The sequence below is a fragment of the Oratosquilla oratoria genome, chromosome 5 (assembly GCF_046742065.1).
Source record: "Oratosquilla oratoria isolate Oo_2021 chromosome 5, ASM4674206v1, whole genome shotgun sequence".
In the NCBI taxonomy this organism is placed as follows: Eukaryota; Metazoa; Arthropoda; class Malacostraca; order Stomatopoda; family Squillidae; genus Oratosquilla; species Oratosquilla oratoria.
In genome coordinates, this window is record NC_134781.1 from 8613299 (window position 1) to 8685387 (window position 72089).

The window sequence follows — 72089 nt, forward strand, 5'->3', positions numbered from 1 at the left end:
GCCTTGGCCTCAGTCCGCCATTCACCTCTGAAGAAGTGGTGTGCCACCTCATCGTATCCCCTTCTGAGGCAACCCTCAGCTTCCTGAAAGCATGCTCTTCCCTTGGTACTGTCTAGTGTCGGGGCTTTTCACTCTTCCTGATCTCCACCGGGTACCACGACTCCTAACACTGACATCACGTGGACACCGCCTCCTGAGTTCATGTGTGAACTGTTACGGGCCGCCACAAGGTTGAGGTCTGGCCAAGTGTTAGCCCCGAAAACCTCAAAAATGAATAAATTAATAAATTGGTTAATGAATAAATAAAAAAATACAACCTTCACAGGTTCTACAAATAATTTTTCCCTTGCTAGTACCAGTCTACAAAACCATTTTAGTCCTTTCAGTACCTTAGACGATTTCTATTCCTTATTTTCCCTGCAACCACGTAATTCTATAATTCTATTGTAATGAAGGGGAACATACCAAAAGTATGAAGGCTTGTGTCAGATTAGGAATGTAGCTTTGGTTAAAAAAAGATGTTCTTTAAACCATTTTTTCCAGGACCAAATCTTTTGGTTATGGAGAATTTTTCCCTTGCTAGTACCAGTCTACAAAACCATTTTAGTCCTTTCAGTACCTTAGGCGATTTCTATTCCTTATTTTCCCTGCAGTCACGTAATTCTATAATTCTGTTGTACTGAAGGAAAAAATGCCATAAGTATGAAGGCTTATGTCAGCTTAGGAATGTAGCCTTGGTTAAAAAAGATATTGTCGTACAAAGACCATCATTATTCTTTAAACCTATGAACCACTACTCATCTAAAATGGTCAGCCATTTTTCCAGGACCAAGTCTTTTGGTTATGTCAAAATTACGGGCATGTTAAGACTATCTCCCTGACAGGACGCGTTGATATTATGTTCCTGGACTTAGCAAAGGCCTTTGACTAGGCTGATCACGGCACCCTGCTTTACAAGCTCAGGGCTTTGGAAATAATGGAGAAGTTTGGACTATGCCTTAAAAGACTTCTCAAAGTAAAATCTCAGCTGGTGGCTGTTTGCAGGCATATGTCAAACCAGGCTGAGGTCATCATGAGTGCTTCTTGCTGTTCTTCTTGACTCTTATGAATGCCATCGACCAAGTAATCGACAACTAGCTTTTGCCATCGACATTTTGATACGTCCTTTGTATTGTTTGAAATGGCAGAAAATCATTCGAAAATTTATCTATTTGTTCCGTCAAAGACTACTTTGGATCTATGGATTAACCTATTAGAGACTAATCTTAGTAGCTTTTCTATCACTGAAGATGTTGAAATGAAGAATATTCTTTTAGTGTCATTGGAATAAGAAGTTTTTAATGTTCTAGGTAATATGTGTGCAACAATTTCACCAGGTTCCAAATCATATGATGTTATTGTTTCTTTGTTGAAAGCACACTATGTAGTCAGACCTTCCTATCACAGGAGCCTTTTATTATTCCAACAAAGGAAAAAGAGGAAGGAAGAGTCTGTAAATGAGTTATACGCAGAACTAAAAAAGTTAGCCAATGGTTATGTATCTGGATCACAGTCTGATTCCAGAGTGAGAGACCAATTGTTTATGGCAGTGGAAAATGTAGTGTATTTTTTCAAACTTAGTAGCCCTGGATATAGATTTAAGGAACATAAACTCGATTAAAGTTTTTGAAAAAAAATCACAATTGGGAAAATTTTTGTGTTAGTGACCCCAATCCATAAGAATGCTTTTGAAGGCATTAAGAATGATTTTGAGGAATCTACAGGTTTGAGTAGCCCTGGATATAGATTTAAGGAACATGAACTCAATTAAAGTTTTTGAAAAAAAAAAAAATCACAATTGGGAAAAAATTTGTGTTAGTGACCCCAATCCATAAGAATGCTTTTGAAGGCATTAAGAATGATTTTGAGGAATCTACAGGTTTGAGTTATTTTGATAGAGAGTCCTTTAATTGTAGAATTAGATGCATCTCCGATTGGAGTTGGATGTGCATTGTTACAAAAGGTAGATGAAATAGAAAAACCCATTCAATTTGCAAGTAAGAAGTTGTCATAAGCTGAACTGAACTATTTTTAGTTGGAGAGAGGGATTAGCTCTCGCGTTTGCTGTTAAAATATTCAGGTATTTTTTATTTGTTAGATCATTTGTTGCTAGAATATATCATAAGCCCGTGTTAGGTTTGTTTGGAAGAGAAAAGCAGTCTCCTTGCTATGCTAATGCTAGAACACAACGCTGGGCTTTATTGTTATCTCAGTATGATTTTGATTTGGTTCATAAACCAGGGAAAGAAAATGTAATTATTGATGTATTGAGTAAATTTCCCCGGATGAATTGCAATCTGGTACACCAGCTGAATATTTAAAATTAGTAGAGATAATTGATTTTGATGAAATTTCTTTTCAGGTGATTAGAAAGATGACCAATAAAGATCCTGTATTGACTTAAAGAATTGTTTAAAACTAAGATGGTCAGTGTGTATACAGTATATATATATATATATATATATATATATATATATATATATATATTATATTATATATATATATATTTTTTTTTTTTTTTTTTTTTTTTTTTTTTTTCTAAATTAGTAGAGATAATTAATTTTGATGAAATTTCTTTTCAGGTGATTAGAAAGATGACAAATAAAGATCCTGTATTGACTTAAAGAATTGTTTAAAACTAAGATGGTCAGTGTATATATATATATATATATATATATATATATATATATATATATATATATATATATATATATATATATATGTATATATATATATATATATATATATATATATATATTTTTTTTTTTTTTTTTTTTTTTTTTCTTTTCTTTTTTTCACTTTACTTTAAGGGTCCTGAAACTCCAAAATTGCCTAAGCCTAACACTGGTCAACTATGGTCGAGACTGCATATAGACTGTGTTGGATCTATTGAAGCGAAATATTTCCTTATGATTGTAGATTCCCACAGTAAGTTTTTGTATGTTCATTTTACTACAGCTGCAACGTCGACAGTAACTATTAGAGTACGAGTAGATGTTTATAGTAATCCAATGTTGGATTCACCTGTGACTGTAGATAATACTAATGTAGAACTTCCAAGCGAAGACCTTGTAAGTAATAACCAAGATTGTTCCGTACAGACAAAAGAGATTTGACGTTCCAGTCGCATCCGTAGACCACCTTATAGGCTGGATTTGTAACTGTAAGTTGTGTTTTTTAAAAGGGGAGAAATGAAGTGATTTGTAACTCTGCTGCTACTGGGTGAATCCTGTTGCCATGGTCGTCTGAGAGCATGTTTTGTTTTTGTAGTTACATCCCGACCGAGAGACCGTATTAAATCTAAGCAAAGGACATGTCAGCTGTATCAATCACCATCAACCTCATATAGTACCCCCAGAATATAGTACTTTATTCGAGTTGAATATGAGTCAACCGAATTTATTAAGTTCTTTTCCCGGAATGATATGATTGGATGCCTCCCCACCCCCCCACCCCTAAGAAAAAATATATATATATATGTCCACGGCCACCGCCAACACCCGCTCCCAGCCCCTTTTATGTCCTCTGTCCCTCTGCACGCCACTGCTGATATCATAGAAAACGTCAAATATGGAGGCGAGTCATCACAGAAAACTTAAAATTTAAGACTAAATCTTAGGATACATTTGAGTTTCTCCGCATTTGTCGTTTTGTACAGATATGTCCGTAGCTTATATTTTGGGTGATGACAAAGCTGTGGAGTCCTACTAAGATCAGGACTGGTACCCTCAGTAATACTGTGTGTAGATGATGCCAAAATCATAGAGAGGAAGATATAGAACAGTTTAAATTCCTATAAGCAGATCTAAACATGAATCATAACTAAGTCTAATACGAACATAAAAGATAGATTGCAGTTAGAAATACCAACAGATGCTACGAAGTAACCTAGTGGCAAATGAAATAAATTATATTGTATCACTAGTTCCGTAAAAGATTCATGGCAATCCCTGCGTTTTACCGTTTTTATCTTGTAGGATGAAGTTCCTTATATCTAAAGTATTCCTTTAATGATTGTTGGAGTTTCAGTTCAGTCCTACAATTATTTACGTATCATTTTCAGGCAGGCCTCTTTGGCTTGATTATAATATCACAAGTTGCTTCACTATTCTCACATAGAATTTTTTTATTTTCATATACACAATTAAGTTTACATATACAAGTAAATATACAATCTATAATGTAAATATAGAACTAGCTAAAACGAACACAATCAAGCACATCCAGTCAATTTGTCAACAATTCGGACACTGTTATTTTGTAAACATTGAAAAGAGGCGGCTGACGTAAATGCAAAGTTTGATGAAGTTTCAGTAAAGTTACATGAAAGATATAGGACACTTGGAAATAACATATAGATAATTTGCCCTCACCCAAGAAAAACCTCACAATGAAATTCAGGGGAAAAATGAACGAAATAATGTGCATAAGACAGTTTACACGTAGGTATAGTAAATTCAAATTGTCACATTCAACATTGTGTTAATATAGAAACCCTGGCTACTTTGTCTTATTCAATAGGTATTATTTTCCTCAGACTGAATTAATATAATATGTGAAAATATGATATGTCCCATATTTAGTATGCTGAAAGTAGACAATGAATGTGTTACACCCAATCCAATAAAAGAAAATTCAAAATGGATGTGCAAATTGAGTCCTAATTCGTCAAATTATTTTTTCATACAAGAAATAATAATAAACCAAACAACTTGTTCCATCCAAACAAGCTTCTGCTCTATCGAACTTTAGCTCAATATATGCAGTAATCTGTATGCCCATTGCCATTCCACTCCCATCCTCCACCCGTTCCACTCCCATCCACCACCCATTCCATTCCCATCCTCACCCCATTCCACTCCCATCCACCACCCATTCCATTCCCATCCACCACCCATTCCACTACCATTCACTACCCATTCCACTACCATTCACTACCCATTCCACTCCCATCCACCACCCATTCCACTCTCATACATCACCCATTCCACTCTCATCCACCACCCATTCCACTACCATTCACTACCCATTCCACTCCCCATTCCACTCCCATCCACCACCCATTCCACTCTCATCCACCACCCATTCCACTCTCATCCACCACCCATTCCACTCTCATCCACCACCCATTCCACTCCCATCTACCACCCATTTCACTCCCATCCATCATCATTCCACCACCCATTCCACTCCCATCCACTACCCATTCCATTCCCATCTACTACCCATTCCACTCTCATCCACTACCCATTCCACTCCCATCCACCACAAATTTCACACCTTTCCACCACCATTTGTCTCCCTCTTAGCTTCTAATAAATGAATGGTCATCCCTGCCTCTCGCCCATTGACTGGGTCGCAAGCAATGCAGCAAGACATAGTACATTCACAGCAACACTAAAAAAGACTACATAAATATATGTACATATATACTGTATACAGAAGACTTTGTTTAAACACATATGACTGAACATCACCCCTTGTTTAGACAAACCATCTAATCTTTTCTCCAAATAGTTTGGTTTAACAAGGGTGTGCTGTAGTTAAGAAAGATGCACCTAATCCTCTATAAGATTTTTTTTTCTCATTCTCTAGATATAGTAAGCACCATTGCTCGTTTAGCCAAGACATGTGTCATGCGCATCAGCCATGATCGTGTCTTTTTTATCATCAGTGAAACAGAAAACATTGGAACTTCACCAGCCTTGTGGGCAGAAATCGATCAAAGTCATTTTTTTCATGAATTCAATATGGAGGGAGTGTCCTCAGAAAACAATGAAATTTTTCTGGAGTTACAGCCAGGTGAGTTCAAAACAGCATTAGATTCTTTTTACTGGATATATATTCACTGGTGGTTACATTAAATTCAGCTATAAGGATTATGCTAATTTGTGATTATTCAAGTATAATTTGTTCCTTGATCGAAATTTGTGAGACATCCACAGATCGCCTTGCAAAAACCCTCAATTCATTGAAGTCTGCACAATCAGCTCGAAGTCTTAAGATGAAACTGACTAAGAAGCATTCACCCTGTCTCACTTTTGAAATAGAATTGGTAAGCAAATCATATAGTATCATTGTTCATCTATTTATAATATAATAAAAATATATTTTTTATCAGTGAGTAGGTTGTGACATTTTCATAAGTTTAGGCACTTACACTGTTTTAGTCGAAGTTTGTAATTCACTTCATGTTATGCGTACTCTCTTCCTTTCCTTCTCTTCCACCACTTTTCCCCAATGTCTCCCTCTGTTCCCCTCATAAACTTCACATATGCCTTATCAACTAAATAGACAGATCCCTCTAAAACTACTATACCAGTTATATGTATGCATATGTATCAACCAAATATTGTAGAAGCCTTTGAGTAACCAATGTGATTTTCTATAGTAACATCTATATCACATTAAATGAAACCAAAAATCGTATTATGAAGCAATGGAAATAATTTCTTTATTTGATATCCTTCAGCCAAGCCTCTCAATACATTCCCGCCTTGTGGTTCATGATGTGCCTGTTTCTCTTATTCCACGTAGGCTTTGGCATTTATATGAAGAGCCAGAAATGCCAAGGTTTCAGGTAAGAAATGTTTTTATGAAACTGAGGAAAAATTATAAACTCATATCATATGTCTAAGGATATTTCTACTTGTATTTCAACAAGTTATTTCTCTTTGAATCTTCATGAAGAATGAAATTGAATACATATATACGTATACCAACACGTTTTTCCCCTTACAAGGAAGGTAGCCAAAGTTAAAGGCATAAATCCACTCTCACCCATTTCATCCCCACTAACTCCACTCTCATTCACCACCCCTTCCTCCCACTTTTCTTGGCTCTTCCTGGATGACAAGTTATCCCTGCATCTTGCCCACTGCCCTGGGTCAGAAGCAATGCAGCAAGACATGGCACATACATAGCAAGGCCATATCATTTAATTGGCAACCCCCTCTCTCTGTCCCCTTATGCAGAAAAAAGAAGACAGAGAGAAATCCCTTTGGGCAGTGTCAAAATATCATTCACACATACTCCCTAACCCCACCTCCCATCCCCCACCCACTCTAGTTATTTTAGTAGCCCAGTGATATGTTCAAGAAATATCCAGATTTTGCAAATTTAGTTACAATTTTTGCAAGTATTGTTTACCAGTAATGTAACTACATCATTCTTATTGCTTTTCACAATGTTTTTACTAGAAATTCTAATTTGAAATATATATATATTTATATATATATATATATATATATATATATATATATATATATATATATATATATATATATATATATATATATATATATATATATTTTGCAGGCATCAGTGTATCTCCCACCTCTGAAGCAATTACGACATGTGGTAGAAAGAATGAAGAACCTTTCATCTCACCTTTCTTTACAAGCTAACCGCAAAGGAGATTTGTCTCTCAATGTCAACACAGATACTGTTAGTGTATCTACATACTTCAAGCATTTGTCTATGCCTGTTTGGGGTAGGTATTAAAGTGGATGCATAATGAAAAGACTTATTAGTCCTATGTATTGTATTTTAAGACTTTTGGTTTCAAATGTATTCATATTTACATGATTGTGATGTACAAGGCATTAACAAATAAGCCCAAAAATGGAAAACCCTCTCAAGACAGTAAAATAGCAATAACCTGCCTAAACTAACTCAACATCCAGTACTAAAACAACACCAACACAAAATCAACTAATATACCAGATGCAGTCACCACACAGAAGACGCAGACCATGTCATCTCCACTACCCAACACTCAATCACTTCAGACGTTCATATACAAAGACCTTTTACCCTTTATAAGGGAGATGACTGAGTCAAAGCACACACTCACTTCACATATGATTAAAACCCATATAATGTGTCTCCCATCTCAGCTCCCCATGAATGAAGGGTCATCCATGTGCCCTACATAGGTCAAAGGCAATGCAATGTGGCACAGCACTTCCACATCAGGGCCCAATAGCCAGAGCTGGGTTACCCCCTTTGTTTTTCATTTATTAGGTAACCCCTTCTCATTCACTCTTCCTTTTATCCTCTTGCAATCTCCCTCAAGTCACTTCTATCTTTTGCCCTCTCTCTTCCCTCCAAGACAGACATTCATTGTGCATCCAAAGCCCCCCTCACTCCATCCATGCTCCTTGTTCCTGATCTTCTCAAATTCATTCCATTCACTTCTGCTTTCCACACTTTTGGCTAGTCTTTCCTCATTCATTATTTTCCATATGCCCATACCAGCTCAGCACTCTTTGATCTACCCTAACAGCTCTTTCTCCACCCCTGTTCTCTGTCTCACCTCCACATTTCTTACTGTCCATTCTTACAATACCGATACCTATTATATTTTGCCACTAGGGGGCAATGTACAACAAGGCCGCTGCATTTAATTGGCAACCCTCCCCCCTCTGTCCACTTCCTCCAGTCTCTCTCCCTTAATACTCACTTCCAATTTGCTGCCATCCTCTCATCACCTTACTTTTGCCCACATTTATCTTCAACTTCCTTCTTTCACACACCTTCCCAAACTCCATCACTAACTTCCTTAATCCCTCATCTGATCTTGCTGCAAGAGCAAACAGCAACTGGCTTATCTTCCATTTTCCTCCATTTTCTTTAACAATCTCCAATCCTCAGACTAAGGGCAAAAGTTTGATTAAGTTTATGTTGTGTTTGTTTCAGATGATACTCCTGCAAACATGGATGTTGATGGGGAGGAGAGTGATTTCCAGTCAGCAACTGTGGATATCAAGAAATTTGCTCTTTTCCTTCAGGGTGATCAAATAAATCCAACCAAAGTCATTTGCAGTAAGTTTAGAAATGTGATTATTTGATTCAGCCAAGCAAAAGTGTTTACATGAGTAGTAAAGCTTGTGTATCAGGAATAGAGAGAGTGAGTGGCTTGAGTTGAAGGTGCTTGCTTAGTATGTATATGGATGGAGTGATGTGGGAGTTGAATGCAAAGATGCCATTGAGGAGTGTGGAATTGCTGAGTGAGAGTGGAGGGAAGTAAGAAGTGAGGCAGTGTTGTTTGCAGATGACACTGTGCTTATAGTTAAATTGGAGGATAGACTGAAGCAGTTGGTGGTGGAGTCTGGGAGGATGTGAGAGGAGAAAGCTGAAATTGAATTTGCACAAAAATCAAGATGATGATATGTACAAGCAGTGATGATACTGGTGGGTTGGAGGTAAATTTTAAGGGTGAGAGGCTGAAGGAAGTGGAGAGCTTTTATGTATTTGTGGTCACATGTAGCAAGGAATGGAGGTGAATTATAGTCAAGGAAGCAAGTTGAGGCAGCAAAACACAGAAACATGGAATGGAAGAGAGACAGGAAAAGTTTGAGTTGAAATGTCTGAGAAGTATGGTTGGGGTTATGAGGTTGGATAGAGTGAGAAACAAAGAGGTGAGGAGGAGAGTGGGGTTGGAAAAGGAGATGGCAGATAGGGCTGATGAAAGAGTATTGGGATGGTTTGAATACATGGAAAGAATGAGTGCAGAAAGATTAGTAAAGAGATGTGGAAGGCAGAGGTGGAGGGATTGAACTTGAGGGGGAAATCAAGGATGAGATGGATGGATGGGGTGAAAAGGGTGTTGAGCAAGAGGGGAATGTCTGTTGAGCAAGGAAGGGAGAAGGCAGGAGATAGGGGTGAGTGGAAAATGGCTGTGTATAGATGATACTGTGATGCAAGGAAGGGAAGGGATACGAGGGTAAGGGAATGTTTGTGAATGAATGATATTTTGATGCAGCCCAAAGGGATATCTCCCCATCTTCTCTTTTTCTTCATGAGGGGACAGGAAGGGGGGTCGCCAATTAAGTGAAGCTGTGCTGTGTCTTTCTGTATTGCTTTTGACCCAGGGCAGTGGATGGGATACAAGGATGACCTGTCATCCATGAGGAGCTAAGATGAGAGGGAGGAAAGGGTGGTGGATTGGAGTGGAATGGATGGGAGTGGGGTGGGTATTTGGCTTTTAACTTGGCTACCTCCATTGTAAGAGGGGAAAAACCCTTGGTATATGAATAAGTAGACATTATAGTTATTGATAAATCTTTTTCCTTTTGTCTTACATAGCTCTTTTCCATTTTGTTATTTTAGTATTCTGCTAATACTACAAGTATCTTGCGACACTGCTGACCCAGGGCAGTGGACAGGATGCAGGGATGACCCGTCATCCAGGAGGTGCCAAGATAGGAGGGAGGGAGGAGGGTGGAGGGGAGTGGAATATATAGGAAATGAAATGGGTGGGAGTGATTTCTATGCCTTTTTCTTTTTGGCTACCCCCCGTGTAAGGGGGAAAAAGCCTTTGGTATATGTATGTATGTATCTTATACTAATGGTGAATAACTATTTTCTTTCAGACATTGTGACTGGAAGGATGGTTCATCTTTTTCTACTGCATGAAGACGTTTCTCTCCAGTACTTCCTTCCTGCAATGGCTGCCTGATGGAAGTGCCCTTGTCTCTCCATTCTTTTAGTCAAACTAGTCTTCACATAAAATATAATAAGTTTTAAAGGAAGCCACATTGAAATTAGATGAGGTATTCAAAGACTGAGAATGTAAGTCATTTGACTTAGAATATTTATCATTAACAGAACAAATCTGTCAGTAACATATTGATTATGAATAATAATGAAGGGAATTCATTCAGTGTGCACTGTATGGGGAAGAAACATGGAACATAAGAGAGGAGGAGTTTGAGATGAGGTGCCTGGGAAGTGGATAGAGTGAGAAACAAGGAGGTGAGGAGGAGAATGGGGGTGGAAAAGGATTTGGAAGATAGGGTTGATGAAAGAGTATTGGGATGGTTTGGACACATGGAAAGAATGAGTGAAGAAAAATTAGCAAAAGAAGTGTGGAAGGCAGAGGTGGAAGAAGTGAACATGAGAGGGTGACAAAGGATGAGATGGATGGATGAGATAAAAGGAGCATTGGGAAAGAGGGGAATGTCTGTTGAGGAAGGATGGGAGAAGACAGAAGATAGGGGTGAATGGAGAATGGTTGTGTTTACCCCAACTGCTTGCTTATAAGGCAAAACCTTTCCTCATTCATTCAAAAAATTTATGGAGCAGACAAGAAGATCATCCTTTCATGCCATATCATTCCTTCATCCACTAACAATCTCTCTCCATCCACTCCTACCTCTTGTTCTTGCATCCATGCATCATAAATAAAACCTTTTCTACAACCCCTCCCATCTCAGTACCTCAGGGGGTGGAGGGTTGCTCATTTCCCTGCCACACTGCTTGAGTCAAAAGCATTTCACCAAGATTCAGCTCTTCTAATGCAGGGTCTTACAGCCTGAGCTGGTTTAGTCCCACAGGTCCACCACCTGATGATCCCTTCCTTATCTACCCAAAATAAATTAAAAATTACATGAGAAGAACATCCCTTTGTGTTGTATCATCTCTTCAGTCTCCTTCCATTCACCCTATCCACACACTTCCCCTCTTAAACCCACACTGCTCTTCCACTATTATTCCTGTACTCCTAATCTTCTCAATTAACACCATCCCACACAACTTAGTGGGCCAGGGCTGGTATGCAAACAACACAACATACACTCTATAAAGGATTTGTGGGAAAACCCAGTTTCGGCTGTGGCATTCCTTGGGGAGACGGGACTGCTTGGACAGACAGTCTAGGGAACGACAACAACAACAACTTAGTGACACTTAATAGACTGATACTTTTGAAACTACTACATTCATCCATGTGTCCCCTTTTCCCTATAATGGAAGTATACATACACTCCTCTACAGCTTTGGCATACTTCCTTTCCTTAGGTACACATTAAACAATCTCATCAGTCATTACACTATAACTGCTCCTCCCTATGTCAGGTACTCCACATGACAACCATTTAACCAAGGTACCTTATCAGTTTTCATATCTTTCAATACTCTGTATCTCTTCTTTCCCTATAACCATATCATTCTCCTCTCCATCACACTCACTATCCTGATATCTGCCACAGTCAAAGCCTCCCTATTCTCCTTTACATTCACTAGTTCCCCAAAATAATTGAGCCATTTTCCTCTTGCCACCCTCACTTTTATGAGCATCTGCTCATATACACCCTTTACCTTTTCTCTACCTACCTTGCCTCCCCTCACACTTCACCCTTCCTTCCAAGATGTCCTTTTATTCTTTTTAAAATTCTTCATCAAACATTGTAGGAAAATGCATGTTTGAGTAGATTTTGTATTTATTTATGTATTTATTTTGCTTAAACCAGATATCAGGAAGGAACTTTAATCACAGCCTGCAAACAGTTCTTAAGAACCACACATGACTACATCTCCATAGTAAGATTCCCAACAATCAGGAAAACATAAATACCTTAAAGACTGCACAAAACAAAGCATTGAAAATAGTAAAAGGATACACCAAAACCTTGATATTTTCTATGGTGGTGCAATAAGAAATGTGCTAGTCTCACATCTTCCTAGATGTAGGTTCAAGTCTTGTATTTTTCTCCAATTCCCAGTAGTGACTTTAACCTTCCCTAGTATTCCAAACATGTAGTGCAAAGGTGTTGGCTTCAGCCACAGATACATGCCTCCTAGCATATACTTTTCAACTTATCTCACCAAAACCACCCCAATAGAACATCTGCACACAGAAACCAAAATCCTCCCAATAGAGTACTACATGGAAATTATATTAACACAATCCTATGCAAGAGCCCCCAGTCTTACCCACCATCTCATTACATAACATGAGCACAACCAGCTGAATACAGCAAAAAACACACCAGCAGCATACTACTCAAACGTTTACAACCTATCATCTGCACCACACAACACATCCCTACAAAAATGCACACTCAGATCATAAAATAAGTATTTCAAGACTAACCACAAAATTCCCTGCTATATGACACCATTTCAGACATAATCCCTACAGAAAAATCCTTCCCAAAAGAAGTGAGAACTTCTCTAGAAAGACTGCATTTAGATCACCATCCAGCATTAAAATAATATTAATACAGAGTGGGTTTGATCATAGAAACAAACTGGCCCAGATGCAACCATTACACAGAAGACACCAAATACCACATCTTACATTGCCTTGCCCTAGTCTCACTCGGACAACAACACAACATTTCTTTCTTGAATGATTTATGAGCCAATCCAGTGGCTGTTGTCAATTACCTGGGAGCTGTGAGTCTCCTGCAAGAGACCTGGTGCAATGGAATGAATGATTGACCAGTTACCAAACAATGGAAATAAATTGAAGACCACCAAATACCTGAAGGATGTCAAGAAACAGTTTTCATTATGAATGTATCACCTCATCCATCAATCTCATTTTTGGTCTTCCTCTTGAGTTTACTCAATACTCAGTTTTTTCTATGGTAGTTGTATCTAAGGCATTCAGTGTCTGTTGCCAGGCCAATTCTGTGTTGGTACTGTTTCAGTTTGAGTTGGTTATATGAACATAGAGAAGGTGTGCCAGTGTAATTCTTGTGTCTTGGAAGTGATATAGTCTGGTTTGATTTCTTTGGGAGTTTGGTGTAATGTAGAATTTGGCAGTATATTAACCAAAGTTTAGATTGTGATATGTGTTTATACAATTCCTTTTTTTATATTCATTGTTATATTGAACAGTATATCACACCATGATTCTTTGCTTCTATTTGTTTCCCTTCCCAATTCACCTCTCCACAATTGAAATATCCCATAGAGATTTTGTATATATATATATTGTATTCTGTAGGAGCATAGCAGAGTCCCACAACAACTATTTGTATTCAGCCCCCATGCTCTTGTCTTAAGTGGAACATAAGTTATTGCAGTTGCTTTTACCACTTCCCTGTAGTATTATCTTTATTTCAGCCTTACCTTCTCCCAGCGCCTCCTCTTCCATCTTTATGTTTTTCTTCACCACTGCCATCAGTCTTACTCCTATTTTTGTCTCCACTATCCCATCACTACAAATTGTACTTGCCTTTCTCCACTATGACAGCAATATTTCATTCAACTTAGTCTACTAATGTCTATATCTAAGCACCAAAGAATTACATAAAATGCGTGGGCAGTATTTACCTGTTTGTTTATCGTTTAACTTTACGTATTTATTTATTTACTTATTTTATTTATTATTATTTATGTTATTATGAATTTATTTGTTTAATTGTTTATTTATCATTGATATATATTTTTTGCATCCGACCTAGTTATGGACCAAAAGGTCTCCTGTCGGCATACTCCTCTTTTGTAATCCTTTTTTTGTAAAATCCATGAAGCAAGTTATATCTGGCTTTTTCTCCTCTAAATGATAATTCATCTCTGATGTGTTTAATATAGTTCTGTCTACATTTATCTGTGTAACTGTTAAACCCTTTATTTCTCTTTATAGGAAAATCCATGCTTGAAGAAAAATTAATTAAACTATTTGCTTGAGATTGCCTCAGAAGATAGAAATATACAGATCCCTGGTGGTCTGTGTTTTCTCCAAGTGTGGATTTTGTTGTTTTATTAATAAGTTCCCATGTTTTTTCACTTTATTCTGTTCCATCCCTTATTCAAACATTATCAAATGTATTGATTACTTTATTTTCTGTTTTGTGATTTGAACTTAATTTCCAAAGGTTGTATTCCCCATGTGTAATGCTCATTTTTTTCTTTTTCCTTTTCTTTTAGAATTCACTTACTGAGACCAACTGTAAGGATGGGTAATTAAGATTCCACCTCTATTTTGACCGGTGTAATACTGGGTGAATGAAACTTAAAATTACATTTGATCTGAATTTTATTTATACCTTTATTTTAATATCATGAAAATAACCAAGATAATAGCAAATGAGAAACAAGGAATTTAGGGACAATTTTCCCTACAAGATACAAGATATTTATGATATACAATAATTCTCCTGAGAATCCAGCATGAGAATTTCACTATAATAATACTTGAATAACTTTGTGATAGCAATGGTCTGAGGACATATGGCACTTGAAAGTAGATTCTTGATTACCGGTAAATAAGGTAATAGATTAGCAAAGCAAGAAAATAGGCCACCACACATTAATGACCTGCCAGCCAGTCTTGAAGCTTGGAAATTCTAATTATGCTAATGTGTATGTATGTATATATATATATCAAAAGATGATACCTACTATACTTATTCTAAAGGCCACATCAAGTTTCACTCCTAATTCCTATGAATTAATGTGTGCTGTTGCTAATGTATATGGACACCAGCTTGGTCTTCCCCTATACATCTAGAAGTCTCGTCTTATAATGGTTAGGATACTTAATAATATCACTAAATTCCCCAGATCCCCACCAAAATTACTAGCCTACTATATACTGTTATTACAATATTGACATACTGGATTTTTTCCTCTGGATGAGGAGCACAAATTAGGAACCGACCTGTACATCAAGAAGTCTCGTCTTATAATGATGCCTTATGCTTGAGCCTTCCATCCAATCAGTTTCCTATCTTCACGGAACTGTCTTCGTCCCTCTAACTATTTGTATGTTAAAATTATCCCCATCTGATTACTTAAATCAGAGTCTCCTTATTTCCATATTCCCAGTGTTATATGATTAACACAATTTTCTCCTTTTTTAACTTATAAAATTGCAGAACTTTTGGTCAGTATTCCTGTCTAAGCTCTGTCCTAATGGATCTGGACAAAATTGGCACCCACCAGGCATGCCAGTCATTTCCCACTCAACCCTGGAGGATGCAGTAGGAATGAAAGAAAGGGGACCCTTCGTCATGGCACACACACACACACTGAAATGGATGGAGGATTTCTTGCATGGAAGAAAAATGAGAGTAGTGCTCAGAGATAAGAGCTTTACTTGGGAAGAGATGATTAGTGGAGTTCCACAAGGATCAGTATTGGCTCCAATAATGTTTGCTATTTATGATGGATGAAGGTGTGGAATCTTACATGAGCTTCTTTGCAAATGATGCTAGACTGTTGAAGAAAGTGAGTATTGAAACGGATTGTGACTTGCTGCATAGAGATCTGAACAAGGTTTGGGGATGGAATCAGTAGTGAGAAGTGGACTTCAACATTAAGAAATGTAGCATAATGGAATTTGGAAAAAGTAAAATGTATATATATATATATATATATATCAGAACAATATAACATTGGTGCAAAGGAAGTAAAGAATGTGAGATCTGAAAAAGACCTGGGAGTAATCATCACAAAGGATATGTCCCCTGACAAACATGAAAAAAATTGCGGGCGAAACCTTGTAGTGACGCGGCGCTGGTCAAAATCAGACTGGCCGTCACACAACTCGAGCTAAGCCTATATAATGCCGAAGTTAGCAAGATGTCTCGGCCAGCTCCAGCTACCAGCCAATCAAAAACTCGGGAAAGCTCTCCGGGGACCTTGCTGAGCCGCCAGCCTCCTTTAAAAGGCCGGTGTCTTGCCGAGACAACCAGTTCTCTCCAGCAAGTCGCCTCGGGCACATCTCCAAGCTTCAAGTGGCCCTTCGCACTCAGCCCACGACACTTGAAGGCCCTCACCCTGGACCTTCCTTCCTGTGGCCCTTCGCTCTAAGCCCACGACACTTGAAGAACCCCTCACTTCGGACCTTCCCTGTACGGGCCCTCGTCCATGACCTCCGAGCCTAGTATTCATTAAATCTTGTGTGCCTCAGTGTTATTGTGAGTTTCATTTCCCAGTCGTAAAGCATTTCCTTTGTTTCTTAGAAGGCCGGCCATTTACCATCCTTACCGACCACAAACCGCTAACCCATGCACTGGACAGGATCTCTGACCACCACTCACCAAAATCTCTCGGCAATTGTCATTCCTGTCCCAATTTGATACTCACATCGAGTACATCAAGTGAGAGGATAAGTAAGTGGCCGACGCCTTGTCCGGGATTACTTCTAGCATCCTCCCTGATCACCACCACGTCGACTACGCCCGCATTGCCGCCTCCCAGGGTAACGACGAGGAACTCCGTCTCCTACGCCTGCATGGCACCTCCTCCCTGCAGCTCCGAAAGCTCCCCAACACTCCTGCACCATTGTGGTGTGACGTTTCTACAGGCAAACCCCGGCCGTACATCCCTGCCTGTCATCGTAAGGATGTGTTCTCGGCATTCCACAACCACAGTCATCCTGGTATTCGGGCAACACAACGTCTCCTCACGGACCGGGTCGTCTGGCCAGGCATCAACAAAGACGTCAGAGAATGGACCCGCACCTGTCTTCCCTGCCAGTCTTCAAATGTCACGTCCACGCCCCACTAAAGCGTTTCCCTACACCCACAGCACGCTTCCAATCGGTCCATGTGGACATTGTGGGCCCTCCTCCGCCTTCCCGTGGCATGCGTTACCTGCTCACGTGCGTCGACAGGTACATCAGGTGGCCAAAGGCGATCCTTCTTCCGGGTATATCTGCCGAGGCAACTGCCCGTGCTTTCCTCTCCGGTTGGGTATCCAGATTCGGCGCCCCTCACGCAATTATCACCGACAGGGGCTTCCAGTTCAAATCTGATCTCTGGTCCAGAATGCTCAAGTTCCTTGACACCAACCACAACCGGACTACCGCCTACCACCCTTAAACCAATGGACTAGTAGAAAGATTCCACCGCCAGCTGAAGGAGTCACTCAAGGGACAGCAACCCCCATGCATCTGGGCTGACGCCCTCCCCCTGGTGCTCCTCTCCATTCAAAACACTCCCAAGGTCGACAGTGACGTGTCTCCATCTCAGCTAGTTTACGCTAAAAACCTTTGCCATCCTGGGGAGATTGCGACCCCTGCCGTTGGCGATCCTGACCGTTACGCCCTCCTTCAACTCATCAACGAGACCTTCGCCAACACTCGCCCCCGCCACCTCGAACGCCACAATGTTCCCCTACCCCTCGCTGCAAGTGACTACGTTTTCGTCAGGCGGGACTCCAGACGAACCCCTCTCCAACGCCCGTACGATGGACCCTTGAAAGTCATCAGCAGATGGGCGAAACACTTCCTCATCGACCGAGATGCCAAGCCAGATCGCATGTCCATCGACAGGCTCAAACCAGCTTACCTTCCCCGTTCTTCCCTTACCAACCCTCCACATCCCCTCCAATTCATCTTACAACACGCTCCTGACCCCCATCCCCACCACTGGGCAACGTCAATCTATGCCTCCTCTGCACCCCATATCGAGTGTTCCCCCCGAACCTCAAGACCCTACCCCTCCCCCGGGACCACTCATCTCTTCAGGCCAACCCTTCCCACCTGATCACCCAAACTCACACTGCCAGGCTCAGTCAGGATCCTCGCCAGACATCGATCATGCCTACAGTACGCCGCATCCATCTCCTCCATCACCCAGGCCAACCCTGCATCCCACCACAAGTGTTCCCCCCAGCCCCCAAGACCCTAATTTTCCCCCGAACTCACTCTCCCCTTCACTGCAACCATTCTCACCTAACCGTATATCTCCACAGCTCCATGCTCAGCCAGACCCCCATCACCAAGACAGCGACCACGCCTACAGCACGCTGCCGCCGCCTTCTCCATCATCCAAGCCGTCCTCTCCAGAGATACCATCTGATGGCACAATCACCCATTCCGGTCGGGTGGTTAAAAGGCCGGACCGATTCTGCCACATCACTCGCGTCTCGCCCCACCCTCAGTGGCGCTCGCTTCCAAAGAAGAGGGGGAGTATTGTGGTGACGCAGCGCTGGTCAAAACCAGACTGGCCGTCACACAACTCGAGCTGGGCCTATATAATCGCCGAAGTTAGCAGCCAATCAGAAGCTCGGGAAAGCCCTCCGGCGACCTCGCTGAGCCGCCAGCCTCCTTTGAAAAAAACGGCGTCTCGCCGAGACAACCGGTTCTCTCCAGCAAGTCGCCTCGGGCACATCTCCAAGCTTCAAATGGCTCTTCACACTCACCCTACGGCACTTGAAGGCCCTCACCCTGCTCCTGTGGCCCTTCGCTCCTTGTGGATAGAGGGCTATTCCCGATCCTTGACCACTGCCTGGATCAAAATCAATGCAGTAAGATACAGCACCTCCAAAACAAGACCCAATGGCTGAAGCTGGTTTACCTTTACCAGTTCATTACATGAACACCATCTTTCCCTGCCCACTTCAGAATAATTAGAGAAAACAAGGAGGTCGCGTCAGTTTTATAATCCATCCGTAAAAATCACGTCTCATATCAATCTCTTAACATCTCCCTTCCCTGCTCACTAGACATTTCCCTTTCACCTAAGGCCTCCTTCACCCCATCTCATTTTTGGTCAGGTTCCCACTATCTGCCTCTGCCCTCAACTCTTTTTGTTAGTTTTTCTTCATTCATTTTCTCCATGCTCCAAAACCATCCCAGTATTCTCAAGATACAAGCATGTGCCACAAATGATCAGTCACAATAGCTTCTTACATATTTCAGGGAAAAAAAAAACATGAAAATTAACGCAATTTGCATGTTTGGTAATTATTTGAAACTATACGACAGTATACTGTACTATTATTGCTCTACCGTAATGTTTTGTTTACATTAGATGTTTACACCCAGCAGTCAAATGGCAAGTGCGATTGATAAAGAGATGGGAAATGGAAATATATGTATTCATTGTTCTATGCAGGCGGACTGCTTATATAAGCAGACTAATGGGAATCTTATTAAATTGATAAAGTGTGTAAGTATAATATCTGTAGACTAACAAGTAGTGCTTGTGATACCAACTCCAAAGATATAATAGACCAGAGCAAGATCAAATTCAGAATTTCAGTCTTACTTAGTTTACTTACTTAGTTTACTTAGTGAAGTTCTGAGGTCGATCCTCACAGCCGTAGTGGACTACCGCTGCTGCCAGTCCTGTTGTCCTTCCTTGCGAGGGTCAGTTGGTCTGGTAGTGTGTTTTGAGAGAACCTACTTATGGCAGTGTAGCCTGGCACTGGAGGCTCGTCTGGCACCTTCCGCAGGAACCTGTCCAGTGCATGTTTGAAGCTGTCCACCGAGCATTTAGTTTTCTCTCTCACCTCCTTTGGGAGGGCGTTGAAGATTTTTGGACCCTCATGGCCTAGGCTGGTTGCCAGTAGGGTCTTAATCCTCACCGGGGCTCTTGATGGGAGAGTTTGTCTCTCACATTGTGACATTTACACCCATGCCTTATACTGTGGTATGGCTTGATTGTAGAGGGCGTGGGGTCCGGAACAAGTCCCTCAAGGATTTTCCATGTGTAAATGGCCCTGTATCTTTCTCTCCTCCTCTGTTGAGAGTATAGGCCTAGTGCTCCCAGGCGATCCCAATAGTTGAGATCTTGCATCCCTTTGATGCACCTGGTGTAGTTCCGTTGGACAGCTTCAAGCATCTGGATGTCTCCGCGTTTGTGTGGTGACCAGAGTTGGCTACAATAGTCCAGTATCGGTTGGATAAGCGACTTCCAGAGGGTAAGCATCACTTGAACCTCTCTTGAGGAGAAGGTCCTTAGGACCCAGCTGGCCATCCCTCTTGCTCTATTTACTGAGTGCATGATGTGGTGTTGGAAAGTGGCATCATCACTTAAGTGAATGCCCAGGCTTTTCACATGGGCTTTTGGTGTGATTTTCATACCTCTCTCCGTGTGCAGCTCAGTGTCGTCTTTAATGCCTTGATTTGTGCCATATCTCAAGACCTCGAACTTCTCATCGTTGAATTGCATGTCAGTCATTGTTTTATGAAATTAAGGTTGATGATGGTCCAGTGAAATTTTCTTCCCAGCTATTGATGGTATTCTTATAAATATTCACTCAAAGTCATGTGATTAAGGGGAATTAAGTTAAAGTAATTGTTTTATAAATATTTTAATATAAGTTAACATGTATGATGTTGCAATTTTTTTTCTCTAATGTAAAGAAGTCAGTGTAACAAATTACAGTTTCCATAATTTGTGAAAATAAGATTACAACATTGATATCACAATGGCAAACTTCCTTCTAACCACTGCAGGCTGGATGTGGGAATGTAGTGGACAGGTATGTGGAATGTGAGCGGAGTATTATCTTCATGGACATGGTCCTGCAGGAGCAATCAGCATACAGACATATCCTCTTCAATGCTGCTGATTTTGTAAGTTCTTGTTACTGTTTTTTTTTCATGTTATCAACTTTTTAAGTAGTTACAGTTTATATACAGTAGAAGTGCCTAGGACCTATCTTGAAGAGGTCTGAAGACTACTCTCCTTCCACTGGGACAGGTTGTGGCCAAGTTGGCACAGATCTCATTTGGTACCACAAAAGATAAAAATAGCCAGTGACTCTGAATGGTCCCTGTTTGTATGCCCTTGGGCTCAGTTATCTAAAACCCACCTTGTGGAGCTCAAAGGATGACTCTCCTCCTGGGATAAGTTATGAGCAAATCAGTGCACCACAAGATTTTAGCAACTTTTTATGGTTGAATGGATTAAAAAATTTCTTTGCCTTATTTGACATGCTTATTTTGGTTGTTGTTAGGCAATTTTATTCAGGATAGGAAAACATATAGACATCAAAGGGTCTGTCTTGATTACCCAATAAAATTTGTGCACTTATATTCGGTTTGTGTATTCTGACTGCTACCAGGCAATTTTATTTATCTCAGGAGAATATATCTAAGGGTTGAATACCCTGTTGATCTCGTGACACAGATTATAACTTAGGTCTGGTTTACCCATGTATTATATGAATGTGATGGGGTGTCCCTATTATGTACAGGATTGGTCAGGTCTTTAGCTTGGCAGATAGATGTACCAGGAGTGGGGATCAAAACAAAACTTACACATTTACAAAGCCTGGTAGTGTTTTCGTAGTAGTGTTGCTTTAGTTTATTAAAGATTATTACAGTCTCATATGTCACATTCCTTTTTCCAGGCACGATCTTTTTACATGAAGTTGGCATTAGCACTACTGCTTAGTGAGGGATATGTGCGATGGACAGCATATGCTGACACAGTATCACCAAACAATGGAATCAGAAGCAATGAACTTTACTTTTATATCATGTGTGCCTTGGTTACTTTTGGTATGTTAAGTCATTCCATGTAGTGCAGGTTATGGCTGACCATGCTTCCCCTTTTGCAATATTTTGACAGTTACTTTATACAAGGTCAGGTATCCATATATTTCATGAAATATATTACATTTTATAAAAGTTATGAGAACTTATCTTATGCTAAGATGTTGCATGATCAGATGATGTGATACATAGGTAAAAAATGTGATTAAATCGCCGCTGGTGTCATATATCACTGCAGCAGGAAGTGACTAGTCAGCCTAGACCTGTATCTAACATTGCAACAGTGAATGATCAATGACCTTACTTTGTATGTAATATTTGATGTATCTTTTTGAGGCATATTATATTTTGGTATTATAACAGTACCATTTATATTTTGCTTTCTTTTTTAACAGAGTATTGTATATTTTGCCTAGTCATTTTACTCTACACCAAATGGAGAGCTTCATCAAGGTAACAAAGTGACCTGAGTGTGGATGCATACAGTAAATACTTAATTATATATCTATGGTGTGATTAGTTTCTTGCCATTCTTTATATGACAACAACAGAAAAAAATAGAAATTCAATAATGATTTTATTGTTTGAACTCTTCTCTTGGGACCAACAATAGGTAAATACATATACCAAAAGGCACTTTCCCTATTATAAAGAGGGTAGACATGTTTTTCCAAGCAAAATGCTTAGCCACAGCATTCCTAGAGTGAGGTCTGCTAAAGACCTGATGGCTATCAACTCATAGAGAAGATTGATATTCCTGTAGTTCCTTGAGAATAAAATCACCTGACATTAACCAGAACAAAACCCAGTTAGTGTTTTCCAACTTCAGAAGGTTAACTTTTGTATATACAACATGTATATTTTCCCTGCTTCATTTACCGAGGAGCTATGATAAAAGGGATAACAAATGGGTGTTGGGTATAGGATGGGTGAGCAGTGGGTGCATGCCTTGGCTGGGCACCTCCTTGAATAGGGGAAAGCACCTTTTAATATATGTGTTTATATTTGTATATATATCCTCCCTATTCTATTTCATCTGTATTCTCCTGAATTTATCATATATGTCCATGTCTCCCCCAGGGTCAGTTTGCCACTTATGCATGGCTTGTTGCTGAGTCAGTATGGTCGCCTGTCCAACCTGGCTGCCATTGTGTGGCACCAGACTGGTGCTATGTCCTTCCAGGTTCTTCTAACATTGTTTCTTCTTGTGTCATGCACACAAATCCTCAGAGGTAGGTTCCACAGGATTTTCTGTTTCATAGAAAATATAAGAATCTGCTCCAGTAGAGTAATCATTAGATTGGTATCATGCTTTTTCTGCTTACTGAACAATCAAGCTCTTTTTTGTTTGATTAATTTACTACCAGTTGTTTCAAGTTCCTCTAACTGGAAACTCAGACTCACAGCAACTATCAAATGTCCTTAGACCCTCATGTAGATTTTTCCAAATAGAAACATTGACTGTTGTTTGTGTTTTGTGAGTGTGGGGTTGTTTTTGTCACCAACTAGGAGGGAAGCAGTTGCCAGTTGTCAGCTTTCCTAATGTAAAATTGTGGTGGGAAATTAGTTGTCTGAGGCCTTGGTTATGTATAATCTGACTACAATTGTTCTATCTTGCAGTAAGTTCTGGATTTTATTTAATTTTGTTTTATCTTATTTTAATTTCATTTTTATTGAGGAGGTTGGTGACAGAGTTTGGGGGGGCGGGGAAGCTGAAGATGGGTGTGGGCGGAGGTGGGGCGATGAGATGTGCGGGGGGAGAGAGTGGCAGTAGGCTGGAGGTGGGCGTTGGGGGTGAGAAGCTGGAGGAGGTGGATGGTCTTGGATGCTTGGGTGCGAGTGTGACAGGAGGGGGAGGAGTGGAGTGGAGGTGGGGTGTAGATTGGGAGAGGCGAGTGAATGCCTTGGTGGATTGAGAAGTGTGATGAGAAATAGACATCTGGGAATGGATGCTAACAGCAATGTACGGGGCAGAAACATGGAACATGAGAGAGGAAGAGAGAAGGAGTTTGAATGTGTTTGAGATGAAATATCTGAGAAGTATGATAGGAGTTACTAGGCTAGATAGAGTGAGAAATGAGGAGGTGAGGAGGAGAACAGGGGTGGAAAGGGAGCTGGGAGATAGGGTTGATGAAAGAGTATTAGGATGGTTTGGACACATGGAAAGAATGAGTGAAGAAAGATTAGTAAAAGAAGTATGGAAGGCGGAGGTGGAAGGAGTGAATATGAGGGGGCGTCCTAGGATGAGATGGATGGATGGGGTGAAAGGGGCTTTACAAAATAGAGGAATGTCTGTAGAGGAAGGACGGGAGAGGACAGAAAATAGGGGTGAATGGAAAAGAGTTGTGTATAGATGAGGGTGTGATGCATGAGGGAGAGTGGGTGATGGGGGGTGAGGAAGTACGTATGAAAAAAAATTGATGCAGCCCGAAGGGATTTCTCCCCGTCTTCTCCTTTTCTGCATGAGGGGATGGAGAGGGGGGGTCGCCGAATTTATGAAGCGGCCTTACTGTGGATGTGCTGTGTCTTGCAACATTGCTTCTGACCCAGGGCAGTGGAAAGGATGCAGGGATGATCCGTCATCCAGGAGGTGCCAAGATGGGAGGCAGGAGAAAAATGAGAGTGGTACTGAGAGACAAAAACTCGAACTGGGAAAATATAATAAGTGGTGTCCCGCAGGGCTCTGTATTAGCTCCTTTAATGTTTGGCTTATATATAAATGATATGGATGAGGGAGTGAAGTGTTACATGAACTTTTTTGCTGATGATGCCGAATTACTTAAGAGGGTAAGCACAGAAGAAGACTGCAGATCGCTACAAGAAGACCTAGACAGAATATGGGAATGGAGTCAGAAGTGTGCAGTGAACTTTAATATTAAGAAATGCAGTATAATGGAATTTGGAAAAAGTAAAAATAGAATATCAGGGCAATATAAAATTGGTACAAAGGAAGTAAAAAAAATTAGCTCGGAAAAGGACCTAGGAGTAATTATTAACAATAGAGTCGAAGAAACCTACAATTTACTAAAATCAGTAAAGGGTAAAGAAATTAGAAAGAATTCAAAGAGCAATGACAAAGATGGCACCAACACTTTCAAAATTGACATATGAACAAAGATTGTCCCAACTGGAACTACCACCCCTGGAACAAAGAAGAGAAAGAGGAGATCTAACGGCCATTTACAGAATCATAAAAGGCACAGAAGTCCTCAACAGAAAAGATTTATTAAAGTGGGATAAAAGAAAAACAAGAGGACATGAAAAGAAACTCAAAAAGGATAGTTATAGAAGAGACCTGAAAAGGAATAGTTTCCCACACAGTGGTGGATGTCTGGAACAAATTGGATGAAACAATAGTATGTGCAAAAACCATACAAGAATTTAAGAACATACTAGATGCTGAAAGATACAAAGATGGGTCACTACAAGCATAGCTCCTATCCCTTATAATATAACTAGGTAAAATAGATGAATTTGAAGCTAGGTATGATAAATTAAAGAGTAGATGGGACCCCATGAGCATTGCTCCTTTCCAGTATACTACAATTAGGTAAATACAGCTTTAAGTCACTTTGCACTAATGTTTACAGCTTAAAAGACTTATTTCCTCTCTTATAAGGGAAAAGAAGCCTTTGGTATTTAGATATATTTCCATAATCTGTCTTTTTACATGTTCTGATGTTCATCATGAATTTTTGCAGTTGTTTGTAGATATCAGATGGTTGAGAGCATAATGTTGGCAGTAGTGGCTCTTGTTACCAGCAAGACAACCAATAGCTACCTCCAGCCTCTCGCCTTGAAGTGGCTTTAGGTAATATTACCACTGTGGATCCCAGTGCCTCTTGCATAGGAGCTTCAGGAAAACTTGAACTCAAGGTAAATTGTGAGCCTAATTGTTTTATTTGAATTGCAAAAGAATCAATCAATTACCATCCAGCAGAAGGAGGGCAACAATTGATTGTTATGAACTCTGTAAAAAATTAGGGAGAAACAGTTAAAGATGATAGACACATTGATAGATGTCTTACTGCATTGCTTCTGACAAAGGCAATGGATAAGAGACAAGGATGACCTTTCAGCAATGAGGAACCAAGGTGAGAGGGAAACATTGGGTAGTGGATGGTAGTAGAATGGGTGGAGTGGGTGCATGCCTTGTCTGGCTACCTCCCTTATAGGGGAAGAGGCCCTTGGTATGTAGATAGATATCTTTAACCCAGTCTAGCAATTAAGTGCCTCAGGACTGTACCACCAGACGGAGATGAGGGTGGTAATGGATCTTGAAGACAAGTGACAGGGAAATGATTCTGAGGTCCATCTCATAGGATCAGTACTGATTAGAATTAAAATGTTTTCCTAGACCTTGTATCTGCCAGTAGTGCCAGTGATTATGGGCAGAAGATAGTGAATGAAGAGTGGCTGTAAATGGATGAAGAAATTATGTTGCCTGAAGGGAGGGTCTTGTCTGCTCTACATATATATATATATATATATATATGTGTGTGTGTGTTTCCCTCTCTCTCTCTCTCTCTCTCGTAGCTCTGGCTGTCAGCTGGGAAATCACTGTGTTTCATTGCACTGCCGTTGACATGGGCAGTGTGTCAGGGGACAGTGACCTTTTATCCACAATGTGCAAAGATGGGAGGTGTAAAGAATGGGCCTTGGATAGATGTGGGATGGGTGTTGTGTGGGTATGTGCTTTGATTATACCACCTTTCTTATAAAGGAGAAAAGGCCTTTTGGTATATATGTATTGTATGTATGTATTTTTTTCAGATTGGAAGTGTTATCATAGAGACTCAACAGTACTTTCAAGAGGTATTGTAAAGAAAAGGCATGTAGCAAGTATAACACTGGTCCTGGACTTTGTACAGAGATCCACTGATGTCAGGTGTACAGAGATCCACTGATGTCAGGTCCTTTAAGTGTTGTCTTGGTTCCCATAAGTCAAAATATGGTCTTACCTTTTCTTTTTAGTCAGTTTGCTTCTCACTAGGTCAGTTATGTACAATCTTTTACTTAAATTTCATGTTTAGATTGTTTTTGTTCACCTCTTGAGTGTAAATATTCCATATTACATGAAATTTGTTAGATCTAATATATGAAAAAAAGAAGGTTTCATCCAAATTACACCATTTTCAGAATTGTGTGACTGTAAGGATGATTTAGAGTAAATTTAGTTAATAAATTCAACTATGACTAAATAATATCAGAAAGACTAATGATGAGTATAGAAACCATAAATATATTGTATTTGAACTTAAATGCAAACTACTGTTATGAGTTTTTGTATATTTTTATTTTTAATAAAAAAGACATGAATGATGTTTAGCATGTATTATCCATGTAATGATCAAGCCCATCATTGGTCCCAGTGGGTCATATGAAAATGGAGAACACATGAGAAAATTACTAAGAACCCAATTATGAATCACTTACAAATATGGCTGAGAAATAATACATGCACCAAAAGCTTTAAAACAATTAGGTCATACGTGCCTAACAGGAAAAATAGAAGGAAAGAGGGCAAGGGGAAGACCACGCATAAAATATGTAGACAGATTAAGGACGTCTGTAGGAGAAGAAATAACAAATGCCATCTTGTTAAGAAGAGCCACACTGTTTTTTTTTTCTCATAAAAACAGTGTGTGCAAAAACAATACAAGAATTTAAGAGCAAACTCGATATGGAGAGGTACAAAGACGGGACGCCACGAGCTTAGCTCCCCTTTCCCGTAAGATACAACTAAGTAAATACACACACACACACATCTCATGGCGCACGTGATCCAAAGACCAAGGTAAATACACACACACACACACACTCAAACACGCGCAGCCGCACACGCACACGACCATGTGGTAACACTTTCGAGAGGGCGGACGCCCTTCATGAACACCACCACCATCGCAAAGGGTCTTAGACTTGGCTATTTTTGTTCCGGTTGACACTGGGTGATTTTATTCAGCTGAGGGGAGACCATCGTAACAAAGGTTTTAACAAAACCCGTGCCCCTGCATGTGTCCTTCGGTTCTTGTAGATCTGAACATAAGTACAAAGCGCATCAATGTGCTTCGTTTTTCAACTGTTTTAAAATTGGGTCGACGGCGTGGCGGGAAAATGTCCTTGGTGGCAATAACTTGACCTAAAACCAAGGGTTCAGAGTAATTACTCCAGTTTAACTTGCGTTTGAGCTAATGCGTAGAAAACGATCTTCAAGTTCAAAGTGAGTTTTCATTCTTTATCAAAGAATAGTCACAAGGTTTAAAAGAAAGATTCTTGACATTCAAGTCAATGTTGCGAGGGTTCCTCAAGAATATGTTGAATATAAAGTCGTAGAAGAGTGTCAGTAGTGTCTGTAGTGGACTGCATCGCCAGTGATATTTAAATTTGTGATTCAGTTTACTTGTTTCCAATTGAATGACGTTTTCCATCGTTTCATGAAATTCTAATCAAACTTATGAAGATGGTTCTCCAGTGAATGCTAAATGTAGTCTTATAAGACTGACATGGTGTTTCCTGAACCTGGACTGCATACATTATGTTGGAGCTTGACAATGGGAAAAATTCTTCCAGTGCTAAAAGCTTTTGTGAATTGCCTCTCTAAAATATGTAGGCGGACCGAAGGTGAACGATGATCACTTGCGACGATATCTTAAAAGTTCATTTTTGCTTCGTCTGTTTGTCTTCCCGAAGCCTTTCAACAGCTTCCGTCGCTGATCAACGATTCTTTTGACGAAGTTCTGCCTCTTCCTCTAGTAAGTCTGCCTCTCAATGCGGATGCGCACCGTCTGACGGTTCTTCGCAGTTTGTTCCGCAGACTGAGGCTCTCCTTCTTGTATCGTTTGGCCTTCCCGCCTTCGCGAAGGTGTCTCTCCATGTACAGCTCCCAGGCCGTGTCGCGGAAGCTCCTTGAGGTGTAGAATGCGTTCTCCATGAATACAAACGGGCACACCCGTGCCTCAGGGCCTTCAAGAATGTTCGACACATTTCCTCACAGTAACGTAACCCAGAGAACCTTTTATTGCGCGAGGTTGAAGCGTCAGACGCACGCCTGACGTCAGAGGGACGAAGCCGATTATATCTCTATTCCAGCATGGAAGACATGATTATAGAAATGTTTCTAGGCCGAAACCTAAACTAGGGTCATACCAGGAGCGAAGGTAAAAAAAAAAAAAATGTAACATTTACGTGTATTCCATTTTTTTTTTTTTTTTGTGTCGTGTGCTGTATCTTGCCTTTTGATGTGGTTATCTCCCATGTGAAAAAAAATGTATATAGATAGCTAGATAGTTTGGTGTTTTGTGTAACACATTTTCCTCGATCGCGCCTCGCACGATGTGGAGCTGGGTTCGAGTCCGGAATACCGAAGTGACAAGACGCTTTGTGAGACCGAGCAAACAGGGCAAAGGTGGTGACTCCGATTTAAGTTAAACGCATCCTGGTGTGAACACTTCTCCTTTTTTTCCATTACACATATACCTTCACTCACGCACGCTGACACACATATAACATGCGATATATATATATATATATATATATATATATACATATATATCTATATATATATAAATATATATATATATATGTATATATATAAATATATATATATATATGTATATATATATATATATACATATATATATATATATACATATATATATATATAAATATATATATATATATATATGTATATATATATATATACACATATATATATATATATATATATAATATATATATATATATAATATATATATATATATAAATATATATATATCTTCCAACACTTCATCGACCACCACGACATGAAGCCACCTCTGAGCACAGTAATAAAAGACACTATTATACTCCACAGAGAATATAATTTTAAAAGACAGCAGATTGCGGAAGCTGTAGCTGTAACTTCCCAGCATCCCACCATCAATGTGCAGCAAGCTCCAGACATTTACCCTCCCTTCAGCCCGCCTCCAGGTACACCATGCCCTTCATCACAAACAAGGAGGAGATGGTCCTGAGCCCCTGCTGGTACACAACACCCGTCAGAGCTCCCAGAAGCACCTTGCGTCACAATGCCCACAAGAGTTCACTGTCTTCCAGCAACAATGCCAGCCCACAGGACCAGAAGTCAAGCCAGAGCTTCCTCCACTCACTCTGTACTGAAACTGACGACTTCCCCTAAGGACCTCCCCCAGGGATTCAAACTGACCTCTCCCACTTTGTCCAGGAAGCTTACCCAGGGACTCCCATTGACCTCTCCTACTTCTCCTGGTGACCTCACCCAAGAACTCGGGTTGACCTCTCATACTTTTCCCAGTGATTATGTTCAAACCTTGAACTATGAGAGCAAAAAGTTATTCTTGAAACCGAAGATATTCATATTGAATATCAAAATAGCCAAATTTATTAGTGCAGCTGACTTAAAAAAAATGTACATTATACATCAGCTGGCACATTGTGGCATTAACTTCTTCAGTATGAGTCAAATTCTTGCATCTCACATTAAGCCTGGGACATGATGATTGATGTATCACAGTACTCACATTATAAAATATAAAGTCACTGCTCTTTTACTCATTCTCTTTCACCGAGTAATAATAAACACAGAAAATGTAATCAAGCTGGTTCACAGAATTTGGGGATCACTTAGCTAATAGAAAATAAATATAATCTAGACGCTGACACCGGCATCCTCATATAACTGACGCCTCATGATACCTACATTGGCGTCATCATAGGGAAGAGGTTAACCCTGAAAGTGGCTGCCAGAATTCTGTTGTCGTTCCTGCAATCGGTTCTACATACATATACCAAGGCTTTTCCCCCTTACAAGGGAGGTAGCCAAAAAGAAAAAGGCATAAAATCATTCCACCCATTCCATCCCTAAATACACTCCACTCCCCTCCACCCTCCCTCTTATCTTAGCACCTCCTGGAGGTATTAAATTGGTTGTACAATGGTATTTAAAGTCAGCCAGTCATAGTTGAAATCATGGTCATTTTACAGACTCCTTCCACCCTAAATTGATTTGACTGACTCTACAGCCCTGCCAAGTACCTGGGAGCAATATGTCTCCTGCAAGAGACTTGGGGTGATGGATTGATTGTTGAAGCCAATCAATCTATTGCCCCAGGTTCCTCTTGCAGGAGACCCTCAGCTCTCAGGTAACCAGCTAAGGCCTCTGGATGGGCCCATAGCACACCCAGTGAAGCCCAAATGTCACATAAGACAAAGCACAGGCTTTGCTTTGCAGGGTCCCTGGTTTGTGCCCAGCCTGCCCCTAACAATTGGCAGCTATGAATGAATGCTGGTGAATCAAGGTAGGGTAGGAAGTAACTGGCCACAGTATCACAAAACTCGAGGTCTAATATATATATATCTATGAGACATGACCATGTTACCTGACATGGAACTGATTTGGGTAAAATGGGATAGACTGATGATAGATTGATATGGTTTAACGTCACACACTCTCCCCTTGTCGGGAGGCTAGGACGGTGCCCCTCACAGAGGGCTTTGTAGCGTGGAATTTAATGAACCATGCCCTTGGTTCAACTTCGCTGGTGACAGGATTCGAACCGCCCTCACCTCGACCTTCGCCGCAAGTAACGACGCCCTAACCCGCTCAGCCAGCGAGTCTCCAAAATGTAAAATGGGTAAAATGGGAAAAAGAATTATTTTTTTTTTCTAATATATTTATTTCATAATTCCTCCATGGTACAGAAAACCAACCTTACAGTAAAAATCTTTCACACATTTTATCTTGCAAACTGGACAGTATAATTATATGAAGAAACAAATGTATAAACATAGATCTGTTAAAAATATTGTGTGTGTGATTCACCATTGCCTTGGATCACGTGTCGCACTTGTGATCAGGCTATTTCCCTCCAAGAAGAGAGCTCAGAGCTCCTATGACTAATCTGTGTGTGTGTGTGTGTGCATGTTTATATAGCTGTAGCTGTAAGAGCTATGCTATCTGGATCCTCTTCTTGTGCTTCTATTGTTCAAATTTAACTTTGAATTCTAATAGTATTTGTACTATTTCTTTTTCAATACTATTCCATGGTGGTAAGATGGGAGAGGTGTTGAAGAGGTATTAAATAAGCAGAGCTGGGCGTGTTACTGGTGGATAGGTAGTGTGTTAAAAATTCTAATTTCCTTAGAGCAGTCCGTGTTACTTACCTAGTTTTACCTAGTTGTATTTTATGGGATGGGAGCTATGTCCAGTTTATTCTTGAACTCGTGTATAGTTCTGGCATTCACTGTTTCACTGTTTAGTTTGTTCCAGACATCAATCACTCTGTGTATGTGTGTGTGTGTGTGTGTGTGTGTATATATATATCTCTCTCAAAGGAAATTAAAATCGGTAACACACTACCTCTCCTGTGGTAACGCACCCAGCTCTGTAAATAAGTCAAAATACTCTGACTCAACTACCTCCTTTATAAGGAGGAAAGTGCCTTTGGATCATGTGTTGGACTTGTGATTAACAGTTAATAACCTCCTGGATGTGAGCTCAGAGCTCATATGACTGATCTATGGGTAATATTGCGACCTTACATGCACACACACCTCCAACTCCCCGCCCACGAGAGTTGGGGTAACACGCTGCAGCGTAGCAATACTGAAATTATTTCAGCCCTGGGCAGGAGTCGAACCCGGACTGCTGTAGTGGCAGTCGAGAACTCTAACCACAGCGCCACGAGGTGTGTGTGTGTGTATGCAAGTGTATTTACCTAGTTGTATTATATGGGAAGGGGAGCTATGTTCGTAGTGACCCGTCTTTGCATCTTTCAGCATTTAGTTTGTTCTTAAATTCTTGTATGGTTTTTGCACATACTACTGTTTCATCCAATTTATTCCAGACATCCACCACTCTGTGTGGAAAACTATTTTTTATTTTATTTTTTTTATTAATTTTTTTTTCAAATCTCTTCTATAACTACCCTTTTAGAGTTTCTTTTCATGTCTTCTTGTTTGTTTTTTTATCCCACGTTAATAAATCTTCTCTGTCAAGGACTTCCATGCCTTTCATGATTCTGTAAATGGCCAGTAGATCTCTTTCTCTTCTTTGTTCCAGGGTTGGTAGTTTCAGTTTGGACAATCTTTGTTCATATGTCAATTTTGAAAGTGTTGGTGCCACCTTTGTCATTACTCTTTGGATTCTATGAGTAATTTCTTTATATTCTTTTTTGTGCTGGGGGTGTGTTTGGGTGTGTGTGTGTGAGTGTTTTGTGTGTGTCTATGCATAATAAAAGTTAAAGAATATTAAACAACCTGAGTGCAAAAGTTAGGGGTGAATGGAGGGAGATTGTGAATGAATGAAGAGATGATGTTCTCATCTGATCATTAATTTATGCCGACTGGGAGTAAGCCAGTTTCAGCTGTTGGGCCTTGCTGTGGAAAGGCAGTGTCTTTTCTGCATTACTTTGACTCAAGCAATGTGGTAGGGGACAGGGGGACCCTTCATCTTGAGGTGCTGAGATAGGAGTGTGTGGTTTGTGTTTTGACTTGGTGATGCCCCTTGCAAAGGAAAATGATCTCTCTTTCTCTCTCCCTGTGTGTGTGTGTTTATGAGATTCACCACCAGTTTTGGATCACTTGTTGGATTCATGATTGGTAGCTATTACCCTCCTGCATGAAGGTAATCGTGAGTGTGTGTATGTGTGTTTTCACAGTTGCTTTACAACATAAGGTCCTTCTAGCTCATAACCCATCTTTCTGTAGTAATTTCTTGTGCCAACACCTGCAATAAAAGCAAAATATTATTATGAAATGGGTACAACAATAATAAAAAAAAATTGCCTTTAGACCAGGGGTCATGAAACTATTTTTGCAAAGGGCCTGATAAATGAGAGAATGAGAATGATGAGCATGGTCTGCACAATCATTTTGTTCAATACAATACAGTGAATACGCTAAAAAAAAATTGAGAAATCACAAAAAAAAAAAAGTACAGTATGACAGAGGGCCAGATTAAGTGAGTGACCTCTGCATTAGGCATAAGAGGGTCTGGGAGATTTCCAACCAGAGCACTAAAATTTGGGTCATTAAAATGTGCATGGTTGTGGTAAAGATACGAGTAAACAGAAAGAGATAGGCAGTAAGTTTATGAGAAGGAAATTGGATTTGCTAGCATTAAGTGAAATTAAGTTGAAAGGGACTGGTGATTTTGAGTTTGGGGAGTGTGATGGGGAGGGTGTTGGGAATGAGAATTAGGCGAGGGAGGGAAGGGGTGGCTCTGCTGGTAAGTAATGAGATAGGAAAGCATGGTGGAGTGGAAGGAAGTATCTTCAAAGTTAATGTGGATGAAGGTGAAACTGGGTTGGAAGATGTGGGTTTATGTAAGTGCATATGGAACTCTTAGTGAGAAGAACATAGAGGAAAGGGGGGCTTTTTGGATAGATTTAAATGAGTGCTTAGAGGGTTTTGGGAGGAATATCAATGTAGTAGTGTTGGGAGATCTCAATGCTAGAGTAAGGGATGAACCAATAGATGGAGTGGTAGGGAAGTCTGGTGTGCCAGGTAAAAATCATAGTGGAGAGCTGATGGAGATGTGTTTAAAGAGTTGATGATAGCTAAAAGTGTTTAAGAAGCAAGTCATGCATAACTACACAAGAAACGGTAGAGGATGGAAAAGTGATTGATAAGGCATTAATGGACTGCAGTGGCATACAAAGAATGGACAGGAAAAGTTCTGGATGTCCATGTTCTTAGTCAAGAGAGTGGAAGAATGTCTGATAATTTTTTTGGTGGAAGGTAAGTTGAGAGTGGAGGATAGGTGGAGAAAGAGGAAAAGGACAGAAGGCAGAGGTGCTTAAGGTAAACTATTTAAATGAGAAGGAAAAGGAGCAGAAGTACAAGAAGTTGAGAGATATGAGGAAGAGGTGACAAATACAGTATACGCAGGAGTGGAAGAGGAATGGTGTGTTTCAAGGAGGAAGTAATGAGATTTATAGAGATGGCATGTGGAATGAGGAGGATGGGAGGAAATAGAAGGGAAAGTAGTGGTGGAATTATGAAACAAGATAGTAATAGAAGAGAAGAAGTAAGTAGACTGGTTGCAAAGTGGGACTTGGGAAGCATATGAAAGGTATAAGGAAAAAAAATACAAGATAAAAGAGGCAAAGAAGAGCAGATGTAAAATGGGGTAGAAGTATGACACAAAACTATAAAAAGAATAAAAAGATGTTTTGGATAAAGTAAGAGAGGAAGGGAGGCCAAGTCAGCCAGAGATGAAAAGGTAAGGTGCAGATGGAGAGATGTTAAGGATACATACATACATACATATACCAAGGCTTTTTTTCCCCCTTACCAGGGGGGTAGCCAAAAAGGACAAGGCACAAAAACATTCCCACCCATTTCATCCCCGAAAACACTCCACACCCCTCCACCCTCCCTCCCATCTTAGCACCTCCTAGATGACGGGTCATCCCTGCACCCTGTCCACTGCCCTGGGTCAGAAGCAGTGTCGCAGGACACAGCACATCCACAGCAAGGCCGCTTCATTAAATCGGCGACCCCCCCTCTCCGTCCCCCCATATAAAGGAGAGGACGGGGAGAAATCCCTTCGGGCTGCGTAAAAATTTTTTGCTAACACACACTACCTCACCCCCATTCCCCCGTCCAATCCACCTCATGCATCACAACATTTTCCATATACAACCATTCTCCATTCACCCCTGTCTTCTGTCCTCTCCCGTCCTTCCTCAACCGACATTCCCCTCTTCCCCAAAGCCCCCTTCACCCCATCCATCCATCTCATCCTAGGACGTCCCCTCATGTTCACTCCCTCCACATCTGCCTTCCATACCTCCTTTACTAGTCTTTCTTCACTCATTCTTTCCATGTGTCCAAACCATCCTAATACTCTTTCATCCACCCTATCTCCCAGCTCCCTTTCCACCCCTGTTTTCCTCCTCACTTCCTCATTTCTCACTCTATCTAGCCTAGTAACCCCCATCATACTTCTCAGAGACTTCATCTCAAACACATTCAAGTTCCTTCTCTCTTCCTCTCTCATGTTCCATGTTTCTGCTCCATACAGTGCTGTTGGCACAATCACTCCTTCATACAGTCTCCTCTTAGCATCCATTCCCAGATTCCTATTCCTCATTACACTTTTTAAACCACCAAGGCATTTACTCGCTTCTCTCAATCTACATTCTACCTCCACCTTCACTCCACCCTTTCCTGCCACATTTGCACCCAAATATCTAAAACTATCCACTTCCTCCAGTTGCTCTCCCTTAATGCTCACTTCCAGATTACTGCCACTTTCACCCCTTGTACATCTCATCACCTTACTTTTACCCACATTTATCTTCAGCTTTCTTCTATCACACACTCTCCCAATGATGATGGGTAGAATATTTTAGAGAGCAATTGAATGTAGAGGAGGATTGGAAGGGATTGATTGTGGCAATGGGAGATGTTAAGAATATGATGGTGATGGGAGAAGAAAATGGAAGTGATTTAACCCCTTCCATACGGTGCCGCACACGTAGGCATCATGGACTTAGATCTCGGTGGCAGCAGCCAATGCCAGCCGTACGACGTGTCGTAATAATACTCATATCATAAAATATAGTCACCGCTTATATCGATCGTTCTCTCTTCACCCGTGAATTTTGATAACCATAGAAAATGCGATTACAAAAGAATTAGAAAGAATGTCATTATGGAGGGGCGACTACAATAAATATAATCAAGACGCCGATATGGCAGCCTCGCGAATACACTCGCTCCCCATGACGCCTACGTGTGCGGCACCGTATGGAAGGGGTTAAGAAAAGATGAGATACAAGCTGTGGAAATTATGAGAGCTGGTAAGGTACCTGGGTCAAATGTGTGTCATGTGGAGTGTCTGAAAAAGGATTGTACAATTACAGTTTGGTTAGTGAGGTTGTTTAATGTGTATCTAAGGGAAGGGAGAAAAGTGATTGCAGTAATTTTAGAGGATCAGTTTGTTGAGTGTAGTTGCAAAGTCTTATGGGAGGGAATTGGGATGATTAAGTGAAGAACAGAGGGAGTAATTGGTGAGGAGTAATGTGGGTTTAGGAAAAGTACAGGAATTGTGGATCAAATTTTTGTGGTAAGGCAGATTTGTAAGAAGGATTTGGCAAAAGGTAAGGATGTTTTTTGGGGCTTTATGGATTTGAAGAAGGCTTATGACAGGGTAGACAGTAAAGCACTGTGGGAAGTTTTGCAGATACAAGGGACTGGGGGAAAGATGTTATGGGCAGTCAAGAATTTTCACAATAATAGAGCCTGTGTTAGGATTAGAAATGGAAAGAATGAGTAGTTTGAGGTAAAGGTGGGACTGCATCAGGGATGTGTCATGTCGCCATGACTGTTCAATGTGTTCATGAATGGGGTGGTACAAGAGGTAAATGTGAGATTAATGGATAATGGATTGGAGATGGTTTGAGGTAGTGTAGAGAAGTGGGAGGTGAGCCAGTTGTTGTTTGCACATAACACTGCACTTGTGGCATGGTCAGAGGTGGGATTAAGGCAGTTAGTGATGGAATTTGGAAAGGTAAGTGATAGGAGAAAGTTGAAGATAAATGTGGGTGGTAAGGTGAGATGTAGAAGGGAAAGGATGGTAGTAAGTTAGAAGTAAGTCTTAAAGGAGAGAGGCTGGAGTAAGTGGATAGTTTTAAGTATTTGGGGTTGCATGTGGCAGGAAATGGAGGAGAGGGGTTGGAGGTAAACTTTAGATTGGAAAAAGTGAATGAACTGAAAAGTGTCATGAGAAATAAGCATTTGGGAATGGATGAAAAGAGAAGATTATAAGATGGGGTGATTGTAACTACAACACTGTATGGGGTGGACTTGGATTTCAAGAAAAGCAGAGAGAAGTGTCTGAGAAGTATGGTAGGGGTTACAAGGTTGGATAGAGTGAAAAATGAGGAGGTGAGGAGGAGAGTAGGGATGGAAAGACAGCTGGCAGATAGGACTGATGAAAAATTATTGGGATGGTTTGGACACATGGAAAGAACGAGTGAAGAAAGATTAGCAAAAAGAGTAAGACAGCAGAGGTGGATGGAGTTAACTTGAGGGGATGACTAAGGATGTGATGGATGGATGAGGTGAGAGGGTCTTTGAGCAAGAAGGGAATGTCTGTTTAACAAGGATGAGAGGAGGCAGGGTACAGGGGAGAGTGGAGAATGGTTGTGTATGGATGATATTTTGACGAAGCCCAAAGGAATTCCCCCCCCTTGTTCTCTATTTTCCACATAAGGGGAAAAGGAGGGTTGCCACATAAGTGAAGTGGCCCTGCTGTGGATGTGGCAGGAGACAGGGATGACTCTTCATCCACGAGGGAACAAGGGTGGTGGATGGGTGCATCCCTTGACTTGGTTCTCTCTCTTATAAAGGGGAAGAAGCCCTTGGTATATAGACAGATACATACATTGTCTTTAGTTTTTTATAACTGAAACCAACAGGCCCAAAGTTGTTAGCAACAATCCTGAAGCCCTCCAATAGATCTATCCAGGAAGATAAGTTGGATTGTTGTCTGTGTTGTACTGTGTAGGTCTATTTGTCATCAGGCATGCAAAAATTTCTTAGCAAAGGGTAAGCATGTCTTTTGGGCTTTCATGGATTTGTAGGTGTATGATAGGTACTATGGTATGTGTTGCAGATATAGACTAAGGATGAGAGGAAGTCTGTTGACGGAAGTCAAAATGTGAGTAATAAAGCTTGTGTGAGAGTTAGGAATTAAAACAGTGATTGGTTAGAGATGAAGGTGGGGCCACATCAAGGTTGTTCATTGAGTATGATAGGGTGGTGAAAGAGGTAAATGTGAGAGTGAAGGTCACAGATTTGGAGTGAGTGAAAGTGAAGGGAAATGGATGATGAGCCAATTGTTCTTTGCAGATGACATTGTGCTTGTGGCTGGGTCTGAAGACAAACTGATGCAATTGGTGGTAGAGTCTGGGTTGGTGTAACAGAGAAGAAACCTGAAAATATACCTGCGCAAAGTAAGATAATGAAATTTACAATGGTGGTGGGTTGGAGGTAAGTTTAAAGGGTGAGAGACTAGAGGAAGTAGAGAGCTTAATAATTTGGAGTCACATGAAGTAGGGAATGGAGGAGTGGAGGTAGAAGTGGATTGCAGAGTAAATGAAGCTAGTTAATGTCTGATGAGAATGGAAAGTGTCTCAAGAAATATGTATCTGGGGGGTGAACTTTATACAGGGGTGGTTGAGTCAAAGCACATTCTCATTTCATATACTCCTGCAATCTCAGCACCTCATGGATGATGAAATAAACCAGGCCCTGTTATGGAAATGTTGTGCCTAGTTGCACTGCCCTTGACCTGAACAGTGTGGTGGGAGACAGGGATAACCCTTCATCCATGAATTACTGAGATGAGAAGAAATATTATCTGGGTGTGATTGTAAATGAAGTGGGCGTGTACTTCAACCCATCCCCTAGCCCTTATAAGAGAAAGGCCCTTTGGTAATATTTGTACTTTGCCATGCACTCTTTCATTTTATGGAACAAAATTTCATTTCAAGATCATTTCTTTTCACTCCATACACCATGCATGTGAGAGTACGTTACAAAACCAAGCTGCATAGATATCAGGTTAAAGGCAAAGAATTTATGATAATAAGGTCTACAAGCAGATGTTTGCTGGTACTATAACTGCAAATGTAAAGAAAATGTGTAGTAATTATGATCAACTCTTGCAGTGATGGCTTTACATATTTCACTCTAATAATGTGGACAAATGGAATATATTATGAGAAGAGCTGTGCACTGAAAGCATCATAAAACACTGTCACCAGGTGAAACAGTATGAGAATGAATTGCCCTGGTTACCAAGACTAGAGAAATATATGATAAATGCAACATAAGAACCTCTTACCTGAAATTACAGCTAATTTATTTGATCCATGTTCATTACGAGCAATGTTCTCTGCTTCTTCCATGAGTAACATTCCGAAGCCTTGATGTTGGAACTTGCTTGGATCTCTGGTACTAACTGGCACAACTGATCCATACACATGGAGCTCCCTTACAATTGACACTCCACCTGTCAACTCCGGCCTGAAAATAAGAGGGTTTAGATATAACAAAGGTGTAGGGTGGCTGTCCATTTATATGGGGAAAAGACCTTTTGATATGCATGCATAACTGCTCCTTTGGGACCTATGACAGCTACATGCTTGTGGTGGTCCTGTGAGATGGACAACAGCAGAGCTGCCCATTTTCAAAACCCATCAACCCCTTCACCTTCATCAGGAGTTGCGGTCTTGGAGGGCTGACACTCAGTTACCAGACCAGGCTAAGGATCTCTGTCAAATTCAAATGTATTTCTCACACCTTTCCATACATATGTAAATACATACATACATATACCAAAGGCTTTTTCCCCCTTACATGGGGGGGTAGCCAAGAAGAAAAAGGCATAGAAACCACTCCCACCCATTCCATTTCCTATATATTCCACTCCCCTCCACCCTCCTCCCTCCCTCTTATCTTGGCACCTCCTGGATGACAGGTCATCCCTGCATCCTGTCCACTGCCCTGGGTCAGTAGCAGTGTAGAGAGCTGAAAAGTGGCAACACCTCCACTCCTACTACTATTTTCAACCAATGATATATAGACAGTCCCATATAAATACAACATAGACAACAGTCCAAAGTTTCCCCCCAAAGAGATATATAGGAAGGCCCAGAGATTGGAAACAGCCCCTGTGGGGCTGCAGGTTTTCCACTTGTGAAACTTGAAGCAACAATTATTATTATAAAAAACCATTCTCCTTTTATTCCAATCATTTAGACTCATCCTTTCTGCCTCTTTCATATTCCAAGTATCATCTCTATACAGTACCACATGAACACTCACTCTCTAATGCAAATTGTCTATGCTTTCATCCCCCAGGTATGGTGTAACACTTTTTTTCTTTGTTTCTGGATGCTCTAACTTAAGTACTGATAATATATTTTATTCACACCTTTCCCTGATCACTCTTTCACTAGTACATAGAGACCTACCTGAACGTCTGATCAGAGCACTTTCTGAGACGAAGTAACCCGACCAATATGTCTTGCTCTGGGTCTTCATAAGAGAGAAAAGTCTCCCATCCACCATTGGCATAGTAATCTCTGCGGATCAACTCAACCTGCACAGGAAAATTCATCAAATTTTATAGCCTAAAAAGATACATGAAAAGTAACATGGCATTGTCTTAATAATCCTCATATATTCCAACAAATTATATTCACCCTTTTGATAATGAATAGGTGCCACATAACCAAATAGGATTACCTGGTGGTAGCAATAATAAAAACTAGTACTGCTGAGTACAAAAAGAGATTAATCAAGACAGATTTAATAACACTGCTCAGTTCTGAGGAGGTGCCACATTAATGAATAAAATCAACTGGCATTATCTATAAAATCTACTTTTAAGACAAAACATTTAAAACAAAAATTATCCTGAATAATAAGAATTCAAAGAAAAAAATTAATCACTACAGAATATGGTATAAAAACTCTATACCTACAGCAAGAGCATTTGTACCATATGCATAGGTATAATTTTTTCCATAAAAGTTGCCTAAACATATAAAATAGATAATTCAATTCTATTACTAACCTCATAAGGCCTAACTTTGTGGTGAATTTCTTGTATACCAACTTCACGTGTGCGCACATCTCTGCACTGAGTGCCAAGGTCTTTCATTCGTGCAAGCGCCAATTCACGGAGATTTCCATGTTCTACGCCCGAACTGTAAAATAATTTTAATCAATCAATCCATTGCCCAAGGTTTCTTGCAGGAGACCTACAGTTTCCAAGTAACCAGCAATGGCCACCAGATAGGCACATAAGTCACTCAAAGAAGAGGTATTGTGTTGTCTGGATAAGGCAGTGTAGGATGATGTGTTCAGTGTGTCTTGTGTGTGGTGACTGCATCTGTGGAAATTTGATTTTGCAAATAGGCTTATTCTGTGTTGTTATTATTTTAAAGTTGAATGGTGGCCTAAACATAGTTGTACTAGCATGGTTCTTGCTTGTTGTGTGTGGAGTTTCTCTGAGGGATGATGTCTGAGGGAGAAGTGAAATATGGAGTTTGGTGGTTGGTATTGGAGTGATTGTTTTGTGATCTAAGAATATATGTTTTTAACTGGATGTATTTACCTAGTTGTAATATACAGGAGGAGAGCTATGCTCATGGTGACCCGTCTTTGTATCTCTCCGCATCAAGTTTTATCTTAAAATCTTGTATAGTGTTTGCACATACTGATTTGTTGTCTAATTTGTTCCATGCATTAATCGCTCTGTGTGGGGAAACTGTTCCTTTTCAAGTTTTTTCTATAGCTATCTTTTTTCAGTTTTTTTCCGTGTCCTCTCGTTTTACCGTTATCCCACACTAACAGGTCATTCCTGTCTAAAACTTCCATTCCTTTCATTATTCTGTAGATAGTCAGCAAATCTCCTCTTTCTCTTCTTTGTTCCAGTGTTGGTAGGTTCAGTTTGGATAGTCTTTGCTCATATGTTAATTCGGCGAGAGTCGGTGCTAGTTTGGTTGTCGCTCTTTGTAATCTTTCTAGTTTCTTAATATTCTTTTTGGTGCTGGGTGTCCAAAGTGATGCTGCGTACTCAAGTTTTGGTCTTATTAGTGTAGTTAGTATTTTCTTTATCATTTCTTCATCCATATAAGTAAATGCCACTTTGATTGACCTCAATAAGTTGTAGGTTTCTCCGAATATTCTATTTATATGCTTATCAGGTTTCATGTCCTTTCCAATCATCACTCCAAGATCTTTTTCAGAGTTTGCTTTTTTTATTTTTTCTTCTCCAATTCTGTATTATTTTGATATTCTGTTTTTACTCTTTCCAAATTCCATTATACTGCATTTCTTTATATTAAATTTCACTTCCCACTTTTGAGTCCAATTCCATATCGTGTCCAGATCTTGTTGCAATGAGTTGCAGTCCTCTTCCATTTTTACCTTTTTAAGTAATTTTGCATCATCTGCAAAAAAATTCATATAGCACTCCACGCCTTCATTCATGTCATTAATGTATACGGCAAACATGATCGGGGCCAGTACCGATCCTTGCAGGACACCGTTTTTTACTTCTTCCCAGTTGGAGAATTTTTCTCTAATTACAACTCTCATTTTCCTCCCAATCAGGAAGTCTTCCATCCATTCCAATAATTTTCCTCTGATTCCACCCTTTGATTCTATCTTATTTATTAATTTCTTATGAGGTACCTTATCGAATGCCTTTTGCAGGTCCAGAAAAGCACAGTCCGCCCATCCATCTCTTTCTTGTATTATGTCTACTAATCTTGAGTAAAAGCAGATCAGATTTGTTGTACATGATCTCCCTTGTCTGAATCCAATTTGATTTGGGTTCAGTATAGATTTTTCTTCCAGGTATTTAACCCATCTATTTTTGACAACTCTTTCACAAATTTTTGCTATTGTGCTTGTTAGTGAGACTGGTCTGTAGTTAGATGGATCTTCTTTATCACCTCCCTTATAAATTGGTACAATGTTTGCCTTTTTCCAGTCCAATGGTACTTTTCCTTCTTTAAGTGAGGATTTAATTATATTATATATTTTGTCTGACCCAGACAGTGGAAGTGAAACAGGGATGATCCTTTATCCATGAGGAGTAGGAGCTAAGATGAGAAAGTAACATGGGTGGTGGATGAGAGTGGAATAGGTGGGAGTGGATGCATACCTTGACTGGCTACCTCCCTTACATGGGGGATGAAGCCCTTGATTTATAAATAAATACATAAAAGATACATACATACATACATATACCAAGGCTTTTTCCCCTTTACAAGGGAGGTAGCCAAAAAGGGAAAGGCACAAAAACACTCCACACCCCTCCCACCCTTCCTCTCATCTGAGCACCTCCTGGATGACGGGTCATCCCTGCACCCTGCCCACCACCCTGGGTCAGAAGCAGTGTCGCAAGACACAGTACATCCACAGCAAGGCCGCTTCATTTAATCGGCGACCCCCCCTCTCCGTCCCCCTTTGCATATAAGGCGAGGACGGGGAGAAATCCCTTCGGGCTGCGTCAAAATTTACTCACACATACTACCCCACCCCCCACCCCCCCGCCCATTCCTCCTCTCATGCAGTCACAACATCATCCATATACAACCATTCTCCACTCACCTCTGTCTTCCGTCCTCTCCCTTCCTTCCTCAACAGACATTCCCCTCTTCCCCAAAGCCCCCTTCACCCCATCCATCCACCTCATCCTAGGACGTCCCCTCATGTTCACTCCCTCCACAATTCTGCCTTCCATACCTCTTTTACTAGTCTTTCTTCACTCATTCTCTCCATGTGTCCAAACCATCCTAATATTCTTTCATCAACCCTATCTCCCAAATCCTTTTTCTCCCCTGTTCTCCTCCTCACCTCCTCATTTCTCACTCTATCCACCCTAGTAACCCCCACCATACTTCTCAGACACCTCATCTCAAACACATTCAAACTCCTTCTCTCTTCTTCTCTTATGTTCCACGTTTCTGCCCCATACAGTGCTGTTGGCACAATCACTCCTTCATACAGTCTCCTCTTCGCATCCATTCCCAAATGTCTATTCCTCATTACACTCTTTAAACCACCAAGGCATTTACTCGCTTCTCTCAATCTACATTCTACCTCCACCTTCACTCCACCTTTTCCTGCTACACTTGCACCCAAGTATCTAAAACTATCCACTTCCTCCAGTCGCTCTCCCTTAATGTTCACTTCCAGTCTACTGCCACTTTCACCCCTTGTACATCTCATCACCTTACTTTTACCCACAACTATTTTCTGGGTCCCTGTGGTGGGGGAAAAGAATACTGCCACCAAGTTTTCCCACTTGGATCGTAAGAGGCGAGAAGAAAGGGACGGGGAGAGGGACTAGGCATCCTTCTCCCTGTAGCCCCACGGGGCACACATCCTAAAGACAAAAGTGAAGGCATAAGGGGTGCTGGCGGGCCTCGGGCCAGCACCCTAAGGTTTGGGTCTTTTAATGTGCGTGGATGTGGTACAGATGAGAGTAAAAGGGAAGAGATAGGTAGTATGTTTGTGAGAAGAAAGTTGGATGTGTTGGCTTTGAGTGAAACTAAGTTGAAAGGGAAGGGTGAGTGTATGTTTGGGAGTGTAAGTGGGAGGTTATCAGGAGTGAAGAGAGGGCGAGGGAGGGAAGGGGTGGCTATTCTAGTAAGTGAGGAGATAGGTAAAGGGGTAGTGGAGTGGAAGGAGGTTTCCTCAAGGATAATGTGGATGAAGGTTGAAACTGGGAAAGGAGATGTGGGTCTTTGTAAATGCATATGGCCGGGCAGTGAGAAGAGCATGGAAGAAAGGGAGGCCTTTTGGATAGATTTAAATGAGTGCATAGAGGGTTTAGGAAGAAATGTCAATGTAATAGTACTGGGAAATCTTAATGCTAGAGTAGAATGAACCAGTAGATGAAGTGGTTGGGAAGTGTGGAGTTCCAGGAAAAAATCGTAGTGGAGAGTTGATGGTGGAAATGTGTCTAGAAAGAGAGTTGATGATAGCAAATACAGTGTTTCGGAGAAAAAGTCAAGCATAAGTACACATGGGATGAGGGTGGTGGAGGGAAGGGTGGTAGATAGAGCGCTGATGGATTATGTAGTGGTAAATAGGATTATGATAGGAAGAGTTAAGGATGTACATGTGCTAAGGGGAGAGGGTGGGGGAATATCAGATCATTTTTTGGTGGAAGGTAAGTTGAGAGTGGAGGATAGATGGAGAAGGAGGAAAGGGACAAAAGGTAGGGAGGTTCTTAGAGTGAACTCCTTGAATGAAAAGGAAAAGGAGAAGGAGTACGAAAAGAAGCTGAAGGAGGAGTGGGAGGGAGTAAAGGATAGAGCAGAGATGGGTGTGGAGGAGGAATGGGGATGGTTCAAGGAGGGAGTCTTAAAGTGTGCAAGGATGGTGTGTGGAACAAGAAAGGACAGGGGGAAATAGAAGAAAGGGTAGTGAATGGTGGGATGAGGGAAACAAAGAAGGTTGTAGAAGAGAAGAAGCGAGCATTCACAGATTGGTTACAAAGAGGGACAGGGGAGTCATATGAGACGTACAAAGAAAAGAAAAGAGAAGTAAAGCAAAAGGTAAAGGAGGCAAAGAGGAGAGCAGATGTGAAATGGGGTAGGAGTATGACAGAAAATTTTGAAAGTAATAAAAAGATGTTTTGGAGAAAGAAATTAAGAGAGGAAGAGGAGGCGAATCAAGTAGGGAAGAAAAGGTAAAAGGTACAGATGGAGAGTTGATAATGGAAGAGATGGCAGTGAGGGGAAGATGGGCAGAATATTTTAGGGAGTTGCTGAATGTGAAGGAGGATAGGGAAGGAAAGATAGCTGCAGTGGGAAAATACGAAGAAAATGAGAGTGATGAGTGAGGAGAATGGAGGAGAAATAAGGAAGGATGAGGTGAAAGGCAGTTGTTAAAAGATGATGAAAGCAGGTAAGGCACCTGGTCTGGATGGATGTCATGCAGAATGTCTGAAAAAGGGAGGTTCAGTGATGGTGGACTGGTTGGTGAGATTATTTAATGTTTGCTGGAGAGAGGGTAGAGTACCGGATGACTGGAGTAGTGCCTGTATAGTTCCTCTTTACAAGGAAAAGGGGGACAAGTGTGAATGTAGTAATTTCAGAGGGATTAGCCTGTTGAGTGTAGTAGGGAAGGCTTATGGGAGAATCTTAATTGAGAGGATTAGGAGAGGAACAGAAGGAGTAATTGGTGAGGAACAGTGTGGATTTAGGACGGTAGAGGTTGTGTAGATCAGATCTTTGTGGTAAGACAGATATGTGAGAAAGCTATAGGAAAGGGGAAGGATGTTTTTTGGGCTTGTATGGATCTGGAAAAGGCTTATGATAGGGTAGACAGAAAGGCACTGTGGGAGGTTATGCAGATTTATGGGATAGGAGGAAAGCTTTTGGGAGCTGTCAAGAGTTTTTATGGGAGTAGTAGAGCATGTGTTAGGATTGGAAATGGAGAGAGTGAGTGGTTTGAAGTAAAGGTGGGACTTCGTCAAGGATGCGTTATGTCGCCCTGGCTGTTCAACTTATACATGGATGGGGTGGTGCGAGAGGTGAATGCTAGGGTAGTGAGTCAGGGATTGGAGATGGTTAAAGAAAATGGAGAAAAGTGGGAGGTGAGCCAGCTGTTGTTTGTGGACGACACTGCGCTTGTGGCAGGGTCAGAGGAGGGAATTGAGGAAGCTGGTGCAGAGTTTGGGAGAGTATGTGATAGAAGAAAGCTAAAGATAAATGTGGGTAAAAGTAAGGTGATGAGATGTACAAGGGGTGAAAGTGGCAGTAGACTGGAAAGTGAACATTAAGGGGAGAGCGACTGGAGGAAGTGGATAGTTTTAGATACTTGGGTGCAAGTGTGTAGCAGGAAAAAGGTGGAGTGAAGGTGGAGGTAGAATGTAGATTGAGAGAAGCGAGTAAATGCCTTGGTGGTTTAAAGAGTGTAATGAGAAAATAGACATTTGGGAATGGATGATGCGAAGAGGAGACTGTATGAAGGAGTGATTGTGCCAACAGCACTGTATGGGGCAGAAACGTGGAACATAAGAGAAGAAGAGAGAAGGAGTCTGAATGTATTTGAGATGAGGTGTCTGAGAAGTATGGTGGGGGTTTACTAGGCTAGATAGAATGAGAAATGAGGAGGTGAGGAGGAGAACAGGGGTGAAAAAGGATTTGGGAGAGAGGGTTGATGAAAGAATATTAGGATGGTTTGGACACATGGAAAGAATGAGTGATGAAAGACTAGTAAAAGAGGTATGGAGGGCAGATGTGGAGGGAGTGAACATGAGGGGACGTCCTAGGATGAGGTGGATGGATGGGGTGAAGGGGGCTTTGGGGAAGAGGGAATGTCTGTTGAGGAAGGAAGGGAGAGGACGGAGGACAGAGGGGAGTGGAGCATGGTTGTCTAGGGATGGTGGTGTGACTGCTGGAGGAGGAATGGGCGGGGGGGGGGGGGGGGTGGGGTAGTATGTGTGAGTAAATTTTGACGCAGCCCGAAGGGATTTCTCCCCGTCCTCTCCTTATATGCAAAGGGGGACAGAGAGGGGGGGTCGCCGATTAAATGAAGCGGCCTTGCTGTGGATGTACTGTGTCTTGCGACACTGCTTCTGACCCAGGGCGGTGGGCAGGGTTCAGGGATGACCCATCATCCAGGAGGTGCTCAGATGAGAGGAAGGGTGGGAGGGGTGTGGAGTGTATTTAGGGATGAAATGGGTGGGAGTGTTTTTATGCCTTTCCCTTTGTGGCTACCTCCCTTGGAAGGGGGAAAAAGCCTTGGTATATGTATGTATGTATGTATTTTCTGGGTGCGGGGTAGATACATTTTTGAGTTTTTTAATAGTTTTTATCATACTCTGTCTGTTATTTGCTTTTTCTTTATCTATATTTGTGTTTTTTTTTCTCAGCTTTATTTTTCCTGCTTATTTGTTTTGTGATGTTTTTACCTAGTTCTTGATTTTCTTTGTTCTGTCTTTCAGTTTACTTTTTTTTTTTTTTTTTAATAAGAGTGGTTATATCTAGTGTACAGCTGGGTTGTACCTTTTCCTACAGGTTCTAGCAATATGTTTTGTGCTGGCTTACTGTATACTGTTTGAGATCTGTTGTTACTTTATGTGTACATGAAAATTAGATTATTGCAAAAAATCTCCAAATTCTTTTCTATTTCCTCTATGAAATCTTGCCATTTTGCTTTCTTATAATTTCTGTATATATTTTTTGTATATAGGCTTGATTTTTTTTTCCTTTAAAATACTCTGGTGATCTACATGGGGAAGTGATCTTTTCCACTTGTCAAAATAATCACATATATCTAAGTACAGGCAAGCCTGTATACTGACACAAATATAGTATGTTTGTAGCTATAGCATTTCTTAGATTGATTATGTGGACATGTGTCTTGCTGCATTATTTCTGATCTGGGCAGTGGGCAGGGGACAGGGATGACCATTCATCCACAAGGAGCTAAGATGAAAGGGAAATTGGTGATGGGTAGGAGTGAGATGGGTGGGGGTCAGTCCAAAGCCCCCTTCAATCCATCCATCCACCTCCTTCCCAGTCTTCCTCTCAGACCCATTCTATCCACTTCTGCTTTCCACATTCTCTTTGCCTATTTCCTCAGTTGTTCTTGTTCTTTTGAGGAAAAACTGGCATATTATGATTACAATACTTACACAAAGATGTAAAATCTACATATTCTACATATATTAACAAAAAAATATCACCAAGGAATACTTTACATAAACATGCAATTCTTACGAATTAATGGGGGGGAATGAATTACCTGACTAATGGCATTGGAATGTCTCTTTGTACACGGTAAACTCGAACCCATGGTGGTACCAAAGAAAGTATAGTTGCTACAAGGTCTACAAGTGTATTTGGAGGATAACTTTTATATCTGCCAGTCTTCCAGAGCTCATACAGTCCAGTTCCTCGGATGACAAGTGTTGGATACAGCTTGAGTCCATCAGCCCGAAACTCAGGATTCTCAAAGAACTCCTAGACCAAAGAAAAAATATCATGGAAGTATAATAATAATCACTTTAAAAAAAAAAGAAATATGTAAATACATATACTTAACTTTTCTTTACATCATACATACATACATATACCAAAGGCTTTTTCCCCCTTACATGGGGGGTAGCCAAAAAGAAAAAGGCATAGCAAATCATTCCCACCCATTTCATTTCCCATATCATGGAAGAGAAAAACTTTGCCAAGGCATTCACCCACCCTTCACCCATCTCACACCCAACACCAGTTTATTGTCCCTTTTATCTTAGCTCCTTGGAGATGAAGGGTAATTCTTGTCCCTGCTCACTGCTCTGGTCAGAAACAATGAAGAAAGATGCAGCACCTCCACAGCAGAGCCAAACAGAGGAAACTGGTCTACTATCACTGCTTCATTACATAGCAACCCTTCTCTCCCCTCACCCACTCAAGAATTCATAAAACAGATATAAAGAAAACCTTTAAGCCATGTTAATTTCTTATCTATTCAGAAACACTCTTCACTCACACCTATCCCTTGTACTTTCCCTGCTCTACATTTTTAGAAATAAGGCTAAGAAATTATTTCATATACAGCTATGATCTATATTCAACTTCATTATAAAATGAAAAAAATGAAAAAAAAATGAAAAAAAAAGGGATTTAAATTTCTAAATATCAACAAACAGAATATAGTTTTAAGTATCATACATACATACATATACCAGAGGTTTTTTCCCACTTACAAGGGAGGTAGCCAAAAGACAAAGGCATGAAATCCACTTCCACCCATTCCATCTCCACATGCTCCACTTCCATTCACCCCCCTCCCTCCCTCTTATCTTGACTCCTCCTGGATAATGGGTCATCCCTGCATCTTGCCCACCACCCTGGATCAGAAATAGTGTTGCAAGACACAGCATTTCCACAGCAAGGCTGCTTCAATTAATTGGTGACCCCCCCCTCCATCTCCTAATGCAGAAAAAGAGAAGACAGGGAGAAATCCTTTCGGGCTGCATCAAATTATTTTCCACACATACTCCCTCATCCCCCACCCCCATCCACTCCCTTCCATGCATCACAGCACATCCATACACAACCATTCTACATTCACCCCTACCTTCTGTCTTCTCCTGTCCTTCCTCAATAGACATTCCACTCTTTCCCAATGCCCCTTTTACTCCATCAAACTCTCCCCTCCCTTTAAACTTAGTTTCACTCAATGCCAACACATCAATCTTTCTTCTCACAAACATACTGCCTATCTCTTCCCTTTTACTCTCATTTGTATCACATTCACACATATTAAAAGACCCAACTTTAGGGTTCTGGTTGGAAAACTCATCTCAGACCCTCTCATGCCTTTTGCTTTTTTAGGAATGTCCCTTTTGGGGCTACAGGGAGAAGGATGCCAAGCCCTATCCCCATCCCATTTTTGTTGCCTTTTATGACTCAAGTGGGGAGACTTGATGGCAGTATTCTTTTCCCCCACCACAGGTTTGGCAAAATAAGAAAATGAATTTTCAGAGACGTGGGACAGGATAGTAAGAAGAATGGGGGAACAGCATAATGGAGGGACAGTTGCAGTATAAAGTATCATCATTTCTTTATGAATAGAGATTTCCTCTACCACAGACAAAATTATGTGAGGCTCTGGTCTGTAGGGGTGCCCCATACAAACCCTAAAGTATCAGCTGCATGTTACTGAGCAGTGTTACATGCAGCCAATACCCAAACTGTAAGTATCAAGTATCAGATTAAAAAAAAAAAAAAGAAATGAGGATCTTACGATAAACTGAAGAACGTCTCTTTCATAATCAACATTAGGTAAGTCTGGCATCATGTGAGTGACCACCTTGAATCCTGCATCCTTTGAATACTGGAAGCTTTCACACACAGCACGAACAGTATGACCTCTGGAAAAAAATTCTAGTTAAGTCTTCTTAACAGCATCAATCTTTAACCACAAACGTGTATACAATTTACTAATAAATATGTTACATTAAAACATTTCCTGATATAAATGTATGTACCAATGGCCTTTTTCCTCCTTGTAAGAGGGGTGGTCAAATCAAAGCAAGCTTTGACTCATGTGAGGAAAATACATAAAGAAGCATTCCCAATCCCTTTGCTCTGCCTTATTTAGTCATCTTTTATGACATGAACAGGAACAGAGTGATGGAATTTTTTATCCCCAAAGCCCACCACAGGAACATGACAAAAGAAGGAGTAAGAGTTTGAGGAGTGGTAAAGGAGGGATTTGAGGAGTGCACAAATGAGATATAGTAATAGTTAAAAACTGGCTTAGCATTTATCTATGAGAGTAGATTTGTTGGCCTGTAGGAGACTTTCTAACAGTGCCATTAGCTCTATGGGTGACAACAGCAAGCAAGTGGAATTATGCCATTGCTAACTGAGACATCAATGGAGCAAACTGTCTCCACCCAGAAATGCAGCCTCAAGAAGTCAGTCCCTGGTTTCCAGAACAGGTCTAAAAACTCACTTTCTATCACTCTTACACTTCCTTCCAGCCTGGCTTCACTGTTTTTTTTTTTTTTTTCATGAGGGGGTCAGTACTTAGGTGCCTCCTACACCTTCTTATAGTTGGTGACATCTAAACCAACCCAGGCCTACACATGCCCAGCATGCACAAAATCCATAAAAAACTAAGAAGAAAAATGGAATCAATAGGTGGCATTAAAGGAAAATTATTGGAATGGATGGAAGACTTCTTGACTGGGAGAAAAATGAGGGTAGTAATTAGAGACAAATACTCGACCTGGGAAGAAATGATAAGTGGTGTCCTGCAAGGTTCGGTATTGGCTCCAATCATGTTTGCCATATATATAAATGACATGGATGAAGGTGTGGAATGTTATATGAACTTCTTTGCAGATGATGCAAAAATACTAAAGAAAGTAAGTACAGAGGAAGATTGTGAATCACTACAGAAAGACCTAGATAAAATCTGGAAATGGAGTCAAAAGTGGGAAGTGAACTTTAACATCAAGAAATGTAGTATAATGGAGTTTGGAAAAAGTAAAAATAGAATATTGAGGAATTATAAAATTGGTGAAGTAAAAAAAGTGAGCTCAGAAAGGGACCTAGGAGTAATTATCAGCAAAGACATGTCACCAGACAAACATATCAATAAAATAGTCGGAGAAACCTTCAACTTACTAAGGTCGATGAAAGTGGCTTTTGACTATTTGGATGAGGAAATGGTCAAGAAAATATTAGTTACACTGATAAGACCAAAATTGGAGTATGCTGCAACACTATGGACACCCAGTACTAAAAAGAATATAAAGAAATTAGAAAGAATACAAAGAGCAATAAAAAGGATGGCACCAACACTCTCCAAATTGACATACGAACAGAGATTGTCCAAATTGGAACTACCAACTATGGAACAAAGAAGAGAAAGATGAGATCTACTTACTATTTACAGAATTATGAAAGGAATGGAAGTCCTAGATAGAGATGATTTAATAAAGTGGGACAAGAGAAAAAAAGAGGACATGAAAAACTCAAAAAGGATAGTTATAGAAGAGATCTGAAAAAGAATAGCTTCCCACACAGAGTGGTGGATATCTGGAATAAATTGGATAAGGCAACAGTATGTGCAAAGACTATTCAAGAATTTAAGAATAAACTTGATGGTGAAAGATATAAAGACAGGTCACTATGAGCATAGCTCCTTTCCCATTTAATACAACTATGTAAATACACACACAAAGATTGTGAGAGGGACATATGACTGTTGCAGAACAATAAAAGTGACTTTTCACTACATACTACAGCTACATAGATGATCTATCTAGCTATCCATGTACCAGGGGCATTTCCCCCCTTATAAAGGAGGTAGCGAAGTCAAAAAACATGTACCACTCCCACCCATCACTCTTTCCTCACTCTCAACTTAGCTCCTGGAGGATGAAGGGTCATCCCTGTAGTATATGTTAGTGATATGGTCCCCATACAGAGTGAAAGATACTAGCAAGATTGAGAGAATACAAAGACCAGCAACCAACTGATTCTCAACCTGGTTGATAATCCAAATGAGGAGAGACTAAAAGCAAGGAAAATAGATAATGTGAGTGGTTACCAGATAATTTAAGTTCTACTAACCTATTTGTATCTCTTGCCACATCTTCATAAACAGACTGGACACCAATTTCTAACCTTGTGCAGCCATACTTCAACATGTCTGACAAATGGCGCTTGAGACAATAATCTGGTCTTGTTTCTATTGTGATACCTGGAAATACAAATATGCGATTTAATGCTCTTGTACTATTCCTTTTGTTAATTCAATTCCACAACTCATACACAGTCTGGCAACTGTGTGTTTACTATTACATACATATATGCTGTTAAGGACCAATGACATGCAATGTCTTGTGGTGGTCCCGTATGAAGGACTGCACACCTGCCCATTTTCAAACCCTGTCAACCCTTTCACTTCTATCAAGAAGTGCAGCCCTGAAGATCTGAAACTCATTCTCTGGAGTGGGCCCAGGATTTCTATTAATTTCAACTGTATTTCTTACACCTTTTAACACATGAAGAGCTGACAACTAATGATTGTTCCCCTCTTCCTGCTACTTTTAGTCAGTGACACAATTACTTTTACACATCGACACAACACATAGAACAGTCCAAAATTTCTTCCCAAAGAAATCTGTGGGAGAACCTGAAGACCATTACCAGCCACTATGGGGCTGCAGGTTTTTCCCAGTGAAACTTGAGGCAACAATTATTATTATTGTAGGCTTGTATTTGTAATTATCTGATTCTAATATATTCATTAATTCACTTTGTACAGTGTGGGTCTCCAGTAAATTAATCTGATCTAAACATACACTAAGAGAATTCTACTTCTGCTTGTAATCTGTTCTATTTATCTATTACTCTATCTGAAAAAATATGTGCTTTGTAACATCCTTCTTGGCCATATTATCTTGCAATTCTAGGATGAACAGCTAGGACACATTCTAAAAAATCCCAAATCTGAGAGTACATGCCAGTGCTATATTTCTGGGAGGTTCATTTCCCTCATGAGAATATAGTCTCCTTCTATGGTTTCCTCAAATTATTTAGCGCTGTTATTCCAAGTCATTTCTTTGCTTGTTTTGTACTGTACATATAGGTTGATTGCTCTTTTAATTTGTCCTATCTAAATGTTGCCCGTCTGGGGTATTGGCTGCATGTTATTGTGGAGGTTAAAAGCTGCTCAGTAGCATGCAGCTGATACTTTAGGGTCTATATGAGGCACCCCTACAGACCAGAGCCACATATATATAAATATATATTCTAACTTATGTATAGTGGCATCATAAATCAGTGAAATCCAACATCATACAAGTTAAAAGTAACAAAACACTGACCTAAATTACATTCCAAAATAAAATCAAAACAAACTAACCAATGCATTTGGTGAGACTTTTTTCCGAGTATTTGACAGCTTCTTCCACACATGTAGACTTGTGTCCAGAGAGAGCATCATGTAGGTTGCGGATGAAATAGTCTCGATAGTCTTCAGGAAGCGACATGAAGGTTCCTCCCATCACAATGAATTCAACTTTGTCTACATTATGTCCTAACTGCTTTAGCTGTGTCCAACCATAAAAAAAAAATATTAATTTAATATAGAATGAAATGAAAGTACATTCATGCTTATATCAAAACTACTCTGCTCTATGTACAGAGCTCAAAGAAAAAATTCCTTTAGAAAAAAATAATTCTCTACAAGAAGTCATCTACATAGTTTAATCAATCTCACTGTTTCACAGAAACTATTGTAGATCATATAGGTCTTTGATTGAAGATGAAATAGATAAACAAATCTCTCCATAATAGGAAAGCTAATATTTCACAACCATTAAACCAATTTTTTTTATAACTGCATTTCATATAAGATTACAAAATCAATGAATCCTTTACCATATCCGAGTTAATAATGGCCGTATGCTAGAACAAACTTCATTGTTTTCCCAAGATTCTTTCAGGATGGGGTACTGGTTTAGTCATAAATATATGCTTGGTGACTCAATGTCAAGCACTATATAATACTGCATGAAACTCCCACTAGATATGCTATTAGTATGGCATACCATGGTGGTGAGCCCCTTGTAGTACTGGCATGTCTGGTGAAGAGAGTGTGCGTAGTTCTATTATTTTGGCATTAGACATAAGAGCACTTGAGGTGAGCCACTTTGACTGCTACTGTATTCAGGTAATCTGTTTTGTGCAAGTTGAGCAAGTACAAGGGCCTGGGTCTGTTTTTGTCTCCAGCTAGAGTAAATGTAGGAGGCCAGGCATCAGTGTAGTGCCCTACTTTATTGTAGTGAGGATGGAAAGAGGAAACTGCATCTGCATCATAGTCAGGGACTCCAATTGAAGGTACACCTTATTATTGTCTTTGTAAAGGGATAACCCATTATTTCAATATAAAAGTTATTGAACAATACAACAAGGAACTTCAGTAGCATTGAGCATACTATCCCAAGGGACAAACTACCATGGCATACCTAGTGGTGGTAACACAACACACAATGTATGTGACTTAAAAAATAATTCATTTCCTTTATGGCCTTGGAAATGAGCAGTAGAGATTATCCTTTCTAAAGTCTACCCTTCATAAGCAGCAGGAACATGTATAGATCATCAGTCACTCTAAGTCATTCAGTACGTCTACAGAATACCAATACAGATATCCACCTGTTCAACTCTATGTCTTGTCTGAAGGAAAGGATTATAGCGTGCCCTAATAGCACGCATTGATGTTGGTTCATATCCTGTGTATGACTGGGTAGAATATTCAAAGTCAGAGTCTGGGCCACCAGGGCAATACACACATATATTTCCAGTCATGTTGATGTGGGGGCAGCGATGAGGTTTACACATAACAGCTACAACAGCAATCTGTTGGAAAAATGCAGGTTCTGAACTATCTACACCAAATATACAAATTGTAAATAAAACTAAAAATCATGTACAAAATTTTATGATAAATGTTGAGTTTCATAACATTCTAATTTTCAAAATCCCCCTAAAAGTAATTTATAATACTGAATATAATGAAAAAAAAAATTCAATACTATAAATTCTTCTATGGTAGTTTATGAAATATATAATCTAGCAACATACCGGTATTGACATTTAAAAATATCCTTTCTCTAGTTAAAAAAGTACTTCATCCAATAAAATGCCTTACAAAACTAGAAAGAGTAAATCATAATAGATCTTTTAACATTCTACTACAAAACTTTCTTGTAGGTGAAGATTGTTTGACAGAAACCAGAACAAAATCATTAAACTAACCACTTGGCAAATATGAATGATCAAATCTTTCTATGTTGCAACATTCCAAAGTAGGTAAGAATAATTAACTCACCCCAGATGCTGTGCGAATTGGTTTTGCTCTTAGTTTTGGAAGAAGAGTTTTTTTATGTTGAGGAGGAACTGCAGCAATGATATCAACAAGTCTTGGAGAGGAAGCCAAGCCATATTTGGATGATATACGGGTTTTCAGGTGATTCAAATTGACATCTTTTCCATCTTGATGAGCTTTGATGAGTTCCTTAACAATCTCACCAACTGTTAACATACGTAATTCTTCTTTGGATAAAGAAGGCCCTGATGAAAAAAATAAAAAAATTATTAAAGGGTGTTATAAGAAGCTATGACATTAGAAAAGACATCCAGGAACCAATGACAGGTACCTTTATGTGGTGGTCCTGCAAGTTGGACAGTGAAGCTGCCCATTTTCATTACATATCAAGCTCCTCACTTCCATCATGAGGTGCAGCCCTGAGGGGTTGACACTCAGTCTCCATACTGGGCCCAAGATCTATCTCTGTCAACTTACTTTGTTTCTTACTTTTTCACACATGAAGAACTGACAATCTTAGACTGCTCCCTTCCTCACACTACATTCAATTGGTGACAGAAATAGTACCACACTAATATAACACAGACAACATTCCAATGTTTCATCCCAAGAGATCTGAGGGTGGGCCCATGGACTACTGACAAGTTTCCCACTTAGTCAAGATCAAGGAAACAATTATGTATGGCTCATTAAAATTTGACCAATGTTCCAAGAGGACTTCCCTTCCAGACAGAGGTAAGGGGGTTGATGTGTTTTAAAAATGGACAGATTAATCTCTTTGCTGTCCAACTTGCAGGACTACTATAAAGAGGCACCCATCACTGATCTATGGGTAGTATACTGTACTGTATTCTCTTACGGGGTAATGATTAGGTCATCAGTGGTAAACTTACTCAGTGGTTTTACATAAAAATAATACCATAAGAAAAATTATTTATATAAAATATTAACATGAGAGATCTATTTTTATGAAAAAATCCATAAAAGGCCTTTGAGTTAGGACTAAAATAAGCTTCAGTAAGATTTCATATCTTCCTGTAGGATATATAAGTCTTAAATCTTATACTTCTTAAATCATGCAATCGTTTTTAGTAAACCCGAGGCAACAATTACATGTAACCCACAAAAATCTGTCCCATATTTCCTCAGGGATGCACCTTCAGACAGACGGAGGTGAGGGCGTTGGTGGATTTTGAAAATGGGCAATTGAGATGATTCTCTGCTTCCTTTTTTAATCATAGACTAATCTTCACCCAAACAATAATAATAATAAAACTTTCTAACTTCTACTATCCCTCCTTTCTGTTGTTCTCCTTAAATCGCTAACCACCTCTGTGACTCTACTTCCTGAGCATGATTTTGTCTCCAAGGACAGAGGCATTGGTAATTGGCACAAAAAAAAAAAAAAAAAAAAAAAAAAACACCACTGAGTGACAATCAGAGGAAATTCGTACCACATTTTTTGTCGAATAAATAATATAGCTAAATTCCATTTTTCTTTCAGCTGTTACCCAGTAACCCAGTACCCCACAGTAAAACTAAATTACCAAACCTTTCCATGAGAAAAAAAAAAAAAAAAATACAATAATAATAATAATAATAATACATACATACATATACCAAGGCATTTTCCCCCTTCCAAGGGAGGTAGCCAAAAAGGGAAAGGCATAAAAACACTCCCACCCATTTCATCCCTAAATACACTCCACACCCCTCCCACCCTTCCTCTCATCTGAGCACCTCCTGGATGACGGGTCATCCCTGCACCCTGCCCACCGCCCTGGGTCAGAAGCAGTGTCGCAAGACACAGTACATCCACAGCGAGGCCGCTTCATTTAATCGGCGACCCCCCCTCTCCGTCCCCCTTTGCATATAAGGCGAGGACGGGGAGAAATCCCTTCGGGCTGCATCAAAATTTACTCACACATACTACCCCACCCCCCACTTCCCCGCCCATTCCTCCTCATGCAGTCACAACATCATCCATATACAACCATTCTCCACTCACCTCTGTCATCCGTCCTCTCCCTTCCTTCCTCAACAGACATTCCCCTCTTCCCCAAAGCCCCCTTCACCCCATCCATCCACCTCATCCTAGGACGTCCCCTCATGTTCACTCCCTCCACATCTGCCTTCCATACCTCTTTTACTAGTCTTTCTTCACTCATTCTTTCCATGTGTCCAAACCATCCTAATATTCTTTCATCAACCCTATCTCCCAAATCCTTTTTCACCCCTGTTCTCCTCCTCACCTCCTCATTTCTCACTCTATCTAGCCTAGTAACCCCCACCATACTTCTCAGACACCTCATCTCAAACACATTCAAACTCCTTCTCTCTTCTTCTCTTATGTTCCATGTTTCTGCCCCATACAGTGCTGTTGGCACAATCACTCCTTCATACAGTCTCCTCTTCGCATCCATTCCCAAATGTCTATTCCTCATTACACTCTTTAAACCACCAAGGCATTTACTCGCTTCTCTCAATCTACATTCTACCTCCACCTTCACTCCACCTTTTCCTGCTACACTTGCACCCAAGTATCTAAAACTATCCACTTCCTCCAGTCGCTCTCCCTTAATGTTCACTTCCAGTCTACTGCCACTTTCACCCCTTGTACATCTCATCACCTTACTTTTACCCACATTTATCTTTAGCTTTCTTCTATCACATACTCTCCCAAACTCTGCCACCAGCTTCCTCAATCCCTCCTCTGACCCTGCCACAAGCGCAGTGTCGTCCGCAAACAACAGCTGGCTCACCTCCCACTTTTCTCCATTTTCTTTAACCATCTCCAATCCCTGACTCACTACCCTAGCATTCACCTCTCGCACCACCCCATCCATGTATAAGTTGAACAGCCAGGGCGACATAACGCATCCTTGACGAAGTCCCACCTTTACTTCAAACCACTCACTCTCTCCATTTCTAATCCTAACACATGCTCTACTACTCTCATAAAAACTCTTGACAGCTCCCAAAAGCTTTCCTCCTATCCCATAAATCTGCATAACCTCCCACAGTGCCTTTCTGTCTACCCTATCATAAGCCTTTTCCAGATCCATGAAAGCCCAAAAAACATCCTTCCCCTTCCTATAGCTTTCTCACATATCTGTCTTACCACAAAGATCTGATCTACACAACCTCTACCCGTCCTAAATCCACACTGTTCCTCACCAATTACTCCCTCTGTTCCTCTCCTAATCCTCTCAATTAAGATCCTCCCATAAGCCTTCCCTACTACACTCAACAGGCTAATCCCTCTGAAATTACTACATTCACACTTGTCCCCTTTTCCCTTGTAAAGAGGAACTATACAGGCACTACTCCAGTCCTCCGGTACTCTACCCTCTCTCCAGCAAACATTAAATAACCTCACCAACCAGTCCACCATCACTGCACCTCCCTTTTTCAGACATTCTGCATGACATCCATCCAGACCAGGTGCCTTACCTGCTTTCATCATCTTTACAGCTGCCTTCACCTCATCCTTCCTTATTTCTCCTCCATTCTCCTCACTCATCACTCTCATTTTCTTCGCATTTCCCACTGCAGCTATCTTTCCTTCCCTATCCTCCTTCACATTCAGCAACTCCCTAAAATATTCTGCCCATCTTCCCCTCACTGCCATCTCTTCCATTATCAACTCTCCATCTGTACCTTTTACCTTTTCTTCCCTACTTGATTCGCCTCCTCTTCCTCTCTTAATTTCTTTCCAAAACATCTTTTTATTACTTTCAAAATTTTCTGTCATACTCCTACCCCATTTCACATCTGCTCTCCTCTTTGCCTCCTTTACCTTTTGCTTTACTTCTCTTTTCTTTTCTTTGTACGTCTCATATGACTCCCCTGTCCTCTTTTGTAACCAATCTGTGAATGCTCGCTTCTTCTCTTCTACAGCCTTCTTTGTTTCCTCATCCCACCATTCACTACCCTTTCTTCTATTTCCCCCTGTCCTTCTTGTTCCACACACCATCCTTGCACACTTTAAGACTCCCTCCTTGAACCATCCCCATTCCTCCTCCACACCCATCTCTGCTCTATCCTTTACTCCCTCCCACTCCTCCTTCAGCTTCTTTTCGTACTCCTTCTCCTTTTCCTTTTCATTCAAGGAGTTCACTCTAAGAACCTCCCTACCTTTTGTCCCTTTCCTCCTTCTCCATCTATCCTCCACTCTCAGCTTACCTTCCACCAAAAAATGATCTGATATTCCCCCACCCTCTCCCCTTAGCACATGTACATCCTTAACTCTTCCTATCATAATCCTATTTACCACTACATAATCCATTAGCGCTCTATCTACCACCCTTCCCTCCACCACCCTCTCCCATGTGTACTTATGCTTGACTTTCTTCCGAAACACTGTATTTGCTATCATCAACTCTCTTTCTAGACACATTTCCACCATCAACTCTCCACTACGATTCTTTCCTGGAACTCCACACTTCCCAACCACTCCATCGATTGGACCATTTCCCACCCTAGCATTAAGGTCTCCCAGTACTATTACATTGACATTTCTTCCTAAACCCTCTATGCACTCATTTAAATCTATCCAAAAGGCCTCCCTTTCTTCCATGTTCTTCTCACTGCCCGGCCCATATGCACTTACAAAGACCCACATCTCCTTTCCCAGTTTCACCTTCATCCACATTATCCTTGAGGAAACCTCCTTCCACTCCACTACCCCTTTACCTATCTCCTCACTTACTAGAGTAGCCACCCCTTCCCTTCCTCGCCCTCTCTTCACTCCTGATAACCTCCCACTTACACTCCCAAACTTACACTCACCCTTCCCTTTCAACTTAGTTTCACTCAAGGCCAACACATCCAACTTTCTTCTCACAAACATACTACCTATCTCTTCCCTTTTACTCTCATCTGTACCACATCCACGCACATTAAAAGACCCAAACCTTAGGGTGCTGGCCCGAGGCCCTCCAGCACCCCTTATGCCTTTCCTTTGATTTTTAGGAATTTGCCCCTTGGGGCTACAGGGAGAAGGATGCCTAGTCCCTCTCCCCGTCCCTTTCTTCTCGCCTCTTACGATCCAAGTGGGAAAACTTGGTGGCAGTATTCTTTTCCCCCACCACAGGGAATTCCCCCAATCAGAAAGAGAATACTCAGAGAAATGGTACAGGACAGCAACAAGGGGTTGGGGGACAGCATAACGGAGGGACAGTCGTAGTATAAAAGTGTCATCATTTCTCTATGAACAGAAATTCTTCTATCATAGACAAAATGATGTGTGGCTCTGGTCCGTAGGGGCGCCCCATATAGACCCTAAAGTATCGACTGCATGCTACTTTGCCACAATAACAAGCAACCAATACCCCAGACGCACATAATAATAATAATAATAATAATAATATTCTAGACCTCACATTTGATACTCATAACATCTTCAGCCCAAATGTCAAAGATTAAAGAGTAAACACTGACAAGAAAATAAGCCTACTAAAATCCATTACAAACATGGACTTTAGACAATCGAAAGAAACTCGATTAACAATCTTCAAACACTTCATAAGAACCACCCTAAACTATGCTTTCACAGCATGGTTCCCAACAATCAGCAAGACAAATATAAACAACTTACAAAAAATACAGAATAAAGACTGATATAACAGGATGCATCAAAACTACCCCAAATGGACACCTGCACACTGAACCTACATTCATCCCTATAGAACATTAAGAAAAATAGTTTACAGAACCCTAAACATAACACACCCATCTTATTGAATTACACATGGCAACATGATCTGTGTTAGTAAAAAATTAGTGGTAAATTTTTAGTTGTGCACATCTACACAATATAGCAATACAAAATTATTAATTTTGTAAATTATAAGATATCAATGTAATATGCTATCTTGGCAGAAATCAGTAACAAAAAAGCTGCTAAAACAGATTTATTAATGAACCAAGTTGTGGGGGTTGAATGATATGCCATGTTTGTTTTGATAGATGCTGAGGTTGAAGAAATTAAAGGATTATAAATTTGTCTCTTCTAACATAATTTAACCTACCTAACCTAACCTACATGTCATCACAGATGCTGATGGCCTAATATTATTGTACCTCAGGCAATTAACAAAGGCAGAACCCCGTGTTCTCTCATAAAGTCCAAGGAAGCCCTATTGTCTTTGTGACAGCACTTATTAATGTCATCTGGAGTTGGAGAACACCCAGTCCACGATGTGAAACTGTCTAACTGACAGTGACTGGACTGGATAGACGACAGCATGGCGTCCATACCGTATCCTAGCAGTTTTGTTAATTTGTAGACGTGCTTGTATCAATTTTTTTTTTTGTTATCTATTTCTGCCAAGAAAATCGCCTTATTATGTTCATGTATTATAATTCACAAACTTAATATTTAATTTTCTAATGCTATATTGTGTAGGTATGCACAACTAAAATTATACCAAGATGCATTTAAATTGGACCAGAAGTTTGGATTTTATGGATGATTATTATTGACAGCTTAATCATTGCCGTGGAAATGCAAACTAGGTATGATGCAGATGTTCCACATTCTTTTTTAACATGCCCAGGCGATTTGTTGACCCATGAATTCCAAATTTCATTAAAATTGGACCAGTGGCTTAGTCTTTGGAGTTTATGTGTATTTTTTTTCTTCAAAATCTATACCTGTGCTACCTGTGTATGTCTACTTAATTCTCACCTTTTGTTTTAGTCGATTAAGCCAAAAAATGAGAATCAAACTTCAGAATGTCGTATCTCCCTTATTTCTCACGCTATTCAAATTTTATAAAAAGCATTTTGTTTGTTATGAAAAGGTCTTTTGATAATATGCAACAAGAATTAAAGGGTTAAACCAAACTTGGAATTTTAATGACTGTAGTCACATGCAAATATAATAATATTTGGAATTTTTTCATGTCAAAATTTTTTGAAGTTACAAAAAAAAAAAAACATAAAAACTGCTATTTCACTTTTATTGTATAACATTCCCCAGTATGTTCCGGGTAGGATATTTAATTAAATACACATCTTAAAAAGGAAACACTTTACTACATTTTTCATGCCTTGCAGAAGATAAAAATAATTCCCTCCACCAAAATTATGCAAATGACGTCTCTCCAACATTCTTATACTTACCTTTCCTTTTGTTAGGGGCCATATTACTGGTGTTGTCTAACTCAATCCAGTCTTCGGTTAACTAGAATCAACTTCACAACAACATGCACATGAATACATTGCACAATGTTTACATCAGTCTGTTTTAGTCACCAATCATAAGTCATGACAAAGTCATAAACTTGATAATAAACAAGTTTTATATAATTCACCTGACAAATTATGCAGAAATAAGAACATTAAAATGTAATATCACAAAAATATTTCATCTATTATTATAAAAAAGTAGAGGAAAATAATTAATAATTTCTTGACTCGTAAAAGACAAAGTTGTCAGGTGGCCTTTTCAAGTTCAGATTTGATACCAATTTGACACCCAGGGATGTACCAAAAGGTATTGGACATTTCTCGCTGGCATACTACATTTTGCTACTCACTCTGATTTTTGGTATCTAAAGTGAGTAGCATGGTGCTGACTCTTGCTGCTGGGAAAAGCGGATAGCACGCTGGGGAACCAACGGCAAGTTTTGCTACTCCCTTGAATGTTCAAATGAGCCACCATCCCTGGGGTTCATATGTACAATATGAATAGAATTGAACATGTATATTACTGTTTATATGTGTATTTTTATTCCCAATCTTTAACTATCACTATACACTTATTCAAGTCTTAAAACAATGTGAAATAAATCGGTGTTATTTTTTATCAGGGATAGACTCGTTTGTAAGCATAGCAGGAAAATACTTGGCTGAGGTTTTATTAATGTGGTGACACATTAGGCATTTCTCACTTGCATGCTACTCACTTCTTGGTACTTGCTTTGCTAGCAACCTCTTGCGTATCTGTCACACAGAAAATGTTTTGCTGGTGACTTTTTGGCTACCGACTAACGAGAACTATAACAAACTTCCCGCATTATCCATAGATCGAGCCTTATACGAACTCTGAGCTCTCATCTGGGAGAGTAATAGCTGTCAATCACAAGTCCAACGCGCGTGATCCAAAATCATGATGGGGAATCATACATATGCTGATGACACTTCCCATATTCTTCAGACATCCATTCCTCTAGAATATTCGTTGAGCATCATCTATTTTTTTCTTGTTTCGTTCAGTAGTAATTCTATCTCTCCACCCGACCAACAGACAATATTCAAAGTGCTATTTATCCTACTCTCTTCGATGCTACTGTTGAGCCACGCATACCATACCTACAAATATATATATATACATATATATATATATATATATATATATATATATATATATATATATATATATATATATATACACACACACACACACACACACACGCACACACACACACACACACACACACACACACACACACACACACACACGGCTCGGTGGCGGATTGGTAAAGCACTGGCCTCACAAGCCAGAGAACCGGGGTTCGATTCCCCGGCCGGGCGGAGATAAGTTGGGTTTGTCTCCTTTCACGTGTAACCCCTGTTCACCTAGCAGTGAGTAGGTACGGGACGTTAGTCAAGGAGTTGTGACTTTGCTGTCCCGGTGTGGTGTGTGAGTGGTCTCAGACCTACCCAGAGATCGACAAATAATGAGCTCTGAGCTCACTGCCGCAGGGTGGTGTCTGGCTGTCTCGACAGAGACTGCAGCAGATCTGAGATGAATACACACACTGCCTTCCTGGACCTAAAAAAAAATGCTAAGAAAAATTGAAACAATAGGTGGGATACAGGGAAAATGATTAGAATGGATGAAATACTTCTTGAAAGGAAGGAAAGTGAGAGTGGTACTTAGAGAAAAGAGCTCAAATTGGGTAAACATGATAAGTGGAGCCCCCCAAGTCTCTGTGTTGGCTCCGATAATGTTTGCTGTTTATATAAACGACATGGATGAAGGAATTGAATGATATATAAACTTCTTTGTAGATGATGCGAAACTATTGAAGAGAGTGAGTAAAGAAAATTGCAAATCTTTTCAAGAAGACCTGGACAAAGTCTGGAAATGGAGTAAAAAGAACGAAGTTAATTTCAACATTAAGAAATGTAGTATAATGGGATTTGGAAAAAGTGAAAATAGAGTATCCGGTCAATACAAAATTGGAACAAAGGAAGTTACAAAAGTAAATTCAGAAAGAGACCTAGGAATAATTATATCAAACGACATGACAACAGACAAACATGTAAACAAAATAGTTGGAGAAACCTACAATTCAATAAGATCATTGAAAGTGGCCTCTGACTACATGGACGAGGAAATGGTAAAGAGAATACTAGTTGCACTGATAAGACCAAAATTAGAATATGCAGCGTCACTATGGACACCCAGTACAATAAAGAAAAAACATAAAGAAACTAGAAAGAATTCAAAGAGCATTGGCAAAGATGGCACCAACACTTAGCAAGTTGACATACGAACAAAGATTGAGCAAACTAAATTTACTAACTGGAGCAAAGAAGAGAAAGAGGCGATTTGATAACCATCTACAGAATTATGAAAGGGATGGAAATCCTTGATAGGGATGATCTACTATGGGACGGAAGAAACACAAGAGGACACGAGAAGAAACTTAAGAAGGACAGTTACAGAAGAGATCTGAAAAAGAGCAGCTTTCCACACAGAGTAATAGATACCTGGAATAGATTGAAAGAGAAAACAGTGAGTGCTAAAACTATACATGATTTTAAGAAAGAACTGGATGAGGAAAGATACAACTGCAGGTCATTACGAGCATAGCTCTTCTCCTGCAAAATACAACTAGGTAAACACACACACACACACACACACACACCACGAGCATAGCTCCCCTTCCCATAAAATACAACTAGGTAAATGCACACACACACACACACACACACACACACACACACACACTCGGTGGCGCGGTTGGTAGAGTCTCAGACTGTCAGTACGGTGGTGCCGGCGGTACCTGGTTCGAATCATGCCCAGGGCTGAAATTATTTCAGTATCGCTGCGTTTCGAGTCGTTATTCCAACTCTCATGGGCGGGGAGTTGGGTATGTGTGCGTATAAGGTCATAGCATTACCCATAGATCGGTCATACGAGCTCTGAGCTCTCTTCAGGGAGGGAAATAGCTGTCGATCACGAGTCCAACACGTGATCCAAAGACCAAGGTGACACACACACTCACACACACACACAAGTCCAACACGTGATCCAAAGACCAAGGTGAACACACACACACACACACACACACACACAAACACACACACACTCGGTGGCACAGTTGGTAGAGCGCTGAACTGGGAAGCAGAAGTGCTCCCAGTAGCCAGTTCGAATCCTGCCCAGGGCCGAAATTATTTCGGTATCGCTGTGCCTCGGGTCGTACTCTGACTCTCGTGGGCGGGGAGGTGGGTGTGTGTGTGTGTGCAAGGTCATAGCATTACCCATAGATCGGACCTACAAGGTCTGAGCTCTCTTCCAGGAGGGAAATAGCTGTCGATCACGAGTCCAACACGTGATCCAAAGACCAAGTGAATTCACACACACACACACACACACACACACACACACACGACTTTAAGAAAGAACTGTATGCGGAAAGATACAACTGCGGGGTCCAACGAGCATAGCTCTTCTCCCCCAAAATACAACTAGGTAAACATGCTCCCACACGACTCGGTGGCGTAGTTGGTAGAGTCCTAAACTGTCACTACGGTAGTCCGGGTTCGAATCCTGCCCAGGGCTGAAATAGTTTCAGTTTCGCTGCGCTTCGAGTCGTTACTTCAACTCTCGTGGGCGGGATGTTGTGTGTGTGCGTGTAAGGTTACAGTATTACCCATAGATCGGTCATACGAGCTCTGAACTCTCTTTCGGGAGGGAAATAGCTGTCGGTCACGAGTCCAGCACGTGATCCGAAGACCAAGACCAAGGTGAATACATACTTACGTACATACATGCAACCAGTGCATGATTATTATTACGCACTCTTCGCAACGACCACAGAATTTCTATAAACAGTCTCCCTCATTTATCAACACAAACAGATTACCATAGCACTCACAATTTTACATAAGATTTCGTTAATAACAGCCATACATCATTTACACACATAATGCTCACTAGAGTATATATATATATATATATATATATATATATATATATATATATATATATATATATATATATATATATATGTATATATATATAATCAATCTTAAGGTAGTTTGATATTAAAACTGTATATTAGACATGGGTATATATATGTAAATAGTTCCAATTATAGAAACGTATGTCATCTAGTGACGCAGTTGTAAGCGTACCTAAGCACGCTCATCAGTTCCGTTATATGGGCCTGTGCGTGAACAATGTATTGACCAGCTTAGGCGTAATCTTCTTTGGTTATATGGCCTTAAGTTTACCGCAGTTTATAATTTTCCATCAATGTTGTAGTCGCAATTTAGAATACAACACTACACAACGTTTTGTCTTCTGATATCTTTAACTTTGTTAAGATGGCAGTACATTAGGCATTTCTCGCTAACATGCAACTCGATTTTTTGGTACTTGCTTTGCTAGCAAACTCTTACGTATCCTTCAAGCAGGGAATGTTCTGATGATGACTTTTTGACCAGTGGCTAACAAAAACAATAACAAAGTTTCCCGCCAAGTATTTTCCTGTTATGTTTGCAACCAAGTCTATTACTGCGGTAGTCATATGAAATAAGAACACCACTTTCATATGGCTTTTAACGCTTTAATAAGAATATAGTGAAAGTTAAATATCTATCTATATACCAAGGGCCTTTTCCCCTTACAAGTGAGGTAGCCAAGTCAGAAAGAAAGTACCCACTCTCACCCATTATACTCCCATCCACCATATTTTCTCTCTCTCTCATCTTAGCTCCTCATGAATGACAGGTCAGAGTCAGAGGCTACGCAGCAAGATACAGCACATCCACAGCAAGGCCGCTTCACTTAATCGACGACACCCCACCCCCCCTCTCCGTCCCCTCATACAGAAAAACAAAATAATGGGATAAATCTCTTCGGGCTATATCAAAATATCATTCATAAATTACTATCCCCAACCCCAACTCCTCCCTTCTTTGCATCACAGCATCATATATACACAACCCATTCTCTACTCACCCCTATATCCTGCCTACTCCCATTCTTCCTCAACAGGCATTCCCTTCTTTCTCAACGCCCCTTTCACATCGTCCATCTATTTTATCCTCGGTCGTCCCCTCAAGTTCACTCCATCCACTTCTGCTTTCCGCACCTCTTTTACTAGATTTTCTTCACTCATTCTTTCCGTGTGTCCAAACCGTCCCAATACTCTTTCACCAGCCTTATATGTCATTTCCTTTTCCACCTTAGCTTTCCTTCTCACCTCGTTTCTCACTCTATCTAGCCTTGAGCTACTACCATACTTCTCATCTAAACTTTTCCTCTCTGCCTTTCTTAAATGCCAAACCTCTGCCCAATACAGTGCCGTCGGCACAATCTCCTCTTCATATAGTCTCCTCTTTGCATTCATTCCCAAATGCCTATTTCCCGTGAAACTTTTAAATCCTCCATTGGATTAATTGTTTTTCTTAGTGTACAATTTACTTCCACCAGCATCCCTCCCTTTCCTGCCTCGTGCGATTCCAAATGCCTGAACCTATCAACTTCCAATACCACGACATTGACATTCATCCCAAAACTCTCTAAGCACTCATTTAAATCTATCCAGAAAGCCTCCCTTTGAGCCTCGATACTCTTCTCACTGCCAGGCCCATATACGATTACAAAGACCCACATCTTCCTTCTCAGTTTCACCTTCATCCACATTAATCTTGAAAAAAAGAATTCTTCCACTCCATCACACGCTTACCTATCTCCTCACTCTCTAGTAGAGCCACCCCTTCCCTCCCTAGTCCTCTCTTCACTCCCGACACCCTCCCACTACACTCCCAAACTCAAAATCACGCCTCTTTTGAACTTATTCACTTAACGCCAACACATCCATCTTCCATCTCACAAACAAAATGCCTATCTCTTCCCTTTTACTCTCATCTGTACTACACCCACGCACATTAAAAGACCCAAACCTTAGAGTTCTGTTTAAAAAAATCCTCCCAGACCCCCTTTTGCCGCCTTGATTTCTCGCAGGAATGTACCCCTAAGGGTTACAGAGAGTAGGATGCCTAGTCCCACCACTCTGTTCCATTTTAGCCGCCTTTACGACCTTAGTAGGAAGACTTGATGGCAGTATTCTTTCTTTCCCCTACCACAGGGAACAGAGGCATATGTACTCAAAGAAGTAGTACAGGACAGTATTAAGAGGAGGGGCAGCATAACGGAGGGAAAGTTGCAGTACAATAAAGTAGTATAATTTCTCTATGAGTAGAAATATCTTCTAACATAGACAAAATAATGTGTGGCTCTGGTCCGCAGGGGTGCTCTATATAGTCCCTAAAGTATCGGCTACATACTACTGCACAAATTATACCGCACATCCAATACACCGGGTGGGGACAATCAAAGATAGAGAAAAATAAAGAAAAAGAAAGAAAGAAAGAAAGACGCATAAACAGTAATATGCACGATCAATTCTACTCATGTTTTGTATATAAACTCCAGGAATGGTGGCTCATTTGAGCATCCAAGTAACTAGCAAAACTTCCCGTTGGTTCTTCCTAGTAAGTTATCCACTTTTCCCAGCAGCAAGAGTCAGTAGCATGATATTCACTTTGGGTAAAAAATCAAAGTATGTAGCAAAAGCAAGTAGCATGCTAGCGAGAAATGCCTTGTGTGCCGCCGCCTATAGACTCTCTTTCACTAATAGTCTACACTCAAATGGAAAGCGCATGCCCCAACTGTTGCTAGAACAGTTTAATTGAACTTAAGAATTTTACTACGCTTGTAAAGCTCTTAGCTCCTAGACGACTACTGACCCTATGTTGACGGAATTATTCGACCGTACATGGAATGGACTTCCCATGTTTGGAGTGATTTCGCACTTAATACTTAGTAAGGTGGAGTCAAAAGCACGTTATCAGTGCTTCTCCCTGTCCCCCACAACATTTCATCTTTATCTCTATTCTATATCGTTATCTTCATGGCCGCTGCTCTTCATAACTCAATAGCTGTGTGTTTCTTTCCGTGGGAGACGGCATAGCGCTGGATTCTTTGAAAACCTCTCTCGTTTTCTGTGCAGTTCCCCTTTGAAAGAGGCAACCCGTTCGTTCTTTTGTTGTTTCCTTCCGCTGTCACGTTCTGCAAATCTTTCTCATGGGTCCTTTTCACCTGTAGACCTTTTGCACTCTGAATTTCAGGAAGAAGATCTCCAGACACTTTCTCTCTTACGAGTACATCGACATTTGACTTTGCTTTAGAACGCTCATAGTTCTTTCCTTCCCGGGGTGTTTCTTTGTGAGAATTTCATATTTTCTACTTTTTGGCCCAGGGCCGGTTTAAGCCATTTTGGCATCCCAGGCGTTGGATGGATGCCATGCAGAATGTCTGAAAAAAGGAGGTACGGTGATGGTGGACTGGTTGGTGAGGTTATTTAATGTTTGTTTAAGAGAGGGTAGGGTTCCAGAGGACTGGAGGAATGCCTGTATAGTTCCACTTTACAAGGGAAAAGGGGACAAGTGTGAGTGTAGTAGTTTCAGAGAGATCATTTTGTTAAGTGTAGTTGGGAAGGCTTATGGGAGGGTCTTGATTGAGATGATTAGGAGAGGAACAGAAGGAGTAATTGGTGAGGAACAGTGTGGAATTAGGACAGGTAGGGGTTGTGTAAATCAGATTTTTGTGGTAAGACAGATATGTGAGAAAGCTATAGGAAAAGGTAAGAATGTTTTTTTTTTGGCTTTTATGGATTTAGAAAAGGCTTATGACAGGGTAGACAGGAAGACACTGTGGGGGGTATTGCAGATATATGGGATAGGAGGAAATCTTTTAGAAGGTGTCAAGAGTTTTTACGAGAGTAGTAGAGAGTGTGTTAGGATTAGAAATGGAGAGAGTGAATGGTTTGAGGTAAAGGTGGAACTTCGCCAGGGATGTGTTATGTCACCCTGGCTGTTCAATTTACACATGGATGGGGTGGTG

General features: G+C 40.5%; 3 protein-coding genes across 4 annotated transcripts; 2 read left to right on the forward strand and 1 right to left on the reverse strand.

The window, feature by feature from the left end:
- Window positions 1-4290: 4290 nt before the first annotated feature.
- Hus1-like (Hus1-like checkpoint clamp component) lies at window positions 4291-14802 on the forward strand. Of its 2 annotated transcripts, none has more exons than XM_076184894.1 (8): window positions 4291-4481; window positions 5635-5841; window positions 5985-6094; window positions 6512-6619; window positions 7357-7531; window positions 8740-8865; window positions 10416-10614; window positions 14704-14802. In XM_076184894.1, the coding sequence occupies exons 1-7, from the start codon at window positions 4430-4432 to the stop codon at window positions 10499-10501; spliced, it is 864 nt and encodes a 287-aa protein (XP_076041009.1). In that variant the 5' UTR covers window positions 4291-4429; the 3' UTR covers window positions 10502-10614; window positions 14704-14802. The 2 variants fall into 2 exon arrangements, with proteins under 2 accessions (XP_076041009.1, XP_076041010.1); XM_076184895.1 differs by having other exon boundaries at window positions 4352-4485.
- Window positions 14803-19533: 4731 nt separating this feature from the next.
- Window positions 19534-27335, forward strand: Arv1 (ACAT-related protein required for viability 1). The gene is made up of 7 exons (XM_076184896.1): window positions 19534-19676; window positions 20969-21088; window positions 21868-22018; window positions 22408-22465; window positions 23093-23244; window positions 25714-25888; window positions 26786-27335. The coding sequence occupies exons 1-6, from the start codon at window positions 19539-19541 to the stop codon at window positions 25821-25823; spliced, it is 729 nt and encodes a 242-aa protein (XP_076041011.1). The 5' UTR covers window positions 19534-19538; the 3' UTR covers window positions 25824-25888; window positions 26786-27335.
- A 4353-nt stretch (window positions 27336-31688) lies between these two features.
- Elp3 (elongator complex protein 3) lies at window positions 31689-64220 on the reverse strand. The gene is made up of 11 exons (XM_076184897.1): window positions 64064-64220; window positions 56939-57180; window positions 56263-56466; window positions 54968-55154; window positions 53671-53800; window positions 51329-51455; window positions 49331-49548; window positions 41628-41760; window positions 41023-41150; window positions 39891-40072; window positions 31689-33758 (listed from the first exon to the last, which is right to left on the reverse strand). The coding sequence occupies exons 1-11, from the start codon at window positions 64083-64085 to the stop codon at window positions 33685-33687; spliced, it is 1647 nt and encodes a 548-aa protein (XP_076041012.1). The 5' UTR covers window positions 64086-64220; the 3' UTR covers window positions 31689-33684.
- Between the last annotated feature and the right edge of the window lie 7869 nt (window positions 64221-72089).

Excerpts from the sequence above, each read along its gene's own strand:
- Hus1-like (XM_076184894.1), top strand. The coding sequence starts at position 4,430 with ATGAAATTCAGGGGAAAAATGAACGAAATAATGTGCATAAGACAGTTT. Across the intron at positions 6,620-7,356 it reads CAGAAATGCCAAGGTTTCAG|GCATCAGTGTATCTCCCACC; the intron begins GTAAGAAATGTT and ends TATATTTTGCAG. Across the intron at positions 8,866-10,415 it reads TCCAACCAAAGTCATTTGCA|ACATTGTGACTGGAAGGATG; the intron begins GTAAGTTTAGAA and ends ATTTTCTTTCAG.
- Arv1 (XM_076184896.1), top strand. The coding sequence starts at position 19,539 with ATGTTTACACCCAGCAGTCAAATGGCAAGTGCGATTGATAAAGAGATG. Across the intron at positions 19,677-20,968 it reads TTATTAAATTGATAAAGTGT|GCTGGATGTGGGAATGTAGT; the intron begins GTAAGTATAATA and ends TAACCACTGCAG. Across the intron at positions 22,466-23,092 it reads AAATGGAGAGCTTCATCAAG|GGTCAGTTTGCCACTTATGC; the intron begins GTAACAAAGTGA and ends TGTCTCCCCCAG.
- Elp3 (XM_076184897.1), bottom strand. The coding sequence starts at position 64,085 with ATGGCCCCTAACAAAAGGAAAG. Across the intron at positions 56,467-56,938 it reads CAATTCGCACAGCATCTGGG|ATTGCTGTTGTAGCTGTTAT; the intron begins GTGAGTTAATTA and ends TTTTTCCAACAG. Across the intron at positions 41,761-49,330 it reads ATTCCAATGCCATTAGTCAG|TTCGGGCGTAGAACATGGAA; the intron begins GTAATTCATTCC and ends ATTATTTTACAG.